Source organism: Eleutherodactylus coqui, chromosome 1 (genome assembly GCF_035609145.1).
Source record: "Eleutherodactylus coqui strain aEleCoq1 chromosome 1, aEleCoq1.hap1, whole genome shotgun sequence".
Classification (NCBI taxonomy): domain Eukaryota; kingdom Metazoa; phylum Chordata; class Amphibia; order Anura; family Eleutherodactylidae; genus Eleutherodactylus; species Eleutherodactylus coqui.
The window spans coordinates 522,166,880-522,238,968 of NC_089837.1; the positions used below are offsets into that span (position 1 = coordinate 522,166,880).

The window sequence follows — 72,089 nt, forward strand, 5'->3', positions numbered from 1 at the left end:
TACTATAATACTGCCCCCTATGTACAAGAATATAACTACTATAATACTGCCTCCTATATTCAAGAATATAACTACTATAATACTGCCCTCTATGTACAAGAATATAACTACTATAATACTGCCTCCTATGTACAAGAATATAACTACTATAATACTGCCCTAAGTACAAGAATATAACTACTCTAACACTGCCCCCTATATACAAGAATATAACTACTATAATACTGCCCCCTATGTACAAGAATATATCTACTATAATACTGCCTCCTATGTACAAGAATATAACTACTATAATACTGCCTCCTGTGTACTAGAATGTAACTACTGTAATACTGCCCACTATGTACAAGAATATAACTACTATAATACTGCCCCCTATGTACAAGAATATAACTACTCTAATACTGCCTCCTATGTACAGAAATATAACTACTATAATACTGCCCCCTATGTACAAGAATATAACTCCTATAATACTGCTCCCCTATGTACAAGAATATTACTACTATAATACTGCCCCCTATGTACAAGAATATAACTACTATAATACTGCCTCCTATATTCAAGAATATAACTACTATAATACTGCCCTCTATGTACAAGAATATAACTACTATAATACTGCCTCCTATGTACAAGAATATAACTACTATAATACTGCACCCTATGTACAAGAATATAACTACTACAATACTGTCCCCTATGTACAAGAATGTAACTACTATAATACTGCCCCCTATGTACAAGAATATACCTACTATAATACTGCCAGCTATGTATGAGAATATAAATACTATAATACTGTCCCCTATGTACAAGAATGTAACTACTATAATGCTGCCCCCTATGTACAAGAATATAACTACTATGATACTGCCCCCTATGTACAAGAATATAACTACTATGATACTGCCCCCTATGTACAAGAATATAACTACTATAATACTGCCCCCTATATAAAAGAATATAGCTACTATAATACTGCCCCCAACGTACAAGAATATAACTACTATAATACTGCCCCCTATGTACAAGAATATAACTACTATAATACTGCCCCTATGTACAAGAATATAACTACTATAATACTGCTCCTATGTACAAGAATATAACTACTATAATACTGCCCCTATGTACAAGAATATAACTCCTATAAAACTGCTCCCCTATGTACAAGAATATAACTACTATAATACTGCCCCCTATATAAAAGAATATAGCTACTATAATACTGCCCCCAACGTACAAGAATATACCTACTATAATACTGCCAGCTATGTATGAGAATATAAATACTATAATACTGCACCCTATGTACAAGAATATAACTACTATAATACTGCCTCCTATGTACAAGAATATAACTACTATAATACTGCCTCCTATATACAATAATATAACTACTATAATACTGCCCCCTATGTACAAGAATATAACTACTATAATACTTCTCCCTATGTACAAGAATATAACTACTATAATACTGCCCCCTATGTACAAGAATATAACTACTATAATACTGCCCCCTATGTACAAGAATATAACTGCTATAATACTCCCTCCTATGTACAAAAATATAACTAATATAATACTGTCCCCTATGTACAAGAATATAACTACTATAATACTGCCCCCCATGTACAGGAATACAACTACTATAATACTGCCCCCTATATACAAGAATATAACTATTATAATACTGCTCCTATGTACAAGAATATAACTACTATAATACTGCCCCCTATGTACAAGAATATAACTACTATAATACTGCTCCTATGTACAAGAATATAACTACTATAATACTGCCCCTATGTACAAGAATATAACTCCTATAATACTGCTCCCCTATGTACAAGAATATTACTACTATAATACTGCCCCCTATGTACAAGAATATAACTACTATAATACTGCCTCCTATATTCAAGAATATAACTACTATAATACTGCCCTCTATGTACAAGAATATAACTACTATAATACTGCCTCCTATGTACAAGAATATAACTACTATAATACTGCACCCTATGTACAAGAATATAACTACTACAATACTGTCCCCTATGTACAAGAATGTAACTACTATAATACTGCCCCCTATGTACAAGAATATACCTACTATAATACTGCCAGCTATGTATGAGAATATAAATACTATAATACTGTCCCCTATGTACAAGAATGTAACTACTATAATGCTGCCCCCTATGTACAAGAATATAACTACTATGATACTGCCCCCTATGTACAAGAATATAACTACTATGATACTGCCCCCTATGTACAAGAATATAACTACTATAATACTGCCCCCTATATAAAAGAATATAGCTACTATAATACTGCCCCCAACGTACAAGAATATAACTACTATAATACTGCCCCCTATGTACAAGAATATAACTACTATAATACTGCCCCTATGTACAAGAATATAACTACTATAATACTGCTCCCCTATGTACAAGAATATAACTACTATAATACTGCCCCCTATATAAAAGAATATAGCTACTATAATACTGCCCCCAACGTACAAGAATATACCTACTATAATACTGCCAGCTATGTATGAGAATATAAATACTATAATACTGCACCCTATGTACAAGAATATAACTACTATAATACTGCCTCCTATGTACAAGAATATAACTACTATAATACTGCCTCCTATATACAATAATATAACTACTATAATACTGCCCCCTATGTACAAGAATATAACTACTATAATACTTCTCCCTATGTACAAGAATATAACTACTATAATACTGCCCCCTATGTACAAGAATATAACTACTATAATACTGCCCCCTATGTACAAGAATATAACTGCTATAATACTCCCTCCTATGTACAAAAATATAACTAATATAATACTGTCCCCTATGTACAAGAATATAACTACTATAATACTGCCCCCCATGTACAGGAATACAACTACTATAATACTGCCCCCTATATACAAGAATATAACTATTATAATACTGCTCCTATGTACAAGAATATAACTACTATAATACTGCCCCCTATGTACAAGAATATAACTACTATAATACTGCTCCTATGTACAAGAATATAACTACTATAATACTGCCCCTATGTACAAGAATATAACTCCTATAATACTGCTCCCCTATGTACAAGAATATTACTACTATAATACTGCCCCCTATGTACAAGAATATAACTACTATAATACTGCCTCCTATATTCAAGAATATAACTACTATAATACTGCCCTCTATGTACAAGAATATAACTACTATAATACTGCCTCCTATGTACAAGAATATAACTACTATAATACTGCACCCTATGTACAAGAATATAACTACTATAATACTGTCCCCTATGTACAAGAATGTAACTACTATAATACTGCCCCCTATGTACAAGAATATACCTACTATGATACTGCCCCCTATGTACAAGAATATAACTACTATAATACTGCCAGCTATGTATGAGAATATAAATACTATAATACTGTCCCCTATGTACAAGAATGTAACTACTATGATACTGCCCCCTATGTACAAGAATATAACTACTATGATACTGCCCCCTATGTACAAGAATATAACTACTATAATACTGCCCCCTATGTACAAGAATATAACTACTATGATACTGCCCCCTATGTACAAGAATATAACTACTATAATACTGCCTCCTATGTACAAGAATATAACTACTCTAATACTGGCCCCTATGTACAAAAATATAACTACTATAATGCTGCCTCCTATGTAAAAGAATATAACTACTAGAATACTGCCCACCTTATACAAGAATATAACTACTATAATACTGCCCTAAGTACAAGAATATAACTACTCTAACACTGCCCCCTATATACAAGAATATAACTACTATAATACTGCCCCCTATGTACAAGAATATATCTACTATAATACTGCCTCCTATGTACAAGAATATAACTACTATAATACTGCCTCCTGTGTACTAGAATGTAACTACTGTAATACTGCCCACTATGTACAAGAATATAACTACTATAATACTGCCCCCTATGTACAAGAATATAACTACTCTAATACTGCCTCCTATGTACAGAAATATAACTACTATAATACAGCCCTCCTATGTACAAGAATATAACTACTATAATACTGCTCCCTATGTACAAGAATATAACTACCATAATACTGCCCCCTATGTACAAGAATATAACTACTATAATACTGCTTCATATGAACAGGAATATAACTACTATGATACTGCCCCCTATGTACAAGAATATAACTACTATAATACTGCCCCCTATATAAAAGAACATAGCTACTATAATACTGCCCCCAACGTACAAGAATATAACTACTATAATACTGCCCCCTATGTACAAGTGTAGAAGTACTATAATACTGCCCCCTATGTACAATAATATACCTACTATAATACTGCCCCTTATGTACAGGAATATAACTACTCTACTACTTCCTCCTATGTATAAGAATATAGCTAGTATAATACTGCCCCCTATGTACTAGACCATAACTATTATAATACTGCCCTCTATGTACAAGAATATAACTACTATAATACTGCCTCCTATGTAGAAGAATATAACTACTATAATACTACATCCTATGTAGAAGAATATAACTACTATAATACTGTCCTCTATGTACAAGAATATAACTTCTATAATTCTGCCCCCTATGTACAGGAATATAACTACTATAATACTGCCTCCTATGTACAAGAATATGACTACTATAATACAGCACTCCAATGTACAAGAATATAACTACTATATAAACTGCCCTGTATGTACAAGAATATATCTACAATAATACTGCCCCCTATGTACAAGAATATAAGTACCATAATACTGCCTCCTATGTACAAGAATAGAAATACTATAATACTGCCCCCTATGTACATGAATACAACTACTATGATACTGCCCCCTATGTACAAGAATATAACTACTATAATACTGCCTCCTATGTACAAGAATATAACTACTATAATACTGCCTCCTATGTACAAGAATATAACTACTATAATACTGCCTCCTATGTACATGAATACAGCTACTATGATACTGCCCCCTATGTACAAGAATATAACTACTATAATACTGCCTCCTATGTACAAGAATATAACTACTATAATACTGCCTCCTATGTACAAGAATATAACTACTATAATACTGCCCCCTATGTACAAGAATATAACTACTATAATACTGCCCCCTATGTACAAGAATATAACTACTATAATACTGCCCCCTATGTACAAGAATATAACTACTATAATACTGCCCCCAATATACAAGAATATAACTACTATAATACTGCCGCCTATGTACAAGAATATAACTACTATAATACTGCCCCCTATGTACAAGAATATAACTACTATAATACAGCCCCCCTATGTACAAGAATATAACTACTATAATACTGCCCCTATGTACAAGAATATAACTACTATAATACTGCCCCCTATGTACAAGAATATAACTACTATAATACTGCCTCCTATGTACAAGAATATAACTACTATAATACTGCCTCCTATGTACAAGAATATAACTACTATAATACTGCCTCCTATGTACAAGAATATAACTGCAATAATACTGCCCCCTATGTACAAGAATATAACTACTATAATACTGCCCCCTATGTGCAAGAATATAACTACTATAATACTGCTCCTATGTACAAGAATATAACTACTATAATACTGCCTCCTATGTACAAGAATATAACTACTATAATACTGCCCCCTATGTACAAGAATATAACTGCAATAATACTGCCCCCTATGTCCAAGAATATAACTACTATAATACTGCCCCCTATGTGCAAGAATATAACTACTATAATACTGCCCCCTATGTACAAGAATATAACTACTATAATACTGCCCCCTATGTCCAAGAATATAACTACTATAATACTGCCCCCTATGTGCAAGAATATAACTACTATAATACTGCCTCCTATGTACAAGAATATAACTACTATAATACTGCCCCCTATGTACAAGAATATAACTACTATAATACTGCCCACTGTGTACAAGAATATAACTACTATAATACTGCCCCCTATGTACAAGAATATAACTACTATAATACTGCCCCCTATGTGCAGGAATATAACTGCTATAATACTGCCCCTATGTACAAGAATATAACTACTATAATACTGCCCCCTATGTACAAGAATATAACTACTATAATACTGCCCCCTATGTACAAGAATATAACTACTATAATACTGCCCCCTATGTACAAGAATATAACTACTATAATACGTTCCCCTATGTACAAGAATATAACTACTATAATACTGCTCCCTATGTACAAGAATATAACTACTATAATACTGCCCCCTATGTACAAGAATATAACTACTATAATACTGCCCCCTATGTACAAGAATATACCTACTATAATACTGCCCCCTATGTACAAGAATATACCTACTATAATACTGCCCCCTATGTACAAGAATATAACTACTATAATACTGTCCCCTATGTACAAGAATATAACTACTATAATACTGCCCCCTATGTACAAGAATATAACTACTATAATACTGCCCCCTATGTACAAGAATATAACTACTATAATACTGCTCCCTATGTACAAGAATATAACTACTATAATACTGCCTCTTATGTACAAGAATATAACTACTATAATACTGCCCCCTATGTACAAGAATATAACTACTATAATACTGCCCCCTATGTACAAGAATATAACTACTATAATACTGCTCCTATATACAAGAATATAACTACTATAATGTTGCCACTTGCGGACTGAGCAGAATATTATATCGTGCTGTCAGTTTGCAGTTGCTTTATAACCCTGTCAGTTTAGTTATTTTTGGCTCTGTTATACATGAGGCGCATGGAGTTAAGCGCCTTTGGGTTGTGCCCGCTGTGAACATCTATAGAACTTTTCGTCTGGACAAGACAAGAGCTAAACAGAAAGAACAGAGTGCAGAATGTCTCAGCAGGCGTCTTTGAAATACAGTAAAACACATTTCCCTTAGATGGGAATATAACGGTGTCAGGTAAAGGTCGGGAACTTCTAATGATATTTTCTATCTCGCCTTTTGTGGATTATGATTGGAACATATGAAAGTGTCTGGATGAAAGGTAGTGATGAATCACAGGTACAAGGCTCGTTTCACCGCTTCCCTTTCAGAAGGAGCCAGTCGCTGCAGGTTTCTTAGAAAGTGATTCATACAGAAGACGCTCCTGTTGAGGCAGATCTCCGGAATAACTCTAATTAAGTTAATTGTCGGAACACATCTTCTGTCAATTTCCTGTTTTAACTGTTTCTTCGGGTTCCAACTTAGAATTGGGGCCAGACGGTATCTGAGTATTATAATGAAAGCACTTTATTTTTGTTTAGTAATATTCTATAATTTTGTGAAGTGGAAGAAATGAGTCCACCAAGTGTTGGAACCACATGTAACAGTGTCAGACTGACTCTAGAACAGTGGTCCCCAACTCCAGTCCTCAGGGACCACCAACAGGTCATGTTTTCAGGATATCCTATGGTAAGAACACCTGTGGTAATGTCTGAGGCACTGACAATAATTACATCACCTGTGCAACACGGAGGAAATCCTGAAAACATGACCTGTTGGTGGTCCCTGAGGACTGGAGTTGGGGAACCCTGCTCTAGAAGGACCAACAGCCCATAACTATTCATCAGGCACCTCATACATTGTGTTTCCATGGCCAGTTTCTCATAGGTCTAGGGTCACCATACACAATGCCAGGAGTGGGCTGGAAAAGCATAAAGCCTCCACTATTGATATCTGGAACAACAGAAATCCTTTGGCTCTCACTAGAAAAGTGTATGCTTGGGTGTATGATGCTTGGAGTTGGGATCAGGGGATCCGTGGTCAGGCCACGACACACTTTCATATTTTGTACGTAAAATGTAGGCAAAATATGGTAGTATGGTTAGCCCCTATGTTCTGAGAGAAAGGAGAAAGTAAAACACAAAATACTGACAAGGAAACCTGAACAAAGCCAGAGGTCGTCATCGGAAGAGCAGGCAGGAGGCAATAGACAAAAGGATGAGATAAAGACATGATCAGAAGATGGGCTGGGGGTCAAAATCAGGAAATGGGACAACAATTACCAATTAAAAGCTGCAAGATGTATAGGCAAAGTCTAGATGCAAAGCTTAAAGGGGTTTTCCAACTGCCTAAATTTGTTTCCAGACCACTCTTTACTCCTGCTGACCAGGAGATATGACTACTGCAGCCAATCACTGCCTATGGAAGGTTACCGCTGTCACTGCGGTGACCTGTGATTGGCTGCAGCAGTCACCTATCCTGGTCAGCAGCAAGCAGGAAGTACAGAGTGGTTGTGAAGTAATTTTAAGTAGTGGGAAAACCCCTTTAAAGGGGTTGTCCGAGTTATGAAACGGTCAGCCTAAGGGGTCCCCCGTGGTATAAAATAAAACAGTTTATAGGCCACACTAGCAGTGACAATCTTGATTGGCCAGGTGATAAAATCGTCCCAATTTTTGCAAAATCGAATCAGGTTAGTCAGAACCTATTTTTGGTGAATGTCGTTGGAAAATCACCTGCTGCAGAGGTCAGTGTGCAGCCAATCAGCAGCCAGGATGTCAACAAATGTGTCTTCCATCTTGCATATGGGCAGCAGTTTCATTGGATACCTGTATCACATCACCTAGCCGTATATATCATAGGCACAGTGTAACCAGCGGTCGTTTTACAGTTGAGCAAGGACAGAGAAGCTGCATTACGTGGTCTGTTGTTAGGGACAGATATTCTACAGAGGATATATTGCTACCGAGTATGAAAGCTTGTATAGCAGCAGAGAACTTAAACAGGGTTCAATAGGAGGGAGCAGAGAGAGAAGCCGCATCACGTTTATATGGCAATACGACACATGGTCTGTACATTGGGAGAGGGGATATTTCTGCTGCTGTCAATGTATATAGCAGCAAGGCTGACAGACAAACTACACTTTGATGTGGGGAATATAGCTACTACAATACTGCTCCTACAAAAAAAAGTTGCCATTGGCAAATTAATCGGCTCCCAGTGAAGTAACAGCTCCACCTTCTGGAGACAAGGTAAGCCCGCCACCATTCCTTAGAAGTGGTTCTGCCTGTGTGTTACATCCGCAGCCCACAGAACAGGTCATAGAGTGGATGACACAGCATGCATCAAGTACCACCACCTCCTCTTTTTCCCAGTCGCAGGCGCACAGCAGTCAGTCTGCACCAGTCGACCATGAGCATCCACCCATGCCAAATCCACCGCACACTCCGAAGCAGTCCACATGGATCAGTCTGAGGAGCACTGTTTGATTATTTAGTGTCATGGATGTCACCCGGGCGTCCAGAGAAATAAGACTAAGACATTGAATGCACTGATGCTCAGCCATTTTTTCCTTCCAAAGAGGAACATGAAGGTGGGTCAGTGCATGCGGTCAGCCCCCCATAGGCAATGTGTACTCGGGGGGGGGGGGGGGGGGGACCGAAGTGCCAGCTTCCGCTGCTCACTGTGACATAGAGTCCATTCGGGAGTAGGAAGAGGAGGCGTAAGATGTTGATGTGCATGACCCAACATGGACATACAGAGAGAGTCATGATAGCAGCTCGACGGGTGGAAGGAAGAGGTGGACACTGCAGAGCAGCACCATGCCAAGGCAGCAAGTAGGGTGTCACAGTAAAACAAAAGGGTAGTGCCACCACCCTCAGTTACTATTAGTTGCAGCAACTTCAGGCCCACAGCTAAGTCTGGGCATTCTTTGAAATCATGTGTGATGACAGAAGAGCGGTTATCTGTAAGATCTGCGGTAAGCGTTTACAACGCGGCAAGAATGTTAAAAAAGCTCAACACAATGTGTATGAACTCCCACAATCCGTTGCCTTGGAGAGCCCATCTGGACCAGAGGGCAAAGAGTCCTACTCCGTCTTCCGCTGCCTCTTCCTCCTTCTTTCTTCCTGGTCATACAGTAGCCTCTGAGTACACAGAGGCGGTTTTGTGTAGGGGCAGTAGCACGACTCCTTCACACCTCTCCTTCGCAATTGACAACCGGGCTGCAGGCTTCAGGAATGGGAAACGTAGAGCAGAAGTTGAGCTGTGACAATCACTACCTTCACCGACATTGACATCTACCCGATATTCTAGCATGTCCCAGGTAAGCAGCCCTCCATCCCTAGCTATGGGATCATAAAACAATATACCATCCCAACCATCCATGAACACAGAGACTAAACGTAAATATTGCACATCTACTGGCAATGGAAATACTGCCCTTCAGGCTAGTGGACACGGACACTTTCAGCAACGTGATGCTCCATGCTAACCCATAGTACCAAATGCCCAGCCAACATTTCTTTGTCCAGAAAGCCATCCTGGCCCCGTACGACCACAGCGTTTTGGGGAAAGAAATGGTCACAGCCTTATCCCGAGAAATGTGAGCCATCATCCTTCAGCACTTTGAGGGATGAGTGATTTATGCTGCAGTGCTTGTATAATCCACATCAATACATCAGATCATTACTGAGTGGCCATCCTCCTTGATCCCCACTACAAGGCCAGAATGACAAATCTCATTCTGGCAGTGGAGCTGGATCCCCAAAATGCAGTACTATCAGGACAGACTGTTCAGCAGCTTTGAGTAGAGCATTCCCCCATGGTCGTGGGGATGCATCTGCAATGGATCACAGCCCTGTGGCTCATAGCAGATGAGCAGGAAGCCTCTCCAGCAGCACCAGCGGTGGCAGGGGGAGTCTAACAAAGGGGTGGCATAGTTATTTCAGCCCATCGCAACCTGCAGCAACAGCACAGGGTACGACCAACAGTCACAGGCAGCACTTATCCATGATGGTCTAAGACTATGTCAGCTCCCACGTAGATGTACTCAGATTTGGCATTGGCCTCTTTGACTTCTGGGTGTCTAAGCTGGACGAGTGGCCAGAGCTGGCATAACATGCATTAGAGGTGCTTGCCTGCCTCGCTGCCAGTATACTGTCAGACAGGGTGTTCAGCACCGCTGGGTGTGATAACTGACAGACGCATCCGCCTGCCGACAGACAACGTGGATCAACTGATGGTTATAATAATGAACCTGGAGTGGATTGTACCTGACTTCTGCACACCAACGGCAGATTCCACTACTTAGTTAGCATGCTGGCAAATTTTACTCACATATGACTGAGCTGTTTCTGTAGCTCTACGGTTGTTCCTTGGAGCAGGCCCGTGCTTGAGTGTTCTGTTTATCATGCAAAATTTCTGCTTGTGATATTTATGATATTGCTTTCTAAACAAGCAGCACACCTGCTGTCCTCTTTGGCACAATTTTTGATCTAGAAGACCCTATGTGGGTCTTCTTTAGTTTTCAGTGACACCCCTGTGCTATGATTGACTCCTACACCATTTTACACTATTTTGACCAATTTTTGGGAGGAGCATAGCGTTCCCCAGATGTGTGTCTGTATTGTCGTACAGTTTGATAGGGGCTTTCCACTAATTGCTCATCACTACTCACTGCTCCCCACTTGTCCTCCACCATCAGCTCTTGTCTCCCTGCTGAGATCATCTTCAGAGGCTGCAGTCAACCTGAGCTGTGTACAAACAAGCTGCTGCAGCCAATGACGGTGCTCAGTAATTATCGCTTAGTGCTGTCATTGGCTGCAGCGGCAGGTTTATGGGACATAACAGCCTGTAAACAACAACAGATTAACTCTTTCCAATCCAATTTGTATCCTGGTTTTCCTAGGGGGCTTACTCTTTTTCTGCCATTATACAACAGCGCTATATGCTGGCTAAAGCCAGTACTGCATGAGGTGACATGTTGGATAGGCTCCGACAGCAGAGAGGCCGTCAATATACAGTAAGAGAACCCCAACGGATGTCTTCCAACATCGGAGCTGTACAGCCTTAAATCATAATGTCTTCAGAGGTCAGACAGTGGATTGGAAAGGGTTAAAAACTGCAGCCGGTGGTGGGAGTTGAGTAGGAAACAAAGAGTATCAGCTCTTTTGTTATTTAATACCGTGGGGGACCATTTAGGCTGCCCTTTCATAACTCAGGACACCCCTTTAAGACAAGATGCAGGTCAGAGTAGAACAGTAAAAAAAAACAGCTCACGGTACCTTATTTACAGGCAAGGGCAGTGGAGGCAGCATTTATTAAAGAAACGCTGTATGCAATTTGCGTAACGCGAGTGCTCTAATACAAAGTAAATGATCACACGGCTACGTAAAATGCTTTGGTGTGCTGTGTGAACATCACCTCGATTACTTCAACGATTGTGAAATCTAGTATAAGTTTGAATAAGTCAGTCACCAAATAATACCTCCACACCATGAACACAACACAATATGAAGACCAAATAGTGGAGAACACACAACAGATTATGTCACTCCACTATAGTTGAATCCAATGAATGACCAGGGACATCCTCTCTGATTGGAGCATTTCACTTTGCCTTTTTTCTCCATTTAGCCCAGATCGCCATGAAGACTTCTCTCCACCACAACTCATCGCTGCCGAGTTTGCTGCCAAGAAGTCTTTGGCTCATTACTTTTCTGAAAGATCCTTAATCTCCCTCCACACAAACTTCACATCCTGCTGCCCCCTTTACCATTACTATGATACTACAAGCATAGTGCCACACAAATGGTGCACCCAAAATTAATAGTGGTAGGCAGTATTCCAGATAATAGTGTCCCTCATAGATCTCCCTAGGCCGCCTGCACACGGCGGGGTCGGATCCAGCTGCGAGAATTCTCGCAGCGGGACCCGACCCGAGCGTCTGCAGAGAGCAGCGCGGGCACTCACCTCTCCCGCGGCCCCGGCTCTTTCATGTGCCGGCTACCGGGCAGCCGGCGCATGCGCAGAGCGGGGCCGGCGGCATGCCACGATTTGTTTGCCGCGTGAGATTTCGCGCGGCCAAATCGCGGCCGTCTGCATAGGATTGCGTTTGTTAACGCAATCCTATGGCAGCTTCCAGGGGCGGAATTTCCGCTCGTGTGCAGGCGCCCTTACTGTGCAGGGTGCTAAGGGGCCGCGGGAGAAGGGAGTGCCCGTGCTGCTCTCTGCAGACGAGAATTCTCGCAGCCGATCCGACCCGGCCGTCTGCAGGCGGCCTAATAGTACATTTGGGTGAGGTGGAAATACATGCTTTGCTTAATGTAAAGAGATTCTCCAACTTCCCTTGTGGGCAGTCTGAACCTGAGTGGGGGCTTTCTTAACATGATACTCCCATCTATCTTGACATATATGTGTGCTAATTAGTTTTGGACACAGATTCATACATGAGCCCCCAGATGATCAACAGTTTGTAAAGTGTAGAAATGTGCCATAAATGATGAGTAGGAAACAACAGATGATATTGTGACATGTTGGGGATTTCTGTGTTTGTTTTCAAGACTGACAGTAATGAGCTGAAATCTGCAGAATATTAATTAATGCTTAGGATGTGGAGATCAGCGCAAGCCTTAGAGGTATCTATGGAGGGGTATAGGGCTGATATGAGGACATCTATGGATTATGGGGGGCACATTTTTATGGGGGGATATGTGAATGATGCACTGCTGTGGGGATCTGTAGAGGACACACTCTTATGGGGGGGATCAGCGGATAACACTATTATAGGGGATCTGTGGATGATGCACTGTTGTGGGGATCTGTAGCGGACACACTCTTATGGGGTATCAGTGGATAACGCACTGTTATGGGGATCAGCGGATAACGCTGTTATAGGGGATCTGTGGATGATGCACGGTTCTAGTGGTATCTTTCAATGTTGCACTGTTGTGGGGGATCGGTGAGGGGATATGGGGATCTATAGAGGGTGCACTGTTATGAGGACATCTGTGGATGTAGGCTGGGACAGTATTCATGCAATTCAATGAAAGATAACAGAGGAGCATTACAATACGAAGTTCTAGGTAAACATGCCCCAGAATTGTTATCCCATGAGTAATACAAGGCTGTACTATGATAGACACATCAGGAGAGCCAAGAAATCCTCTTCTTCTGTTATTGTAGAGGATCTCTTTCCTTTTCTTCTCCATCCAGCCCAGAATACTATGGTGACTTCCCCTGACAACTGCAGAGTTTACCGCCAAGAAATATTTGGCCCCTCACTTCTACAGCTATTTCCAACCTCTACAGCAACACAAGAGACTCCAGACCAGAGACCAAAATTAATTCAGACTCCAGATGGCACCTTAGCCTATCTTGGCCTTTGTGCTTGCCGGCATCATCTCCATTACCCTTGAGTTCTTTGTGTGGATATACCCTGCCACATCCCCAAGAGCTTCTCTTCTTCTTCCAAGTATGCTTACTATATAGATGACATTAGTTCAGAATCAAACATGGCAGGACGCCCCGGCAGGCGCAGCTCCCTGGAGCCATGCGGCCGTTATGTATGCTTTTGTGTATATTATACAACTGTCCATCGCTGGCAGATGCAACTGTTGGAAAGTAAGTAATAAAAACATCTGATAAAGCAGCTACTTATCTATCCAGAAAGACAACCGATGAAATGTTCAACTGCCCAGAGCGGTACTGGGTAATCCGATGCCCCCCGCTCCTGACCAGACCCCTGCATGGACTTATTCTCCTTGCTTCCGGGCTCCTTTTCTCCTTTGGGTGCTGCAGCACGGGATCCTGATGCTTTCCAGCATTGTAACGCTGCACACTATGTCCTGATGCTTAGGACCCCCATCGGCAGGGCCCCGTGCTGAGGTTCCCGGAGCCGAAGAGGGGCCCAGCAGCAGAAAAGATGAGTATTATAGACGATTAGAAATTGAACAGGTAGCTGCCAATTAACAAAATGACTCAAGGGTTTGCTGGAGGCGAATGTCCTCATTGGCGCCCTCCCTTAATCCACCTCCAGCGTCTATGGAATACACGTTGTTATGGGAGCATCAGCAGTTAGCAGTATTACGGATGGCAGACCCCTGCTTATGACACATTCGTTAATGGGGCTTCTGTGCCAGGCAATGTTTTAGATATGTTTGGGGTTATTGGCGATTGGCACTTATAGAAGGAGGTACATCTGTGGCTGGTATATTGTTATGTCATTGCAGCTCTAATTCCCTATTTAGGATGTACTTTAATTTATTCATGAATAGAATACTAGAACTTCAGTGAAGACTGGCAGAGCTGGGAAGATAGCATGCTATTCAGGAGCGCTATGTATCTTTCTGAATGTTTAAGGGACTTCTTTCTAGATTAGCGGGTTAGACTGGCACAGGAGTGAAGGTTTGGCGTATACATTAACATTTCCACTGGTTGTTGCTGAGGCTTGGCAGGGAGTTCGGGGCAGTAAGAGGAGAAGTCATTATGCGGTAGATACCTTCTTACACTGTAATTAGGCATCGCGCCAAAGGAAATAATGGAACAATTAAAAGGAAAGGCGCGCACTTCTGTCTTGGTTTACGGGAGATCTTATTACCTGCTGGAATGTTACAAATGTATAATGCAGGTTGTGGCGTTTCACTAAATGATGCTGTAAAGACATCAAATATGGCGCCGTTTGTTGTAATTCGCTAAGCATTTCAGACACTTTTTACTTCTTTACTCAGCCTAATGGCGGTCATACATATATATCAATAATGTGAATATAGATAGATATGAGATGGAGACTCATGTTTGGAAACAAGATGGGATATGGTGTGAGGGTGGGGGGAGTCATGGAGGCTCTAGTACCCTGTTGTACCGCCTCTAGCTGGGATAAAAGATGTGACAAGGGCGGGCATGGAGGCTCTAGTACCCTGTTGTACCGCCTCTAGCTGGGATAAAAGATGTGACAAGGGCGGGCATGGAGGCTCTAGTACCCTGTTGTACCGCCTCTAGCTTGGGTACAAGATGTGATGTGGGGGCATGGAGGCTCTAGTACCCTCTTGTACCACCTCTAGCTTGGATACAAGATGTGATTGGTGGTGCATGGAGGCTCTAGGACCCTGTTGTACCGCCTCTAGCTTGGATACAAGATGAGCCTCCATGCCCGCCCTTATCACATTATCCTGCTGGAACCCACCATGGGAGGAACACATGTGGCTGCAGGATGTCCTGAACACATCGCTGAGCTGTCATTGTCCCTCATACCACTACTAGGGAGGACCGACTATGCGATGGCAAGTAGAGGAGATGGTGGGTGTCAACGGCTGTACCAGGCGCCATGAGACCAAAAGTCCTTCAGCCAAGGATCAAGAAATGGTTTTGCAAGACACAGGGCTTTAACGATGGCGCCTCCTGTCTCTGGCTGGCAGACAACAAAACAGTTGGAACTACTGGTGCTGGTCAAACGATCTTCTCTACTGGTGGTCTGTCGGTGGTCCTGAACCCGGTCACCTTGTGTGCGCTCACACATCCAATGGTTTCAAGAGCTCCTTACAGTCTGTTCAGAACAGCCCAGGTGGCCAATAATTAGTAGTTCCATTCTTGTACACAGGGGGCAGTATTATAGTAGTTATATTCTTGTACATAGGAGGCAGTATTATAGTAGTTATATTCTTGTACATAGGGGGCAGTATTATAGTAGTTCTATTCTTGTACATAGGGGGCAGTATTATATTAGCTATATTCTTGTACATAGGGAGCAGTATTATAGTAGTTATATTCTTGTACATAGGGGGCAGTATTATAGTAGTTATATTTTTGTACATAGGAGCAGTATTATAGTAGTTATATTCTTGTACATAGGAGCAGTATTATAGTAGTTATATTCTTGTACATAGGGGGCAGTATTATAGTAGATATATTCTTGTACATAGGAGCAGTATTATAGTAGGTATATTCTTGTACATAGGGGCAGTATTATAGTAGTTATATTCTTGTATATAGGGAGCAGTATTATAGTAGTTATATTCTTGTACATAGGAGGCAGTATTATAGTAGTTATATTCTTGTACATAGGGAGCAGTATTATAGTAGTTATATTCTTGTACATAGGGGGCAGTATTATAGTAGTTATATTCTTGTACATAGGGGGCAGTATTATAGTAGTTATATTTTTGTACATAGGAGCAGTATTATAGTAATTATATTCTTGTACATAGGAGCAGTATTATAGTAGTTATATTCTTGTACATAGGGAGCAGTATTATAGTAGTTATATTCTTGTACATAGGGGGCAGTATTATAGTAGTTATATTTTTGTACATAGGAGCAGTATTATAGTAGTTATATTCTTGTACATAGGGAGCAGTATTATAGTAGTTATATTCTTGTACATAGGGGACAGTATTATAGTAGTTATATTCTTGTACATAGGGGCAGTATTATAGTAGTTATATTATTGTACATAGGAGGCAGTATTATAGTAGTTATATTATTGTACATAGGAGCAGTATTATAGTAATTATATTCTTGTACATAGGAGAAGTATTATAGTAGTTATATTCTTGTACATAGGGGGCAGTATTATAGTAGTTATATTCTTGTACATAGGGGCAGTATTATAGTAGTTATATTCTTGTACATAGGGAGCAGTATTATAGTAGTTATATTCTTGTACATAGGAGGCAGTATTATAGTAGTTATATTCTTGTACATAGGAGCAGTATTATAGTAGTTATATTCTTGTACATAGGGAGCAGTATTATAGTAGTTATATTCTTGTACATAGGGGCAGTATTACAGTAGGTCTATCCTTGTACATAGGGGGCAGTATTATAGTAGTTATATTCTTGTACATAGGGGCAGTATTATAGTAGTTATTTAAATGGATCTGTTCAAAACTAGGCGTGGTTCTAAAAACACAAAATCTTTGCATCTCCGCTCCTAGTATCTCTGTAGGTTCCACTCCTCTATTTAGCTACTAAATAGTGCTACAAATTAACAACCAAACAATGGCTGACTGTGGACTGTAGTGTGACTTTGTCTTCTTAGGTAAACAAGGACTGTGGGAATTCCTTTTAATCAAAGATAAATACAGTTATCACCTCCAGCTTTATTTGAGCAGGTGTTACCTTACTGCAGCCTACAACAAATTACATATTGTTTAAACTTTATTATTTGTGAGTTTAGCCAATTCTGCTCCGGCAATATATTTATTCAGCTAAATACACAGTGACATCCTGCAATCCCAGATCTCTAAAGAGACTAGAATAGGGTTTATAAATCACCGAATATCCGACTCCTAAACATCATTTAGCAAAATACTAACTGCAGCCATTCTGAACAGATTTGGCAATATTTCACAGAAGACGCTTGAGGGAACTTTAAACTTTTATTTCCGTATAGCAAGTAAAAAAACAAAAACAAAATTAAAAAAAAAAAAAAAAAATTATTAAAAAAGGCAAGATGAATTGATAAGAAATTGGCAACTGGATTGGCATGAATTACTTGGTAATTCTGTACAAAATGTGCATCCGTTATACAGAGAAGTCAAGTAAAATTGCTTATATTTTTTTGTTTTTATAAATTATGAACAATCTTTTTTTTCCCCCAAAAAGGCACATAAATCTCCCAGAAGGCAACAGTCTGTACATGAGAATTTGTAATTAAAAAAAAAAAAAAATTTCAGTTTTACAAAACATCTTGTGCTGATACAGCACCCAGACCGTTACGGCAGACCAGAACTTCCCTTCGGACCAGGCCATTTTTGAGATGGAATTGATCTTCTTTCATAGTCTTTATACAATGGATATGGTTTCCCCAGATGATACTTTTCATAGCCGGTAACTGATGAAGAGTATCCTTGGGTAAGGACAGCACTCCCGAATTTAACAATTTCAACTCTTGCAAGGATCTCAAGCCAAAGAAGACCTCCTGAGTGAGAGATACCAGATTTGGATTATTCGAGAGGTCAAGAACTAGAAGAGATGATAATTCTTTAAAGCTTCGTGGCGCGATTTCTTCCAGATGCGGCATATGACTCAGCGATAAATGGGTTAAACTTTTAAGTCCCAAAAAGTTCTGTTCCTCAATTTTGTAAATTGGATTTTTATCCAAATTAAGAGACTGTAAAGGAATTCCTTGAAGGCCTTGGATGGAATGTAGTTTATTCCCTGACAAATTCAGGCTCCGAATGTTTGGCAGAGGATGATCCAAACCCTTGGTTAGAGCGCTAATGAAATTGTTGGAAAGGTTGATCTGTATGGCTTTTCCGTTATTTTGGGAGGTGAACGCACCAATCTTAACTTCCACCAACTTGTTAAAACTTAAGTCGAGTTCAACAAGAGGAGAATAGAAAAAGCTATGGTCCGGAAGAGCCTCCAATCGGTTGTGGCTAAGATCCAAAGACTCCAAGTATCTCAGTTTGGAGAAGGTCGTAGAATAAATATTTGTAATTTGGTTGTAACTCAAGTTTAGGTTCACCAATGTTGTGTATCCGGGTCCGGACAACACAGACTCGTTGACATGTTCCAGTTTGTTTGAGGAAAGATCCAGGTAAGATGTGTCCAGAGGGAGAGACACCGGAACGATGTGAGACCCAACCCCGCTACAATCGACTTTGGTGAGGCTGAAGCTGTCAAACAATCCAAAAGTTTCAACTTCACAGGAACATCCTGGAAAACAAGGTTTGTTGGCGGCAACGAGGCTGGTGAGAAATAGTACGCTGTACCACGGAGATGGCCCCATGTTCATACCTAAAAAGAAAAAAAACACAAAAAACATTAATTATCCCAAGAGAATCATCATACATATGTGATTCTATACAAACAATGCCCAGGTACTGGCCACACTACTGCATGAACAGGTACCTGTCTAGGCTAGGAGCCGGACAAAATCCCATCAGTGAACATAATCAGTCACATCTCCACAGCGGCTGCCTGATTACAGAGTGGCCGCAGCATGACGTAGGTCGATAAAACCATTTTTACCCTCCATAATTGGCAGCATTTCATAAGAACAAGTAGCTTGGAGATCCCACTAATCAGATTCTGACAATACCCCGTCCTAGAAAAAGCCCATGTTTTATTATGGCACAAAGCTCAGGCACAGCATGCGTTCCCATTACCCATCTCTTATGGACAGCTCCTGTGCTACAAGTGTAAATATTAAGCAATTATGGCTAGAACACAAAGGGATGGGGGCCCTATTATCTGCCAGGGGAGAGCGGCTTTTATATTCCATACAAATGCCAGAAAGCAGAAAGAATTGTTTCCTAAACTCAACTTATTAAGGATTAGGCACCTTTGTCCGCTGGACAAAGAAAGAACACCGCTAAAAAAACAGGTCAGTTCGACCCAAAAGAAAAGCAAAATCTAGAACGTAAACATTTTTGGTTCATGGGAAGGCTTGGCTACGACTAATAGGACTGTCATTACAGCAGGCCAAAAGCGTTGTGGCCCAATATTTTCACAGAAATGTTACTATAAACTAAAAATTGACTTTTTTGGAGTTTTGATCTTGGGGGCAAATTGTCTTTATGGCCTAATTTCATGGCAACAACTACCCTCCACCACTGTATCCAGCGAGTGGGACTCTGCCTGCAGTACCAATGCACAATGTATAGAGCAGCCCGCTTCTGGCAGCACTAGGACAGTGGCCTGGGGAAACAGCTGATCGGTGGGTGTGGCGATACCCACTGAGAAGTTATTGAGGACCTCGGGGTAAGTAGTGGATAGAAATGGGACAACGGCTTTAAGGCTAGGTTCACCAGGGCGGACTTGCCCTGGAAATTCCGTCCTGGATTTTGCAGTGGCAAATCCCATTATTGGCCAGCCATGTGGATGAGATTTGTCAAAAATCTCGTCCGCATGGGGCGGCAAAGCCGGTGCTGTGAATTCCGCAGCATGTCAATTTTTTTATTTTTATTTATGCCACTGCACTCTCCTCTATGGGTGCGCTGGCCACAAAGGAAAAAAAAGTGTGTGGCCAAGCCACTCCAAAACCCGCAGCTAAGATCCACGGGTTTTGAAGCAGTGCTTTTCTGGCGGAAATCTCACGTTTTTCACTGTGGTCAAACCGCGAGATTTCCGGCAGGATTCCGCCATGAGAACCCAGCCTAACATAACCATTCATTGGCAATATGGGACCAAACCCTAAAACCAGCCATATACATTACACCATCTCCACCACACTTCTCAGTAGGCATTCTGGTAGCATTCTCCCTACAGTATACAGAAGGTGGGCCCACTCCAACCTCCGGCCGTCATGCTCTTGTGAGCCAGCCAACAAAGGAATGCCTGAGCAGATTAAGACAATAGCACCAAGGGTTAGTAATGAAGCTATAAAACATTAACAGAATGTACAAGTGTTGTTCGCCAAATATTGACCCCTCCATAATGAACATCTGAAGGCTATCCCCCTACAGAGATCACCGAGGGCCCGGTTAGACCAGCCCATTTCTAGTTTGGCATGGAGTTTGTTTATACAGCAGATACATCGCTGGCTCGTTCATACGAGAAATCATTCACTTATACTGCGAATGTGAACGGCCGGCCGCTTGGTACTTAACCCAAATGAATGAGAATGACTGACCGGCCGGTTGGTACTTAACCCAAATGAATGAGGCAATGATTTTTATGCCAGCATAAAATAAACGAAAAACAAACAGTTTATCATTAGTTGTTCGATCGTTGGCTGCGTTTACACTGAATGATCATTCATTTTTGCACATTTGAACTACAAGCGTTTTGGGTAAAAGGACCTTAAAAAGGTAACTTTACACAGGGCACTTGAAACAGCGAATTCGGGCGGTAGTCGTCCTGTGTACATGTGGCCACCAACAGGGCGCTGAGCGAGCAATCGCTCACTTGACCGAGTAGGTTTGTTTTTAGCAAAACTGAAAACCAAGTAAAGGCCCCTTTACACGGAGTGATGAGCAGGGTAAAACAAACAAACAAACGCTAAGTCGTCTGAGTGACAGTTTATGCAAAATGATTGCTGAAAGCTATTAAGTTCTCAGAAAGACATTTCCATTCACTTCTCATTGGGGAAACAGATTCTCATCTTGAGGATCATGGGGAAGAAGAAAGGAGATAACTGATGTGGAAACTGGTCCAGGCAGGAGTAATCCTCCACTTTAGAAGACATCCCACAAGATTAGTACCAGGGCTCCCCGGGGTCAACTATTCCAGGAATGTTTACAGAGGTGCTGCATTACAAGGTAACAGCATCACGAAAGCCTCCTCTGGGAAGATGGAGCAATGCCTCTACAGCGCCACCTACTGGAAGACAGCATTCCTGCAAGTCAAGGTCAGACTTTTTTAAACAAGCCTTGTAATAATGACCAGGAATTACAAGGCCTGTCAAATCTGGCATTGACTTGCAGGGATGCTGCCTTCCAGTAGGTGGCACTGTAGAGGTGGTATTCCATTTTCCCAAAGGCTACTGAGCAACAGGAAAGGATTATTCTACAGAAACAAAGAAAAGACTATAGCAAGATTCTGATACAAACTAGTATAATTGAAGGTGTTGGTAGATGCCAGCCGTGAACCCCTTATCTACTATGTCTTAGATGCATGGGGTACTTTACCATGTTCAGGGCAACTGTTAGATCCAGCTATGGTGAAGGGTTTTAGGACACACACACACACACACACACACACACACACACACACACATTCCAACAGATAGCACTGTGGAGCATTATTCCATCACTTACTTGTATAGCTTCTTCCCAGGGAATCTTGCCTGGCTTATAAGGCTCCCTACACAGAGAAACCCTGCCATCCCTGACTTAGTGTGGCCTAAGGGTGTGGAAAGCTAGTCATTTATAGACCTTTAACCCTTAAAAAAAAAAATTTGGCTGTCATTTTTAATTTCTTAAGCTCTGCATTTCACGAGTCCAAACCATCCCCCCCCACCCCCCCATATGAAGGCTTTTTTTTGCATGATGAGTTGTATTAAAAGGGTATTATTTCAGAGTAATTATACTATACTGTATAACTCTTGGAGAGGGGGAGACTAGGGTTATAAAAAGAACAAGAAACAAAAAACTGCAATTATACCATTGTGTTTTGGAATTTGCCTTAAATCATGTCAATTATACTGCATGGTGACCACCATTGGGTGCTGGTGGATGGCATGGGAGGTATATCTACGATTAGACGCCCAAGGGTCACCATCCCCCCTCCCCTTGATGCACTGCAATACTTCCCTCTTCACATACATCAGCAATCATAGCACCCTAATGGGTCTCCACAATCACAGTACAAGGGGGGTGAGGGAGGGGGGGGGGGGGTTGCTTGAGATCTCCCTCCCTGTTAACCACTTGGGCTCCTTTTAGACGAGGCGATTCTCGTTTGCACAAGCGAATGAGATCACTGTTAGCTTATCCGCTCTCGTGCAGCCCATTTAGACAGGCAGATTCACCCTTGACTCGTTCAGATTGAACAAGCGCTGTTTAAACGCAACAAGTGAATGAGCCAACAAGGAATTGTATGCTTGCATAAAAGGAACGACGAGCGAAAAGCAAACGATTCTTATTAGTCTTTCAGTCGTTGGAACAACTGTTCAGTCTATATGCGAGCCATCTAAAAGCAGCTTTGCATGATGCGGTGAATGACGACCATGGCATCTAGGGGTTAAAATGGCCAGGATTGGAGCAGACTGCAGTCCTGGCTGCTGCGCCACCACCCTGGCTCTAAGTTAGGCCGGCTTCACACGAGCGTGACGGGCTCCGCTGCGGAATATTCCGCAGTGAAGCCCGTCACGGCACCCCCCAGAGACCCCATACTTACCAGCGGAAGATAGCGCGAAGACGCTTCCCCGCCCACCGCCGTTGCGTCATGTGACACGCCCACCGTGTCACATGACACGGCGGTAGGCGGGGAAGCGTTTTCACGCCATCTTCCGCTGTGTTACAGCGGGAGATAGCGTGAACGGACGGCTTCCATTGACTGCAATGGAAGCCATCAGCGCGTACACCCGCGGCAAATAGAACATGCTGCGGGTGAGGACGGGAGATTTCACGGTGCGAAATTCCGCGGTGGAATTCTGCATCGTGAGCATTGTGCTATTAGGTTCAATAGAACCTAATAGCTGCGGGCAACGCGGCGGATTTCTGCTGCGAATTTACACGTCGTAAATCCGTTCGTGGGAAGGAGGCCTTACAGTTAGTTGCATCTCCTGTGGGGGATCATGCGGCCATGGCTCCTGTGCCCACAGTCCTCATGATGTACCATTATGTCAGTTGCAAATGAGGGAGATGAACAGCGCCACCTATTGGAAGGCAGCATTCCTTCAAGCCAAAGTTAGACTCTTTATACAAGCCTTGTTACAATGACTGGGAATTAAAAGGAAAGCCAGACTCCATGTACAGAATTATGTCAGGTTGCAGGGACTGCTTGGTCGCCCCCACCCTCAACTAGAATGCTTTATTCATAGTACTATATTGTAAGGGGGGGGGGGGCCTAGTGGGCCCGTCAATGCTCCTAGGCCCAGGTACAACCGGCACCCCCCATAGTTGTGCCAGTGACTACAGGGTCTGATATAGAAATGTTATCTAGAATACAATTAGGACCCAAGTTGGAAGAAAGCTCTTCAGGAAGACCATTGCACCAACATACTAGATCTCCTGGCTTAATCATTATACAGAAATTAGGGGAAACTCCAAGAAAAAAAAAAAAAAAGGATCTCAATAGTAATTATTTACTAACCAAATATTTAAGTTTTGTCCACTCACTTCTTGGCAGAGAATGAGCCTCCAGCACTTCTGGCCCCGACTGCCAGAGCTGGAACGGCCAAGATCCTGAACCATGATGGGGATTGTGTTCCTGTGCTGGGAATGACATCTACAATCATCCAGTACTGTCAGGGATATTCAGAATAAGGGATCTAGTAATGGACACAATTCCATGGACCCATCTGGGTATTCTAGTAGGCAGTCATCTCAGGTCTAGAAATACCCACCTGAAAACTGTCCATTGTAACAAGCGTCAAAAGGACAACTCTGCTCTCTGCAAGTTAGGGTGGGGGTGGGGGGGGGTGTTAATTGGGTCCAATGGTTCAGTGGGGGCACCCGAACCGTTTAATAGCTGCCCAGAGTCTTCACTATAAACAAGCTCCTCTCACCTTTTCATGCGGATGATGTCGCTACATCAGCCACAAACCGCTCAAAATCTGGCATCTGCACCACAAATACTGGGATCTGAGCACTGCAGGGCAAAAACCAGCTGTGCATAAGCCTCTCCCAAGATGAGCAGCTTGTGGATGGCACAGGGGATATCATCCACACCAAGCAGCCGATAGAGATGCCTCTACACAGGAGACCCTGGACCGCCCACCAAACTGGACGGATTCAGCATACAGGGTCCCAGGCTTATGGACACTAAAGGAACATTAAAGTGGTACTGTCAAAAAAAAGGAAAAAAAAGCTGAGCTTCTGCAGTGCCCCCAGGGTCACCTCACCGCATGTTGCCAGCTTATGAAGGCTGCATTCCACACCCTCTTCCAGCCGGGTCAGTGAAGGTCAGGTCCCTGTGCTATAGCGTTCACTGGCTAGAAAGAAATGCTAGTCTATTTCAGAGACAGCTCGCATGAGCAGTCTCTGCAGTAGATCGGCACTCCCTCAGCTGGTCTGTGGCGTAATGTACATTGGCTGGCAAGGACTGCCACCAATGTACGTAACCTCACAGGAAGCAGAAGAATCAGACAGCTGGAGGTGAGATGACCCCTTAGGACTGCAGGTGAAGATCTGGTAATTAGACCAACAGGGAGGAATAGGCAAGTAGAGAATTTTTTTTTTTTAGTGACAAATACAAAAAAAAAAAAAAAAAAGAAAGAAAATTCCTGCACTTTTCACCCTGCCCACAGAGCCCACTACTAGTTTGTTACTTCCTGTTCTGTAGAGAAAGCTTGAGGCTGCTCACACAGACGACCATGTAAGGCCTCCTGCACACGGAAGAGCTGGATTCTGCATGTGGAATCCCGTAGCGGGATCCGACTCAGCGACCAGCAGCGTCACTGCGCACCTTCTTCATTTTCATCTGTACTGCATGACTCGCCATCAGACATGCGCAGAACAGATTTATTAAACTTCTGCTTCTCCAGTGTTTTCGCCTAGCGATACGGATTACGCAACCTTTTTACAATGTCAGTTGTGGAAGGGACACAAATATCCGCCCGTGAGCAGGGGCCCAAATGCTGCGTTGTTACTGTGGCAGAGCCACTTTATACAGCTTTTAGCGCAGCAACACGGCAAATAAAAAGACACCACCACTTTCACTTTCCCTCCCGGTGGCATAGAACGCTGCGTTCAAAGACACGGTAAAACGCTGCACACAACATCCTACTGCATTTTTGCCAGCGGTGAAAAGGCTCTCCATTGATCATAATGGGCGACGCCACACATTTAGGACACTTAAAGGGGTTCTGGCATGGGAGGGGGGCGTCCATCCTGGCTGAACTCCCTGCTCTGCGCGTGCGCAGTGGACAGGCGGCCCGTCCCGACTCCTGTCAAAGGGCACCTGTGCAAAATCCCGGAGTGGGGCAGCCCGTCTGGGGAAGAAGAAAGCCTGCTGGGAGATGACCTCCAGAGGACAACAGAAGAAAAAAGGTAAGTATTCGGTTTTTATGCTTTAGCAGCCATTGATCGTGGGTTCCCAGTGTCCATTAGGCAGACCAGGGAACAATGGCTGCTCAAGCATAAAAACCTTATTCGTGTCAGAACACTATTAAATCCCAAATATAGAACAGACAGCGCTGGAAGAATGCGGCGTTCCAAAGTCTACGTTCGAACGCTAGTCTGAGAAGCCCCATAAAAAAAACAAAAAAAAAATCAAATAAAAAAAAATCAATGGAATAGTATTACAGCAATCATCGCAGCATTTGAAACCCCGCTGTAAAAACTGCTGTGTGCGCGAGTAGCCTTACAGCAGTCTAACATCACAGGCAGGATTACGCCGGGCTCACACAGCTGTAACTGGCAGAGTGCCGCACGTGAGCGTACAGCAAATATGTAATGATATGGGGACTTGCTGTGTGTCGCCAATCACTATGCACCATCTTCGTGTGAGTAAAGCATAAAACACGCCAAAATGGTGCGATTTTTTCCTTTTTTTGGTGCAATTCATGTGAGTGGCAATATGAGAGCCTATGGGAGACTGGTACAGCATATACCTGTGCGCATAATATGTTGTGACCATATACTCCTGTGAGCCCTACACTGAGATAACACAGGATCCACTATAGGAATAAGCAGACTATCCGCAGACTGCGGCTTGGAATCCGAGCACTAGGCCGACAGTCCTGACTTCATATCATGTAGAACGCGATGCAATGCATTACTAAACATAGTCTAACCTAGAAGGATTGAGCACCTCCCAATACAAAACCTCAACAAGCCAGCAGAATTGTGAATGCAGCTCTGAAGGCATTATAGTCCATCAGTAGATTATCTGAAGGTGTAAATCAGTTTTAACATCTAAAGTGTTGGATTTTCAGGACGACACAAGATGCGACATTTAACGATTTTCATCCAGCATAAAAATGTAACAAAACCGCCCATTATATAATGCGTTCTCTTTATGTCCCCGGTGGTTACTGAAAATACAGGACCTGTCACATAGGAGGAGGTTTGATAAAATGGCACTGTGCTAAATCAATAAACCCATTTCTAGCTTTTTCCTGCAAGCAAAAACTTTTGCTGAGAGAAAAAAAAAAAGTGGAATTTATCACTGAACGTCTCTTAAAGCACCACGGCAGATATTTATAAATACATACACATAGTGGGGAAAAAAAAGTAGTCCGATACCAATTGTACAAGTTCTCACACTTAAAGATGAGGCCCGTAATTGGCATAAGTAGACCTCAACTAGGATTTTCTGGATGTGTTTTTTTTCATGTTGTCTCACATTATCTTGATTTTTTACGAATTTGCAAATTATGGTGGAAAATAAGTATTTGGTCAATAGCAAAAGTTCATCTCAATACTTTGTTATATATCCTTTATTGGCAATGACAGAGGTCCAACGTTTTCTGTAAGTCCTCACAAGGTGGGCACACACTGTTGCTGGTATGTTGGCCCATTCCTCCATGCAGATCTCCTGAAGAGCAATGATGTTTTGGGGCTGTTGCTGGGCAACACGGACTTCCAACTCCCTCCAAAGGTTTTCTGTAGGGTTGAGATCTGGAGACTGGCTAGGCCACTCCAGGACCTTGAAATGCTTCTTACGAAGCCACTCCTTCGTTGCCCTGGCGGTGTGCTTGGGATCATTGTCATGCTGAAAGACCCAGCCACGTTTCATCTTCAGTGCCCTTGCTTATGGAAGGAGGTTTGCACTCAAAATCTCACGATACATGGCCCCATTCATTCTTTCATGTACACGGATGAGTCGTCCTGGTAACAGCCCCAAAGCATGATGTTGTCACCTCCATGCTTCACAGTAGGTATGGTGTTCTTTGGATGCAACTTGGCATTCTCTTTCCTCCAAACACGACGAGTTGTGTTTCGCCAAACAGTTCTACTTTGGTTTCATCTTATCATATGACATTCTCCCAATACTCTTCTGGATCATCCAAATGCTCTCTAGCAAACTTCAGTCGGCCTCGGACATGTACTGGCGGCTTAAGCAGGGGGCCACGTCTGGCGCTGCCGGATCTGAGTCCCTGGCGGCGTAGTGTGTTACTGATGGTAGCCTTCGTTATGTTGGTCCCAGCTCTCTGCAGGTCATTCACTAGGTTCCCTTGTGTGGTTCTGGGATTTTCGCTCATCGTTCTTGTGGTCATTTTGATCCCACGGGGTGAGATCTTGTGTGGCGCCCCAGATCGAGGGAGATTATCAGTGGTCTTGTATCTCTTCCATTTTCTAATTATTGCTCCCACAGTTGATTTCTTCACACCAAGCCGCTTGCCTATTGCAGATTCAGTCTTCCCAGTTTGATGCAGGCCTACAATTTTGTTTCTGGTGTCCTCCAACAGCTCTTTGGTCTTCACCATAGTGGAGTTTGGAGTGTGACTGCTTGAGGTTGTGGACAGGTGTCTTTTATACTGATAACAAGTTCAAACAGGTGCCATTACTACAGGTAATGAGTGGAGGACAGAGGAGCCTCTTAAAGAAGAAGTTACAGGTCTGTGAGACCCAGAAATCTTGCTTGTTTGGAGGTGACCAAATACTTATTTTCCGCCATAATTTGCAAATAAATTCGTTAAAAATGTAAAAAAAAAAAACAAACAAAAAAAAAAAAAAATCAGACAATGTGATTTTTTGGATGTGTTTTCTCATGTTGTCTCTCATAGTTGAGGTCTACTGATGATGTTAATTACAGGCCTCTCTCATCTTTGTAAGTGGGAGAACTTGTACAATTGGTATCTGACTGAATACTTTCCCCCCCCCCCCACTGTGTGTACGTACACACACACACACACACACACACGGGGTGTGACAGAAGTAGTTATCAGACGTCTACCACCTTTGTCAGCCATGTTGTCTTTTACAGCCCCACTTTCTATCACCATCGGAGACAGAAGTGAATGGAAAGAATCAGACATGTTTAAAGCGGCAATCTCCAAAGACATCATGTGATGTGCCACTTAAGGAGTTGTCTCAAGAGTACAACCTTTTTATGGCTTCTCTAAAACCTAACAATACACCTTCAAGTGTTGGACCAACGTTCGTCCACCAGCAGTGTCCTCCATACACAAAAGTTCTGTTTCGTTGAAGGTTTGTGTGTTTAGGGAGGTAAGCCGCAATCAGACAGCTTTGGTGCGGCTTCTCTTGGGAAAGAGAAGGACTGGGTGCCATCATCTGCCAGGTGAAGTTGAGCTGCAAGCATACACACAGTTGTCCGGTTCTGCTCTTATCAGTGGAATTGGCCAACTCAAGTCCAATGCCTTAAAGAGACCCTCCTGGCCTGGACATACAAGGTTGGCCGCACCACTTCTCTGACTACCTGATATATGGATGCCGCATTATGTATATGCTGATCTGACTGCCCATGTGAGCAGTGCTGGCCAATCAGAGCAGGTGTAAGGTCTTGACTACCTGATGCACACTGAATTACTGTACATCGTCTAAAAACCTGGTGCAGCCATCCGCTTTTCCAGACTCGAAGTCTTGCTTTAACTCCCGGCAATCAGCTGTTATTACTGGATTGGCCACGCAGCAGTGCATGGGAAATGTCAGACTCATTAGAGCTGCTCTCCATTCCGGCCCATAGAGGAGGTCCCAAGCCAGCATACCCCCCTAACATCCATATACCCGAATAGTGTACAGGAGCAGTCTTCAGAACGATAACCCCTTTAATGTATGATTGGCCATTGACTATAGCGGGTTGAGCATGTGGCTCCTGGTTGAGTGGTTAGAGGTCACACGGTCACCAGATATTGCTATGATATGCTAGCATGTGACAACCATTAGAAGACCATCAGTCACATCCTTATGTCAGTGGGGCCAGCTTAAAAGCTTTGCAGCCACGCATCTACCATCCATATCACCAACTTCTTTTCTCCCTACTCTGCCATATGAGCCCTTTAAATCTGGCTCCCGACGCTTTGAATACGTCAAGTGGGTGGTCCTCACCACTGAATGTGAATGTGGCGAGTGGGCAGTCCCCATCGCTCCCTCTGAATGGCTAATGTTAGATTTGATTAACAGTCAGGAGTCCAATCTAAAGAGCGGCGATCAAATCAGCGGGACGGTAGCTGCAAAGCCATGCAGCTGTCCCTACTGGCAGGAGAACGTGACCAATGCCTTTTTTTTTTTTTTTTTTTTAAAACAGTGGTTGTCACCAATCAGACATTGCTAGGATAAGCAGTCATGTGACAGTGTGACCTCTGACCACCCAAGCTCTCTTTAAAAGGTTCTCTCACTATATACTTACTGTCTATCCACTGGATAGGGACTATAAGCAAAATCACTAGGGGTCTGACTGCTAGGACCTTAGAGATCTAGGTCAAGAGATCTAGGTTAAAGGATAGTACCCAAAAAGAGTGTGGAGACACCTGGGGGGGGGCGGTCAGGGCATCATTTCTCCCCAAAAGGAAAGCACCGAGGAGGGGTGTAAGAAGACACCTAAAAAGTGAGTGAGGAGACTTATAAGGCCATGCACGTGCCTCTGGGTAATTTATGTAAATAAGGACGATGGAATAACTCTGCAGCACCACCTACTGGATGGCAGCATTCCTGCAAATCAATGTATGACTTTTTACCAAGTCTGTAAAACAATGATTAGGAATAGGAAACAGCTGTCTGTGTATGGTTTTCTGGCTTGGTTTCCTATTCCCAATCATTGTTTTACAGACTTGTTAAAAAGTCGTACATTAATTTGAAGGAATGCTGCCATCCAATAGGTGGCGCTGTAGAGGCATTGCTCCATCTTCCTCATTTGCATAAATTACCTCAAGATCTATGCACCCTGAATCCACCACAAAAATGGGGAGGTGATCCATATTCATGACCACCGCTCCATTCACTTCCAGAAGATTGCCAGGCACATCAATCTCACGCCGCCCCATAGAAGGGACTTGAGCAGCCATCATGCATGCCCACCACCACACCATTATAATGGAGGATCGGCAGCACACAGACCGGGGGATCCCCAGGGTCCCAGCAGTCAGACTACCAGCAGTTCGACATTTATTTCCTATCCAATGGAAAAGCAATTAAGTGTCACCTTTATGCCCACAGCAATACTATGCCACCTATAGACATCTATACAGTCATGATGTGCCTGTGGGGTCATTACAAGAGCATATGGAAGGGACAAGCACCCATGGCTGCTATATTATGGAATATGGCCTCTTGGGCCAGCTTCACCCGGATATTTTTGCAAGACGCTCGGACATCTCATGAGCAAAGTAGCTATTTTGCTGCAATTTTCTCACGGCGATATCGTGAGCTTCAAGGATAACTATCTGAGAAGTAGGTTTCACTACAATCTGCAATGCGGTAAGCGGCGGCGCGGTCTAAAATAAGTGTCCCACCTGTAAAAAAGGAGCGCAATCCGTTACCACAGTGCAGAACCTGGCAGACAGCGGTAAAACACATGAGAGGTCATCGACCACATCTACGCCTCGGCATATCCCCCATACTGGGGGGCATCCCAGCACTCCATGCACACGGCCGTCATCCGCGAGAGGCCTTTGTGTCTACATACGGAAACATGGATCTTAAGGGGTTAAAGAAAATAAACTAATTCTGAGCCCCCCGCCCGCTGCAGCTCATTCCTACAAGTCCTAAATGAACCAATGTGCGCCCCTGCAGCAGAGCCTTCTGGGAGAACATGTGCAGGTAATTAGGACAGCGCCAGCAGCAGTACGCAGCACATGCTCTCGCCTTCTCGCAGGTTTGATGTCAGGCTGCTGTCTTTACTGGTAAATTGCTAATGCGCTCATCTTAAAAGAGGAAGCCGCAGCTCAGGGACGTGCGAAGCTCTGCAAATACTGACGGTCTGCACTAGGAAAGGCTCGTTAAGGCAGCATGATCACTAGATTATAAGGGACTGGTGGTCCCAGGGGGCCAGCTAATAGCAGAGACAGGTGGGCGCTCACATGGTTGGGCAATCCTGGGGGACTGGGGCTTAGAACACAAAGCTTTGGGCAAGTGATACGGTGCGCACTGAGCAAACCCTCTTCATATACCACAGCATTTGTATCATAGAGTTCAAGGGACGTCCGGGGTCATCAGGGCCAAACCCCTGCTCAATGCAGGATCACCAAGTCATCCCAGATGTCTGTCCAGCCGCTGTGAAGTTAAAGGGCCGGTGTAGTCTTCCATAAATCTTTAATGAAAAGTTCAGTAACTTTCTTGAGTTTTAATCCCTCACCAAGATCTCAGCTTGTCATAAGAGAGAAGACATTTGCATCTAAAAGTGGTTTTCTGAGCAAATTCTATTGATGATCCATCCTCGGGACAAGTCATCGGTAGTTGAATGTCAGGGACCAGCCACTCGGGATCCTCGGTGATTAACCAACTGTCCAGCGAGACTGGATGTAGTCATCAGGGTCAGAGGTCAAAGCATCAGAGGGCTTCACACCCATTAAAATCAATGTAAGGCTGTATTCATGTTTGTACCACGTGGGTTCAGTCTGAGATGGACAGAACTCGGAAAAGGAAAAAAAAACGGTTTCATTTAAATGCGATAAGTCGCACACGCCGTAGTCCAAGTTTGAAAATTCGCTCTGATTTTCTTGTTTAAGAATCACCTATAAGCTTCTATGGCAGCATTCAACAAAACGGATTGGCAACGGAGTGGGAAGTTTAAAAAAAAAAAAAAATGAAACAAGTCAGATTGCGTATGACAGCGTGCGTGAGATACACTGCCCCCCGCAGTTCACAAAGCAGTAAGACACGCAGCGTTTTATGAATACGCACACATAAGCCCAAGGCAGATCCGCACCATAAGCCAAAGGGGTGCTGAATTACAAATCTCATACTTGACATTGGGGTTTAAGAAAGTATCCTTATTTAAATCCACTCCCTGGGATCATGTGAAACAACGGTGGGGTTGGGCTGTGGGCTGACTTGTCTCTGGCTGGGAGGCAGCTTACCGCAGCAGAAATCTTTCCCCACTGCAGACTATGTGGTAGAGGGGTTTTCTAAGACCCAATTTAAACTGACAGATGATCGCTCAAAAGTCATTCAAACGATCGTTTGAGTGAAGCCACTATAGACTATGCAAGGATGATCGCTCAAAACTAAGCAGCTACTTAAAAGCTATGCAGGCAGAGCGGAACACACTGCTATTGCTCAGCGAACAATACAGCTGTTCTGCATAAGTAAACCTCTGTATTACGGCCCGCTGTGAACCAGTGGGACACAAGCTGAAACAATCTTATCAGTGCTGCCAACTGATAACAGCCTGCACAGCTAACAAGAGTTAATCGCTCAATTTAAAAAAAAAATGGAATTGAATGATGAATGACTTGTACACGAAAACTGCACAATGTCCGTGCATTTAGACAATGGTTATCGCTCAAAAGACAGCTTTAAGCGAGAATTGTGTCTCAATGGGCTTTAAGATACAGATGACCTTTCCTCAGGATAGTCATCACTATCAGATTGGTAAGGGTCTGCCACTTGGAACCCCCCTAATCAGCTGACTGAAGAGATCACAGCAATCATGTGAGCACCATAGCCTCTTTCCAGGCCAGCAATGTCACCTTCATTCGTCTCATGGCTTGAGAGCAGCCCAGTCCCATTCAAGTGAACAGGACTCGGCTGCAGTACCAGGTACTGCCACAAGAAATGTATGGTGCTGTGCCTGGTATGCAGCGGAGTAACAGCAGCGTTCGCCACAGTCACTTCAAAACGTCTGATAAGGGGAGATCCTTGGGGATGGACCCCTATTGATCGGATATTGATCGCGCAAGTCATCAATATTAGTCATGGAAAACCTCTTCAAACCCTCCTTCCCAACCACATTCTATAAAAGACTAAATTTTGTCATGTAATTACTCCAATCACCCCCAAAGCTGCATTCAGAATTCTGCTGGCTACCATCTAAAGTTAATATGGTTTACACTCACACACTGCGAACCTAATACTTCTCACAGCTGAGGGGTTGCCACAATTGTAACCAATCTATACACATCAGCAGTACAAAGCTGATTGTTACAGTGTACCAGCGCAGAAACAATGTATCAAAACGTTTGATTCCACATAAAGGCCTTAAGGGAAATTATTGTGTTATTCCTGGAAAGCACAGCAGGTTCTCCCGGATACAGGTGAAGAACTGACAGCCGCCGAGGGCAGCGATGCAGCTGGACACCCCCGGGCTCCTACATGCAGGTGTGGCGCTCCATACAATGCGTTATACAGCGGCAGATGGGGCCCCCCATGGAAACACCCTGATAACAAGTATGGAAAATGACTCACAGGATCCATCCACGGGTTATATCCTCCTCCAACACATACAGACGCGGGATATGGAAGACTGTGCTAAAGACATAAAGGCCAGGGTCATATCTGCACCAAAGGTCCCATCAGAGCAGATCCGTCCTAAAATCCTGGAGGCAACGCGGCATGCTGCACTATTCCATCCAGGAAAACACTAGTGGCCAAGAAAGAAGCCATTCTAGTCAACAGTCGTAGGATGCAACAGGCATTCCTTCTTCACTCCTTCACAAAAACCAGCCCGATCCGAAGACACCCCACATTACTTACCGCTCCCAGCATGGAAGCTCCCGTGGCTCATGCTGGCCACTTTTAGGCAATCAGCGGTCACATGCAGTTCTCCTGGTGTCACACTTCCCATCACTCAATGATGGGACCCACGCTGCCATTAGTTCGCTTGTATGGTTTTTTTCGTTGGCTGCCCTCGACTTGAGATGAACCCTTTAAAGACCGAGCCTCTTTATGCCTTTATGACCAGTGTAAATTTAGGAAATCTGGCATTGCCCCTTTAGAGGGGTTGATGCTCACCTGCAGTCAGCCCAGGCCAATCTACAAACAAGCTGCCGTCGCCAATGACAGCGCACAGTGATGATTGCCGAGTGCCTTCATTGGCTGCAGCAGAGGTATATATAGTCATTTCTGTAACTAGTTAGGGGGTGTGAAGTTTTTTGGCAGGCCTATATTTGACGCTCTGACCCCTCCCCGGCCCGAGCTCATTGGTCACAGAGTTCACTGAAAGTTTGCTGCTGCAGTCCCTCGTTAAACCAGCGAGACAATCGGCGCTGCAGCTTCAGAGACAAGAACCAGCCACAACAAGTGTTCTTTCGAAGACCAGCAGGGACTGTTACGCCGAGGATCATTCGCATGTAGGTGCTTTTTTTCCCGGAACCAATAAGCATTAAGTGGGAAAACGAAATGATCAAAAATAGGTCTATATGCAGCTATTTACCCGCGAAATTACACCGGCCATCTGAAAAACATGCATTTATTCAGATGGCAGACATATTTACGTGGGTAAAAGCTGGATATATACACGTGTGAATAAAGCCCAACACACAGGCCTGTTTTTTGTTCCCCCCGAAACGTGTTGAGGGGCTATAGGTTACATTTTAATAGGGTTTTGGTAGTGCTGACTTGTTAATTTCCATATAGGCTTTGGAAGTTGGCCACCCGGGCCGATGCTTCAAGCCTGGTTTAGACACAATGATTATCGCTCAAGAGGTCTTTTGAGCGATAACCGTTGTGCGCCTTTACCGCGCAATTTGATTGCTCAAACGTTGAGTGATCACTTTGCGCTCTGAGCAGGGTATACAGAAGACAAGCGGGGCCGCTTATACAGCCGAGCTCTCAGAGCGGGGGATGCAGAACACAGCTGGACCGCTGTGTTCACAAAGCAGAATACAGCTGAAACAATAGTATCAGCTGTACCCCTCTGAACTCCTGATAAGGCGCATTGTGTCTTTCAGTGATCGCCGTGTATAAGCGGACCTTTAGTGTGTATATGCACAATTACACACATGATACTAACTGCTGCTCACACCTCATTGCCACCATTTGCCCCTTTATTTTAAATATCATTTGAGGCGCTCTATCTTTTTTGAATATAAGTATCTAGACCTGAGGTGTAACTTGAAGCTGCCGGGCCCCAGCGCAAAATCTGGAACTGGGCCCCCAACTATAAAGCTTCATTGATAGTATAGCTTTGCAATATGGGGAAGATAGCGTTTATGGGCCCCTAAGGCTCCTGGGCCCAGGTGCGACCGCACCCTCTGCACCCCATATACTTACGCCTCCGATTTAGATGATATTTTAGGGGATATTACCCATCGGGTAAATGTTGGGTATTTTTTGTAATGATTATCAGTTTACACCAGATAAGCCAATCAAACAGCATTTTTGTTTTTTAAAGGGGAGCTGAAAGTGACTAGTGAACAAATTCCCAGTTGCCATCTGGTTGGTGGCCATGTTTACATGGAACAATCGCTTACATTTATTCTATCAGCGACTATTTGTCCCATGTGTAGCCACCTTAGACGCGTCTTCAGGGAGATTATAGTTCTATGGGCTTTAAAATGAAGAAATCTTGAATACTCCCCGATCCCGGCGGCTCCCTAGTGGCCGCTGCATGGAACACAGAAGCAGCGGCGGGCGATCACGTGTGTTAGATTTTACATGTAGCCACTCGAAGGCTTCAGCGGTCATAGAAGAATCTTCGCTGAAGCCTGCAAGTGGCTGAGCGGTCCGGTGCACAATGTACGTCACATGACCGTCCGCCGCGTCTTCCGGGTTCTGTGCGACGGCCACTGGGATAGGGAAGTGGTCAATGTTACTTCATTTTAAGCCCCAGCATATCATTTTAGGTCAGGTCATTGGACAAACCCATCTGTATCCAGCCACATGGGTCGGCCTCACTGTCTGCGCTCTATGAGGGGGGGGGGCTCCCTCAGCACCCAGGAGATAACAAGACCCTGTTGTATTATAGCCGAGGAACAAAAGGCAAAGTGACACAAACTTGTGAAAGTGGAAGGAGTCATTTAGGTCTACAGTGTAAACTGAACAAAAGCTCCCTGTGTGAGGCGGCAGCCGGGAAGGGGGAGGGGGCCCTTTAATTCCTTTACTCTGCCCAGAATACAAATTATTCCTTCCTCTGTCTCCACCATCCACCCATCATTTATCTCCATCTAGATGGACTCAATGCTCAAAACAAGGGGAAGAGAAGATATATATTTATATACTTTTTTTTTTTTTTTACTATGTCCAATAGTTTTTGGGGTTTTTTTTTGCACTTTTTTTCTGCAGTTTATCAAAAGGATCAACAAAAAACAAAAATTTTCTTCTGGCAAAAAGCCAGGCAGCTGAGCAGAAAACATGCGGACTCCATTATAGTAAACGGGGTGCGTTTGGCGAAGTTCAGTCCCATCATGAGACCGCTATTCCGCTCGGGAAATCTCCTTTCTGGCTCCCCAAACGCAACAGGAAAATGGAAACCCAAGTGCAGCTGTGAAGCCCCCCTAAGGCTGCCTGCCCACGGGCGATGATCCGGAGGTGATAAACTGCCCGCAGATCACACTTTCTGAAGCTTTCCATAACATTACTATAAAAAGCGCAGTGCCGGCGTCCACAAGTGAAGAATCATAGCGATTCTCTGCTCGCGGGATATAAAATGCAGCATGTTGCGATTCCAGGCGGTGAGCCCATCTATCGGCTCACCGGAGACCTGACAGCGCTCCCCCTCCTGCCCTACTGACATTCCACCTCAGCCGTGGACAGGGGGCCTTCCTTCTCCGCTGAGCTTTCCACAAAGAGGAAATATTGGAGTACCCCCCCCCCCCAAAAAAATAGAGGTAACCCACAGCAGGTCCACTCACTTTAAGGCCGCCTTCACACTCCCTGCTTTTTAGTGCGGCGTCCCAAGCACCGCAGTAAAATGTCGGCATTGATTTCAACGGGGCCTTGCAGACCAGAGCGCGAATGCGACATTTCTAACGCTGCACTTTGAGCGCCGTCTGCTCTACTTGGTCGTTTTTGCATTTAGCACACCTCATCGCTCATCACAATGATGGGGATGTTAAATAGCGCTGGGATACACTGTACCGCGCATTCAAACACAACACAGTAAAATGTCAGCAGCAGCAGCCAGGACGGGCAGAGCGGCTGTGGAGCAAGCCTTAAGGTGCATTACAGGGCAGATTATTGGGCACGAACATTTGTCCAGAGGTTTCCCCAATAATTGCACCATATAAGGGGCAGAAGACCAGCAGACCAATAAACGCATCTACATCTTCCCGTGTGAACAGGATAATGTACAGCTGACCAGTGATCACACACGGCAGACTGGCTTTGAGGACCATAGAGCGAACAGCAGTGAATGAACACCCAATGACATCTTGAGGGGCCCTTATTAGGGTTTGTTCACACTTCACTGGCTTTTTAGATTTCCGTTTCTCTGTTCAGTTTATCTGCTTCAAAAACTGATCTGCCCCCCCCCCCCCCCCCCATTGATTTAAATACTTTGTTTGCATCAATTCAGTTTTACTTCAACTGGAACAAATAGCGCAGCAAAAGTTATTCCTCCCTTTCTGAAGTTTAGTTTTGCTTCAGTTTTCAAAAATAAGCAGATTACAACATATCCTGCTGCTGTGATCTCTAGCAATCCTCTATACTCTGCAGGGGGATTGAACACTTGTGTCCAAGCTTCATCAGTGTCCCCACAGGAGAAGCGAAGTATTACACGGTACCCATTGAACTCATGACTTCACATCCTCCAGAGATGCTCTATGGGACAGTCCTCTCTGGCTAATCTACGGTTCTGCATGAGGGACAGCCGCTACTACACTGTTCTTCCAAGGATGAAATATGCCGGAGCTTCTCGTAGCAATCCCTAGTCTACATATAGTAAATATTTCAGATGAGGGTCCTGCACAGCGCCCACCTGGAGGTCTGTCAATCAGAATGTTCCCATTTACCAGAATAGCAGGGATGTAGTTCGCACAATTCCCCTACAGTCTGCTGAACCCTGGCAACAGTTTTACGAGTTTTCACCCCCCATAAACCGATCTTACATGTTGAACAGGGGCCATAAACAGCGGGGGCACCTAGTATTCCGGCCCACACGGGAGAGCCAAGACTGGAAGCTGCAGAGAGGCTCACGGATAGTGCAGACGGGACGCGAGCAGCGGTCTGCGATAGCGCAAGCAGCAGAAAGTGTGGGAAGAGCCGCTGCTGGGAAGAAAGTTTGTCAAAAACTTTAATACTTTTTTTATTTTACCATTTAAAAAAAAAAAAAAAATCTATATTTTAAGATGCATTTGCTATGGGGGAGAGGGGATTTATTAAAGCTGGTACATAGGAAAGGAAGTGCAGCTGCAACTTGTCAGGATTCCAGATCTCAACAGTATCCAAGTAATGGAGGCTCATGGGCAATTGTCCTTTCACCCGCCCTATAATCTGGCCCTGCTCCGGGGTGTCCCCTGCTGCCCCATTGCAGATTGTAAGGCTATGATGCATGAAGTGTTCCAGGGAGGCCACAGGTCAGGTAGCATGTAGTGGACACGGATGGTGAATCTTATAAGTCAGCAGGGAGTTTTTTAGATCATGAACAGCTCCGTCAACCAGAGAGTAAGGGCCTTTTTACACAGGATGACCTGCTGGGTGGAGATGCCCGACTGGTCGTCTCTGCAATAAGTGTTCCTGTGCTGTTAGTGAATGGAGGTGGAGCGGGTTGGAGATCATAGCGGCCCACCCACCTCCATTCACAATAAACAGGCAGTGGTTTATAAGTGAATGACTGCCTGTTTGCCCGCGCCCATCTATCATTCCGTTTTCTGCACATAGAATGAATCCCCATTAGTCGTTCAGTCGATCCCTGCATTCCCACTGGACAATTATCATTCAGATTCCCGCTGTGTAGGGTCTCATTCAATGCTTCTAGGGTAGAACAGCGCTGATGATACAAGTAGAACAACCAGTCATGGCATCATCCACAGGACTCCTTATACATCGCCTCTAAGGCACGATAACTGCACATAAGGCATAGCCTCCTCTTGACCAATACGGCTGGATTTGGCTGGAGCCACTGGGCATCGAATAAGAATGGGGTTTGTTTTTTGTTCAAAGGCATACGGAGATACAGTAAAGGTGCCCATACAACGTCAACATTGGGTGAACTTGCATTTGTCCTAGTCACTTCTGTAGATTCCCCCATAAACCTGAGGGCTTGATTCGACCAAGTGGCCATGTGATCTCCATAGGTAGAGTAGAGAAGGCTGCCGCCATCAGACAGCTTCGACAGCGGCTTATTTTCAGTAAGAACAAAATAATCAGGTGTGGAAATTGAACTTGCCTGAACCTTCTGTCCTCCAACATCTATCGGGTGAAGAGTCATCACACCGCCTACACACATACGGTAGTTGGCTGGTTCTTGCCAGCTTCTTCCCAATATGATGCCATGCGCCTCAGAAAGGCTGATGGACAATATAAGGCATCCTATCTTTAAATACTTCAGTGTAACAAAGGGATCGCACCCCTTGTGGCTCGCTTTATATACACTGGTTGTGTCCCGTTCCAATGGCCATAGCCAAACAGGAAGTGTTTTTCTGTCTAGCGCAGGAAGGCATCAAAGCCGACGCGATGAGCGCCTTGAACCGTCTCGTAGACCACTAGTGCTGGCACCAGTTTACTACAGTGTTGAAAAGAAAAAGAGCTGGGTATGCGAGAACCCGACCTATGCTATTCAGTTGCCTCTTCAGAACCCTGCCAGTCCTTGGACACTCCCATTAGTGACATCACTCCCTACAACGATGACATCACCCATGGCTCTAACCCCAGCCAACAAATACTTAGCGGATTATCGCACTTCATCATGACTGGCAGCTGACCTCCGGCAAGAAACCCCGTCACATAACGCACATTCAGAGCAGAATTCTTTGGGCGAAACACATTTAACATTCACCCACCAAACCGTTACAGGATTTCCTGTGGTCTAATCAGTCAGGACAGACGAGGTGTCTCACTGATCCCTTATCACCAATCACATGGGTCTAATCTAAAGGCTTCTCAGCTACTTCAATGCCAATTATGTATGTTAATGAAGCCTTCACTGAACAATGGCCAATGACAATGCTATCAGCACCTCCCCCGCCCCAGAACGACTGATAAAACTGATTGTAACAATCAGTGAAAAGAGCCCAAAATGTGGGTGCCCCGTGCCCATTTGCACGCACCGATAATCGCTAAGACGATCGCCGATAAGCGAAGTTTCAGCGAGAATCGTCCAGTGTAAATGGGCCTTAAAACAGACAGACCCAGCTCCCACCATGGTCTCAATGAAAGGGAGGGACCTTTTAACCCCTGACAAGCCACGCGGTTATGGACAAAATTAAAACAACCCTAAATTAAAGTGGGGCTTCGTCCGGACAATGCCATAAGAAAAAAAAATAAAAAAAATAGGGCCTCATTTCTCAAAATGAATGGGAAATCTGGCCATTGCCCCGCTCCCCTCCCCCCCCCCCCATACTGTTCCGCTTGGGATTATCCTGGACAAGTAGATCGGGTTCATGCAAAGAACAAAAGTGGGCATTTTTGAGAGTTTTGTAGGAAATTCTGAATGAAGCTAAAAGTGTCCTGCAGAGACTTCACAGACTTGATAGGATTGGAGGGTCACGTCAAAAGGCTGGAGTCACAATTGTGCAACGCGGCGCTCCCCGAGTCAAGCCAAACCCTACAGATGAGCAGATCAGGCGACTCATCTGAGGGCAGAGCCGACCACTTCCCCATTGTTCATTACAAACCTACCTACCCACCTAGCGGCAGAACAAGCTGCACCCATAATACAGACAAGACGGACGCCAACCCCGGCTTATTGTTAGCCAGAACCAATCTGTGACGCTCGGCAGAGATTGCTCAGAGCCGACACTTCCACAAGCCGTCACCACATCGATGACTCACAGCATCCCATCTGACTGCTGCGCAGGTCAGACTGTGACTTATCTGCCTTCCAGTAGGTGGCGCCTTACAGGCATTGTGCATTTGCATACTAAGTTTCCCAGAGGAGCATGGCAGTGCTCTCCGCAAGGAGAAGATGTATTCTTCCCAACCTTCTTCCAGTTAGTCACATCCTCCGCTAGGAGAGAATTTCCCACCATGAGGGGAGTAAGATGTGAGGAGGAGAGACTAGGAAGGAAAGTACCGGGGTCACCCAGGAGGCCCCATGAAGGGTATGCTGGTAATGAGGAGGGGGAGGGGAGGTGGACTAGGAAGGAAAGTACTGGGGTCACCCAGGAGGCCCCATGAAGGGTATGCTGGTAATGAGGAGGGGGAGGGGAGGTGGACTAGGAAGGAAAGTACTGGGGTCACCCAGGAGGCTCCATGAAGGGTATGCTGGTAATGAGGAGGGGGGGAGGGGAGGTGGACTAGGAAGGAAAATACCGGGGTCACCCAGGAGGCCCCATGAAGGGTATGCTGGTAATGAGGAGGGGGGGGGGGGGGGAGGTGGACTAGGAAGGAAAGTACTGGGGTCACCCAGGAGGCCCCATGAAGGGTATGCTGGTCATGAGGAGGGGGGAGGGGAGGTGGACTAGGAAGGAAAGTAACGGGGTCACCCAGGAGGCCCCATGAAGGGTATGCTGGTCATGAGGAGGGGGGAGGGGAGGTGGACTAGGAAGGAAAATACCGGGGTCACCCAGGAGGCCCCATGAAGGGTATGCTGGTCATGAGGAGGGGGGGGGAGGTGGACTAGGAAGGAAAATACCGGGGTCACCCAGGAGGCCCCATGAAGGGTATGCTGGTCATGAGGAGGGGGGAGGGGAGGTGGACTAGGAAGGAAAATACCGGGGTCACCCAGGAGGCCCCATGAAGGGTATGCTCACAAATCTCAGTGAATAAAGATGGAATTTTCGAACAAGCACATTAACGATCGCTCATCCACATACAGCGATTCTCGGCCCATGTAAAAGCACCCGCAGCCTTTAGTCACATGACTCGGTAAAATGTTAGACGCGACTTGCAAAAAAGTGGTCCATCACGCTGTAGAAGTCCTCCGTAGCCATTTCTGGGTTCTGTGCGTCCGACAACCATCCACACTTACCACGAGGGTCGTCACACCACTTTCCCACAGTCCTCCGTGACCAGTCTACCGGCTACCAGTGTTCTTTCCTCGTAGCGGCACATCTGCCCATCAGGAAGCGGTAAAGTTGGGTTTCTGTTTAGCAGTGAACAAACAGTCTTTGTAGCAAGAACAAGGCTGAGTGTCCAGCAGAATACAATGACGGATCTGCAGTCCCATCCCCCACACTCCCTCTTTGTGGCCACCGCTGTCCGGAATAGATGAAAAGCGGATTTTTGGGGAATATTGTAATTCTAGAAATATGCTCTGGGGATCGCAGCTGTGAGATCGCGCTCGTGGCTAATGTAACAAGCCTGGAATATGTAATGACGGGGGTGGGGGGGATTTATGCAATGGGGGAAAGTAAAGATTCACCATTAAGCAATGGCCTGAACTGAAGAGGAGTTCTAGTACAGTGTAAGGTAACCACTTGGTGGCTCTAACTATTGGGGGATGGGCTGGAGAGGGGGAGGACTACCATCAATGTTACAGCCCACTGGCTTCTACAGCAAAGGAAGTTGCAAGTTGAATCCCAGGCGGATCATGTGGCCGACTGGATACATCATCCCGGCAACTTTCTAATATACTTGTGTTTAATCAGCATTTTCAAGATCTCCGCTTGCTGTTAGTGAATGGAAGCCTGTAGAAAACCCAAATGTTTAGTTCTCAGAGGATTGTCTAGTACAACATAGCAAACTGAGCTATGCAGCAGCACAAGTATTCTGTCCTGGGCTCCAAGCAGTTTCTCCCTCCACTGATACATTGTAACAAACCCTCTGGTTGTGTGATCAGGACTGGCAACCCAAGCAAAGTGGGGGATGCGTTTTTTGTTGCAGTTTTTTCAGCAAAAAGGGATACAAACTTTTTGGAAGTTCTTAAAACAGTTCCCTAATGACCTCCTAGTTTGCAGGGCCAGTTGCACTGCTGAGGGTTTGGTACAATATCAGCCTGAATTCCGATTTGTGCTGCTGAAATGCTTAGCGGGAGATGCCCAAGCCAGGGTACACACCGAAGCCGAATGAAGTGTAGCGGGCACTCAATGGTTAACAGGCATACAGAACACGTAAAAAGAACCGGCGCATGAAATACACGTGATGCTCCAGAACAAGCACAGTAAGGGCTCCGCGTGTTTTTTGCGTGTATTCCCAACGGTTTTTTAAAAAGAAGAAAGTCCCATTGATTTGATTTGATGTGCAAATACGCCAAAGTGCGCCAACGCCAGAGTGAGCCAGCTCTTACTATGGTAGAGCATTCCGGACGCGTTTCGGATGACATCACATCTGTAGGTTGTCAGTCTGTCACCACTATGTGCCTCCATACGGTTTGGGTTCTGAGAGAACGCAGTCCGTTCGCTCCTTCTCTCGGGCCGCAGATACATCGCCGGCTCCGTCAAACGAGAATCATTCAGCATGTCACATTCGCTGTACAAGTGAGAGCGACTGAACGAGCGCCGATTAACCCGAGCGATACGGGAGCGACATAACGATGGGTTTATGCCTGCAGATAATGGTCAAATGAGAAGTAAAGGATATCGCTTGTTCGCTGCCCCGCGGCCGGACTCCGCGATTATCGTTCCATCTAAAAGGGCCTTCACTTTTTACTGAAATGATACCGATCTGTATTTGCCCAATAGTGAAGAATATAAAGGCAAATGTGCAAGAAATGGGTAATGCTACTTTTTAAAAAATATGGCCGAAGAGGGAAAAAAAAAAAAAAAAAAAAAAAAAAGACAGCCATGCATCAGCATTTGCGCCATCTGCAAAATACGGGCCACATACACTCATCTGCAGCCGCCCGACAGAGGAAATAAATATCAAAGTTTATTGAAACACTTGGTAACAAAACAAACACTTAAGTCCCAATAATAAGGCCGACCGCATGTAACCCTGGTTACCAATAAGATACAAACAGCACTGGATACATCAGTCTTCCCACCAGCAGAGGGCTGATCAGGCCCAATGCCCGTATACCAGATGTAGCCTTTACTTCTCACCCATTAGGTCTGCTGAGTTCTGCACCAGCACCTTATTTTTGCCCCCGACAGTTGGAAATAGTCCGTTATGCCGACTAACCTGCCGTTTGTATGTATAGCAGTACTTGTGTACCACACGGGCATGAGACCCGATACACCATCAGTACTAAGGGCAAGGCATGAAGAGATTTATTTGTAGAGCGCCCACTTATTCCGCAGCGCTTTCAGCGCCCGGGGAGCACAAACCAGACGTTTACATGGGGTATTCAATTATTTGGAACTAATAGGGTGGGGGCGACACATGAGGTACAGGGGAGGAGATTTATAGGCACGATAGAAGATGTGGGGAGCCCTAGGGTGGGGCAGGGTAGATGCCTCCCCGAAGAGGTGCGTTTTTAAGGCACGTCTGAAGTTCTGTGCATCGGGGATTGCCCGGATGTTTTGGGGTAGAGCGTTCCAGAGGACTGGTGCTCCTCTGGAGAGATGTTACAGGCGAGCATGTAAGGAACGAGTCTAAGGGGCGTTTAGTCTGAGAGTGTTAGCAGAGCGAAGCGTGCAGGATGGGTGATGTACAGACAGGAGGGAAGCGACGTACGGTGGCGCGGCGCCATGGAGAGCTTTGTGGGTGAAGGTGAGGAGTTTGAATTCAGTTCTGTAATGTATGGGCCGCCAGTGCAGGGACTGGCATAGTGCAGGGGCATCTGAGAAACAGCTGGACAGGAAGAAGAGTCTGGCTGCCGCATTTAGGCCTCATGTCCACGGGGAAAAAAAAATCAGTCCCGCTACGGATTCTTCATGGAGAATCCGTAGCGGGTCCCTCCTGCCCGTGGACATGAGGGCTGAAAATAAGAATAAACTTACCTCTCGCCCGCTCCGGATCTTCCCTTCGCCGCGTCATCTTCTCTGCGTCGCGGCCGGATCTTCTTTCTTCGGCCCGGCGGATGCGCAGGATGACGTCGGTTGCGTGCACCGCGCATACGCCGGCCCGAAGAAAAAAAGATCCGGCCGCGACGGAGAGAAGATGAAGCCGCTGCAAAGGGAAGAACCGGAGCGGGTGAGTAAATTCCTATTTTGGTCTCCCGCGGATCCGGACGGCTTCCATAGGCTTCAATAGAAGCCCGCGGGAGACCCGCACAAATATGGAGCATGGTCCAGATTTTTTCATGCTCCATTTTTTTAAAATCACTTTTATTGACCATCCGCGGGTATTTATCTACCCGCGGGTGGTCAATGCATCCCTATGGGATGCGGATCCGCGCGCGGGAGAAGAGTTAAAATCCGCTGCGGATTTTAACTCTTCTTTTGCCCGTGGACATGAGGCCTTAGTAAGGATTGGAGAGGGGAGAGTCTGGTGCAGAGAAGGCCAATGAGCATTGAGTTGCAGTAGTCAATTGGGAATAGATGAAGGCGATAACGAGTGTCTTTAGCGTGTCCATGGTGAAAATGGCCAGGTTTTAGCAATATTTCTGAAGTGCACATGGCATGTTCTGGCCAGAGTTTGGCCTCAAGTTAAGGCAGCAGAAATGCAGTCCTAAGCTCTCGCTTATGACTTGAAGGTTGCGAGTTCAATCCCCCAATGGTTCAAGTAGCTGACTCAAGGTTGACTCATCCTTCCAAGATCAGTAAAATAAATACCCAGCTAGGTGCTGGGTCGGCAGCAAATCAGGAGCTAGGGGTGTGACAGGGGCGTTCATCTAAACCCTGTCAAACTGCTAGCTTCTGGTGGCATGAAGGTACAACAGTACCCAGTGGGACTGCCCTGGGATAGCAGACTGCTTGTACTATATAATTTTTGTCAACCCTGTTGAAATGAATGGAGTAACACCGCGTATGTGCGACCGCCGACCCATTCAATCTGGAGTCCCTGCGGCTGGGAGGGTGCAGCAAGTCCGTAGGAGAGGACATGGGACAACAATTCTTGGGATCAGTGGGGGTCTAAGTGGTAAAACCACAGACTTATGTCATATGTGGTATCCAATACCAGTCATATCGAATGAAGGGAGCCAAATCTGCCTGCAGATCACCAAGCGGTTTCTGTGTGAAAAACCAGCAAGAGCCGACACATCCGTCTTCTTTACCCCATGACACAGGTTTCAAATCCGCCCACGGAAAAAAATCCACATTGAATAAACTACCCTCTTAGATTTCGGCTGAGGAGCCACGCACAAGAACGCTGTGTGAACAGGCTCTAAGGGAGGAGACTCACGGTGCGGCCGGACGCATGACCTTCCAGTGATTCATGTGGCCACTGACCACTGCAGGTAGGCGATTGAAGTTTACTTGGTTGGTCATTTGTGGGCAAAGTGGTTGTCCACCCCTGATCTCTGTGTGCCCCAAGCATCCATCTCCCTCCTGCCTATGGGCATTGCTACAGCAGGGCCGACACTCCTTTCTCTCTTCATTACATCCAATGCACTATAGTAAGCCATAGATGTAGCTGAGCCGCTTTCTCATCTTCTATAGATCCTCTTGATTGCCTCCAAAAGGTTAAATGACAACCTCAGCTCTGCTACATCATTAGAACACCACACAGAGGAACGCGCCCTACTCTGCCATATCGCCAATTCACTTCATTTGGAAAGTTGTGCAGCAGTTTGACTCCTGCAAAGTTTTGCCATAGAGCAGCCGAGGAGGAGGAGGGGGGACTGGTTAACGCAGCGACTGATCAAATTACTTGCAGCCGTGGCAATTTCAACTCAAGAGATGAGGAAAAAGAAATTAACCACAAAGGTCTTTACTATACAGACAACCAGTGGAGGGTCAGAAAGCACAACTCCCACCCTGCCCACATCATGATCCTGCAAGCCGACTGTCAGCTCTTGGGCCCTTTATATCACCACTAAAGTCCAAAAACTCAAAACAAAGGTGCGAATCCCATTTACTAATAAATAAGCAACATCATCATCCAACACCAAACCCGGGCAACACCTGAACTGTAGAGACAGCTACAGACTGCGCTGCCCTCACCGGCGTCCGAGCGCCACGCTAATCAGGGTGCAAGACTCCCATTGACTTCGATAAGGCCTTGCAGACCTGCGCGCAAATGTGTCATTTGTAACGCCACGCGTTTCAGGCACTGTCTGTTCTATTTTCGTGAGTTTTTTTTTTAACACCTCGTCACCCATCACAATGATGGGGCGCGTTAAAAAGCGCTGTCAAAAACACCAATCAAAGTCGCGGTAAAGTGCTGTTTGAAATGTGCTGTTTTACCAACGCTGTGTGCGGGAGCGGCCGCAGGGGTTTGTACAAATGCTGCGATTTTCCACCTCGTGTTTTTACTGCGGGCAGAGCTGCTTTGTACAGCGTTGTTGTGAGAGTTTGCTTGTGTTACCGTGTTTTTAAGTGGTGTGGAACGCTGTACACCGCATATTACTCACCCCACTCACTTCAATGGGCGATGCAGTCTGTTAAGAAGCGCTACAACACCACAAAAAAAAAAAAAAAAAATGATAGCACATACAGCGTTCGATATAGCGAATGGCTGAAACTCTGCGCTAAAACGCTCGTCTGAGAAGCCCCATTGAAATGAATGGAGGAGGCTTAGTGCAATTTGCGCTAAATGCTGTAATTAAACACCTGTGAGTGGCCTAAGGGTGGGTTCACACTTGCGCTGGGACCTTTGTTTGGAGGTTCTCCCACAAGATACCGAAAGAAAAACCCGTTGCATTCAGCAATTTTACTTCCAGCTAAAAGCCGGGCAGCTGAGTGGAAAGACCCCATTACAGACAATGGGGTCTGTCCAGCGCTGTTCGGTTCCTTCCCAAGACGGAGCCATTCGGCCACACGGATTCCCCTTTCTTGCTCCATGAATGAAGCAGGAAAGAAGAGCCGAGCGCAGATGTGAAGCCACCCCAACACCCCCACAGGGCTGGCCTAAAGCTGCACATACACCTTCAACAACTGGTGCATACGGGTGACCCGGGGTAAACAGATCGTTCATTCATGAGCTAAACGTGTGTTTAGGGAGGTAAGCAGCTTATCTCATGTGGAACAATAGCATCAGATATTGAAAAGTACCATCCCTGATCCTTCTCCCCCCCCAAATATCATCTGTCCAGGAAGGTTGAGCCGCTCCCAAATGCATTAGAGAGTCATCCATCCCGCTGTCGTCAGTGGGGTCCAATGACTAACCTCACCTTTTGGGTGTGCCCAACAGGGTGGAATATAGAGATCCGCAGCAGATCTGCAGTGCAAAATCAACACTATTTGGTGTAGATTATTACTACGGACCTTGAAGCAGAGAGCGCCCCCTTGTTTATAGAGATGGAATCCGTACTACAAATCCGCTGCAACTAATTGCCATGCTGCACCGCATGTCGATCTCCAGCCAGGAATCCCATTGACACTGTTGCTATTGTACTGCTACGTTCACATGGAGGAATTCAGCACCCATTTATCCACGGCGCGTTCCGCCTACAACACTTCAGGAAAATCCAGGGCTCCCTGACAGCTTTTAGTACAGATCCGAATGCAGAATTTGCCCTGTCAATGGAAAAGATCCGCGTGCGGAAGCTTCTTGATGTGGAAGCGTGATTGTCAAGATCAGAATTCTGCAAGCGGATTTTGCCCATTGCCGGGGCAGATTCTGCATGCGTGTCAGCAACAAACCGCAGCAGAAAACATACCCCAATCTGTGGACCGTGCACCCTGTATGACATACCCCTACTCTGACCGCACATTCCCTATCCCATCCCCTTAACTGATCACTTTCTATGGCATTAAGGGCCTTTTAGAGCAGCTGAATGTGTGGCCCGACATAACGAGCGCGGACCGACCGCCGGCTGATCAACAGTGCAGAGAATCACCTTCTAGTGACGAATGATCACCAGTAGGATCGCTCTTCCTCACAGACCCGCTATACATCTCTGTTCAAGGTACTGCCAATCAGCAAAATAGTCACGTTCACCAATTAGCCGGCCGATCATCGGTCCTTTCACACGGCCCAATTGTCAGGCGAGTCTTCGGAGGTATATGTGGGTCACATAGTCCAGGACCTTTCTGGGCAGATTGGTCACAGACAATTATTGGGGAAGAGCGGGATCACACGGTGCAGATGACTTTTTTTAGAAAGCCGCAAACAGATATACAAACTCTCCATCTGTTAGGGATTCCAGTCTCCTGCTTCATTCGAGAGCAAGAAAGGGGAATCTCTATGGCCAAACGGTTGCGTCTCTGGACGGAACCGAACAGCACCTGACGGACCCCACTGACTAATTGGGTCCAACTGCTTTCCATCTTTTGGACGGAAGAAAAAGCACGACCTGCAGAGTCTTTTCGGGTCCTAGTTTATTCACGTTCCTATTGATTTCAATGGAACCTTAAATACATTGCATGGCTACCATGAAACTCGCATAAGAGGATTGGAATGTCACAGAAGCAATACCTGAAAATTTCCTTAATCCGTGGTTAAAACGAGTGTTGCTGCCGAGTGCAATATTGGGCCAAGTTTAGACTAAGACACAGAAGATTCTGCACCAAAATCCACATGATTCATGCAGGTTATGGAGTGGAAAGCTGCAGCAGATTGATTAAGGTGCAGCTTGTAGAAATATTATGTACATGAGAAAGGTCCCCATTTAACTGATAGAAATCACATTTGACTCCCCCCTTAAAGAGAACCTGTCACTGACTTCAAGAACCACAAGCTAAATTATGATGCTCATGGGGCAGGTTCTCAGGAGCCCGGGGAGGTATTTTTTTTTATACTTACCCACCTCCCAATGTCTGTACTGTCACTCCCAAAAGTCGGCATGTGGAACATGCAAAGCTGCAAGGTATGTGCACTCCCATAGAGATCAATAGCTGGTGGCAAGTTCCCTTTAATATATAAAGCAGACTATAATGGGTGCTAACTGCCAGACACATGGTGCCGCTTAAGGCCCATTTACACGGAACCATAAATCGCTCAAGATTCCGTTTGAGTGACTGTTTTGAGAAATCATCTTTGCATAATACTAAATAGCCAATTAGCTACTAAAGAGTTAACGCAGGCAGAGCGGGATACCACAGCGATAGCTCCGAGAACAAAGCAGCTGTTTTGTATATTCAAACAGCTGCACTGTTCTCTGAGCTTTCAGCTGGTGTCCCGCTGAGAACTGCCAGTGGGATACCAGCTGAAAGATTGCCATCAGCACCACCTGCTGGCTAGAAATGAGCAGTGAACAAACAGTGAATGATGGCTGCGCATTTAGATGCAACGATTACTCAAAGGTGGCTTTTGAGTGACAATCCTGTCTAAATGGGCCTTTAGGCCAAGTTCACATCTGCATTCAGAAGTTCCCCTGCAGATCCGGCATAAAATGCCAGAAGAAAAAGTTCTGCATGAAGGACTTTCAACTGGTAAAATGCCAGGCAGCCGAATGGAAACCAAAGTGACCCCTTCTAGTCGGTGGGGTCCGTTCAGTTCCATCATAAGACTGATCCATTTGGCCAGGGGATTCCCCTTTCCTGCTTCCATAACGGAACAGGAAAACAGGACCCCGAACGCAGGTGTGAACATACCCCAATGTCCAATGCAAGGAATAGACTCACAGCTGTTTGGAGCCTCTGGCATAGATAGTCTAGCGCTCCCATACGATGTAACGCAGAACGCTGTGTCACTTGTGCCGTGAAACATTCAAAGGGCATAACGGAAGCTGGACAGACCCCATTATAGTCAATAAAGGCCATTCTACACCCTTTGGGTCCATCAGAAGGCAGATCCCACTTTGTTTTTCCAAGCCAGAAGAGCGTAAAGTTTAGTACAGATGTGGACGCAACTAGTCAGCTCCAACTTGCTGGAACGCATGAACCCGGCTGAGCCAAGACAACTTTTGGGGTTATTAACCGTTATTCCCTGCCAGGTACTCCAAGGACAAGAACGGTCTATAGTTAATAATTTATGGATGCCAGGTTATTATGAAACCAGAATAAATATTGTATAGGTTCAGAGTCCTAAGAAGTCACATCAGTGCAACGTGAATGGCAACAACTGGATACAAAGTTGCAAATGATATTTACTAACACTCAAAACACCCCCAGACATAAGGAAATACACAGGTCATGGCTGGTGCCTCCTACCTCCAATGCATACAGCTGCTATGTGCCCTATAGGGAGTAAATGTAGTGTATAGGAGGAATCTATGGGAGCTAGCAGGGGTTAAATGTAATGTAGAGAAGAGGGGAGATAGACATGCGAGGTGCTAAGGAGTTAATTGCAATATATATTAAAACGTGAATTAATGCTAATGAAGACATGTAGGGGTTAATGTAGTCCATGGAAGGTAGAAGAACTATGATCGCAAGGGCTCAGTCATGGACGTGTTTTCAGGCCGTATCACGCCCTCCTTTTTCATACACGTGTGTAGAAAGACAGCATAAGCCCCACTGACTTGCATTGGGGTATTCAAACATGCATGTGAAAAAGATTGCCGCATGTCTTAGGTACGCAAAAGGCCCATTCAGGTCTATTGGGTGCACAAACTACATGGCCAACTCGCATGTTACATGCATATTGGCTGTGGGGGTTTTTGCATATGTTGCTAGGAGACAGGTTGAAAAAAGAAAAAAAAAAAAAAGGGTAACAAATTTGGCTCTCCTGTACATGTTAAAAAAAAAAAAAGCCATGAATACGGATGCAACACGTGCGCAGAAAAAAAAATGCATATATACACAAAGTAACAACGCTGTGTAGTTTACAAACAGAATATGCATATGTCCGTGTGAATGAGGCCCAAGGGATGCATAAGGAGCTTGCACAGAAGTTGATGAACTCACATGCCTGCCCATCAGGGGTTAATACAACATATAGAGAGTGCAGTGGAGATAGTAGTACAATGTGCAGAAGTTAGAGAAAAGTAGGGGAACCCCTGCCTCCAATGCAAAGGTTAAACTTAATGTGTGGTATGTAGGGGTTAATACAATGCATAGGAAGAGTGCGAAGGACAGTACAGGCATGCACTGCATTAAGGGGTTAATACAATGTATAGTAATCAGTGCAGGGATTAAAGCAAGTTTATAGAAGAGATACATATGAAATTAAGTGAACCCCTACAAATGTTAAACAGTGTATAGTAGCTTTAGTCCACCCATATGTGGTATGCAGGGGGTTAAATTCACACAATGTATAGGAATAGTGCAGCTATGTGTGGATAAAGGGTTAACCCTTTACACAGGAAGCCTGGAGTTAGTAAAGCCATGTGTGGTCTCCAGGCTTTAAAAGTCCTTTATAAGAGGGACTGATGGACATTAGTGATCCCTCTGCTTGGTAACACAGTGTATAGGAAGAGTGTGGCTAGTAGAGGGTTAATCCAAGGTATAGGGGGGGTTACATTGTGGTTAGGGAAGGGTTACATGCAGTGTATAGAAAGTTGGTGAAGCCATGGCAGTGATGGAGAGGTTAATCCAATGTAAAGGAAGCATTGAAGTTAGTGGAGCCATGTAGGGGTTAATCCAATGTATAGTTAGAGTGCAGCAAGTAGAGGGTTAATCCAATATAAACGAGGGCTGCATTGAAGTTAGTGAAACCATGCAGGGGTTACAGGTAGTGGGCAGAAAGTTAGTGGAGCCAAGCCAGTGAAGCAGGGGTTAATCCAGCGCCTAGAAAGCATTGAAGTTAGTGGAGCCACGCAGGGGTTAATCCAGTGCTTAGGAGGCATTGAAGTTAGCAGGAGACGGCAGAGAAGTGTCCCAAGGCAGGCTGGAGCTTGTAGTCCTCCCCCAGCACAATGAGGGGTGTCCAGGGCGCAGCCGCCCAGCGCCTCTTACCTGCACGGAGCCGGATCCGGGGAGCAGCAGGGTCCTCAGTCGTGTGTCATCCTGTGTGCGCGGCTCTCCTTTATAGGCTCCCTCCCCGGAGTGTGAGTGCTGCTGCCTGTGGAGTCAGCCCTGCATTCTCCTGCACACTAGTGGAGTGCCTGCTCATAAGGGAGCGTCTGCGAAGAGCGGGGCTGGGGGGAGGCGCACACAGCGCTGCCCAGGCACCGTCACCACGCCGGCTCTTTAACCCTTCACGCGCACCACTTCTTTTTTTCGATTTGCTTTTTTTTTTTTTTTGCTGTTTTTCTGCAATTTGAAATCTTACCAAAAGAAGAAAAAGTTTTAATAGAAATCCCCGACCAGGACGATCCCCTTCAATGCGGATTGTATGTTAGGCCACACCCCCAGCAATGAGAATGGGGACAGTTCATGCAGAGGGGCAAACGTTCTACATTAGGCTATACCCCTTTAATGTTAAAGCCCACACTTTGTGCCCCCTCAGAGTATTATTTGTGCCCCACCCCTACCCCGCTTACTAATAATACCCTAAGCATTACCCCCTCAGTGATAATGCCCTCACTCAAAAATAATGTCTCGCTCTCTAATAATGCTTAATAACAATGCCCCCGATCAGTAATAATGCTCTAGTCAATAAAAATGCGCCTAGCAATAGTAATAATCCTAGTCAGTAATAACGCCCCCACTCGTATAATGCCCAAAGTCAATATTAATGCTTCTAGTCAATAGTAATGCACCTGCTTAATATAAATGCTCCTCGTCAATAATAACACGCCCACTCTATAATAATACCGCTGGTCAATAATAATGCTTCTAGTCAATTATGATGCTCTTAGTCAGTAAAAACGCCGCTGCTCAATAATAATGCCTACGATCTATAACAATGCCCCATCTCAATTATAAAGCTCCTCGTTAAAAGTAATACTACTAGTCAGTAATAATGTACCCACTCTATAACCATGCCACTGGTCAATAATAATACCAACAGTCTATTAATAACAATGATCCAATCTATAATAATTCTCCTGCTCAATAATAGTGCTACTAGTCAATAATAATGCCCACGGTCTAAAATAATGTCCCCAGTCTATAATAGTGCTGCTGGTCAATAATAATGCCCACGGTCTATAATAATGCCACTGCTAAATTATAATGCTCCTAGTCAATAGCGATGTCTCTGCTCGTAAATAATAATTCATCCATGCTATAATAATGCCCGTAGTCAATAACAATGCTGCTGGTCCATAATAATCCCGCCGCTCTATAACCATGCCCCTGCTCACTAATAATGCTCCTAGTCCATAATGCATTGAGCAGGGACAGTATTATAGACTGCGGGCGTTGTTATTGACTCGAAGCATTATTATTGAGCATTTCTTCACAAAATAGGAATAAAAAACAACCTTTATCGACTTCGACTGAACTGAGCAAGTTGGCAATTAGTGCCAGACTGAGGAGAGGGGAGCCCAGGTATGGACGCGTCCACCGATATCTCCCTAGAGCACGTATTATTACCTCCAAAAATGATGCTACACTTAGGAGAGGCCCCTTCAGCGAAAGGCAGTCACCAGAAATGCTGCGGCCTCAGGGGTCTCATCCCAAGAGAAAAGCAGTAAAGGTGAAAAGGTGGAAGAAAATCTATTATGACCGCAGAGGCATCAGATATTGTGGCTCCCAAAGGCTACTTCACTAGATTCCTCTAGATTCTTGGTGGATACAAGCTGCTAGCCAGGCTGAGTAATGACATAGCATGACCTACCTCACAAAGTGCCACCATATATCTATAGACCCTCATCCTCCATGCAGACCCAAAGTGAGGGCCAGCCCAATGGATACTAACTAGGCATGACGCTCACAGATGGGCTCCAATATTATGTCAACGACTCTAGCTATGGTGGCTGATCTGATTACTGGCCAGCACTTAGCACTTAGCACTGACTTAGAATAGCCCATCTATAAGATATCTGGTGTCTATGGATTTACTCTAAATCATCAGTGGAAACCCAGACTGAGTGCCAGCCAAAGATGGGTACTTACTGTGCGCAACACCCACAAATGGATTCCAACTAGAGATGAGTGAGCATTGTCCTTAGCGAGTACCTGCCCGCTTGGAAGAAAAGATTCGGGTGCCGACGGGGAAGAGCGGTGAGTTGCGGGAGTGAGCAGGGGGAACCGGGGGAAGAGAGCGAGGGAGAGATCTCCCCTCTGCCCCCCCCGCGCTCTCCCCCGCAAGTCACCGCTCTTCCCCGCCGGCACCCGAACCTTTTCTTCCGAGCGGGCAGGTACTCGCTAAGGACAATGCTCGCTCGAGTAATTGCCCTTAACGAGTATGCTCGTTCATCTCTAATTCCAACACATAAAATAGGATTTGCGCGTTTCTAAGATGCGGATACTCATTCATCAGGAGTCTAAAGGACCATTTACACGCAACGATTATCGCTCAAAATTTGTTCAAATGATTGAAAGTGAGCAGTAATCGTTACGTGTAAACGCGCGGCCATCAGGCAGTATTCTTTCACTTGTCACTTATTGCTGAGTTTCAGCCAGCTTAAAAATAGTCATTAGGTAGTTCATTATTCATTCCCTTTAAATGGCATTCATTCAGTCTTTAAAAGACTAAAAGACTTGAGTGGAGGGGTGATTGTTAGCCCTGCTAAAAGACAATAAATATGTGTTTACTCACAGCAGAAGACAAGGGATTTCCTTCCCACTAAATTAAAAACCTGCCGGCCAGAGATTCCTCGCATAAACACTTGCCCACCTGAGCAAACAACATATTCAGTGTTTACTTAAGCTAATGTCCTGTCTATTGGTAGCAGGTAAGTCTGATAGACGGGACACTTTGACTCTCTATGTTGCTGGTTATCCGGGCAGTCACAATGATCTACTAAGCTTTTGTTCACTCCGTCTATTCAGCCAGATGTCGGGGCATGAAGATTGACTTACTAAGCTTTAGTGTATCCTGCCAGCTAATAGAACAGATAACATTATCTTCTCTACCTAGCTTTAGACTCCTGATGAAAGAGTATTTATCTGCATTTTAGAAACACGTTGAGTCTTATTTAATGCGCTGGAATCCATTGGTGGGCGTTACGCACAGTCAGCATCTATTTTGGCTGGCAGTGACTTTGGTTTTCCACTAAGGATTTAGATCAAGTCCGTGGATACATGGTGGTATTCTGAACCTTTTATAACACGTTGGACTCCATTTGTGAGTGTTACACACAGTAAGTATCCATAGACACCAGGTATCTTATAGATGGGCTATGCTAAGTCAGTGCTAAGTCTAGCCAGTAATCAGATCAGCCATCATAGCTAGAGTCTTTGACATAATATTGGAGCCCATCTGTGAGCGTCATGCCTAGTTAGTATCCATTGGGCTGGCACTCACTTTGGGTCTGCATGGAGGATGAGGGTCTATAGATATATGGTGGCACTTTGTGAGGTGGGTCATGCTATGTCATTACTCAGCCTGGCTAGCAGCTTGTATCCACCAAGAATCTAGAGCAATCTAGTGAAGTAGCCTTTGGGAGCCACAATATCTGATGCCTCTGCGGTCATAATAGATTTTCTTCCACCTTTTCACCTTTACTGATTTTCTCTTGGGATGAGACCCCTGAGGCCGCAGCATTTCTGGTGACTGCCTTTCGCTGAAGGGGCCTCTCCTAAGTGTAGCATCATTTTTGGAGGTAGGAATCCCTGCTCTAGGGAGATATCGGTGGACGCGTCCGTACCTGGGCTCCCCTCTCCTCAGTGTTGTATCTTTAGCCGGCACTAATTGCCAAATTGCTCTGGTTTTAATGTAAATCGATAAAGTTTATTTTTTAATCCTATTTTAATCCTATTTTGTGAAGAAGTTTTTGAGGTAATTAGGATTTTCTCTGCCTTCTGTGATTCCCATTATTATTGACTAAGAGTGTTAAAATTGAGCAGAGGCATTATTATTAAACAGAGGTATTATTATTGGCTAGGCCTAGGAGCATTATTATAAAGAGGGGGCATTATTATTGACATCAGGCATTTTTATAGAGTGGGGGCATTATTATTGACATGGGGCATTATTATAGAGTGGGGGCATTATTATTGACATGGGGCATTATTATTGACATGGGGCATTATTATAGAGTGGGGGCATTATTATTGACATGGGGCATTATTATAGAGTGGGGGCATTATTATAGAGCGGGGGCATTATTATAGAGTTGGGGCATTATTATTGACATGGGGCATTATTATTGACATGGGGCATTATTATAGAGTGGGGGCATTATTATTGACATGGGGCATTATTATTGACATGGGGCATTATTATAGAGTGGGGGCATTATTATTGATATGGGGCATTATTATAGAGTGGGGGCATTATTATAGAGTGGGGACATTATTATTGACATGGGGCATTATTATAGAGTGGGGGCATTATTATAGAGTGGGGGCATTATTATTGACATGGGGCATTATTATAGAGTGGGGGCATTTTATTGACATGGGGCATTATTATAGAGTGGGGGCATTATTATAGAGTAGGGACATTATTATTGACATGGGGCATTATTATAGAGTGGGGGCATTATTATTGATATGGGGCATTATTATAGAGTGGGGGCATTATTATTGACATGGGGCATTATTATAGAGTGGGGGCATTATTATTGACATGGAGCATTATTATAGAGTGGGGGCATTATTATTGACATGGGGCATTATTATAGAGTGGGGGCATTATTATTGACATGGGGCATTATTATTGACATGGGGCATTATTATAGAGTGGGGGCATTATTATAGAGTGGGGGCATTATTATTGATATGGGGCATTATTATAGAGTGGGGGCATTATTATAGAGTGGGGACATTATTATTGACATGGGGCATTATTATAGAGTGGGGGCATTATTATAGAGTGGGGGCATTATTATAGAGTAGGGACATTATTATTGACATGGAGCATTATTATAGAGTGGGGGCATTTTATTGACATGGGGCATTATTATAGAGTGGGGGCATTATTATAGAGTGGGGGCATTATTATAGAGTAGGGACATTATTATTGACATGGGGCATTATTATAGAGTGGGGGCATTATTATAGAGTGGGGGCATTATTATTGATATGGGGCATTATTATAGAGTGGGGGCATTATTATTGACATGGGGCATTATTATAGAGTGGGGGCATTATTATTGACATGGAGCATTATTATAGAGTGGGGGCATTATTATTGACATGGGGCATTATTATAGAGTGGGGGCATTATTATTGACATGGGGCATTATTATAGAGTGGGGGCATTATTATAGAGTGGGGGCATTATTATTGATATGGGGCATTATTATAGAGTGGGGGCATTATTATAGAGTGGGGACATTATTATTGACATGGGGCATTATTATAGAGTGGGGGCATTATTATAGAGTGGGGGCATTATTATAGAGTAGGGACATTATTATTGACATGGGGCATTATTATAGAGTAGGGACATTATTATTGACATGGGGCATTATTATAGAGTGGGGGCATTATTATAGAGTGGGGGCATTATTATAGAGTGGGGGCATTATTATTGACATGGGGCATTATTATTGACATGGGGCATTATTATTGACATGGAGCATTATTATAGAGTGGGGGCATTATTATTGACATGGGGCATTATTATAGAGTGGGGGCATTATTATAGAGTAGGGACATTATTATTGACATGGGGCATTATTATAGAGTAGGGACATTATTATTGACATGGGGCATTATTATAGAGTGGGGGCATTATTATTGACATGGGGCATTATTATTGACATGGGGCATTATTATAGAGTGGGGGCATTATTATTGACAAGGGCCATTATTATTAAGCAGGGTATTATTATTGACTTGGAGCATTGTCACGGGGATTACTGCCCGACCTACCATCAAGGCCGGAGCTATCTCCCTCTAACCACCTATCATTATCTCTATAGGCTAGCTGATAACGTAGGCTCTACAAACAATAGGAGAATAGGCCTATTATACTCCAGTCTTACCACCGATCTGTATATGAATCTATGAGGATTTAATAATCAATTAGGCAGCCTTCCTTCCTGTTGTGAATACCTGAGTGGGGCATATCTCCTTTGTACCTTTGTATTTCACCGAGCTAATGTTCATATGCCTATAAGTATGAACTGGGGCTCCTCTATGGGAGCGCCGGCCGCAGCGGAAGAGCGAGCGGCCGGGCCGCTTCAAAGCCGCCGCGGGTTTTTCGGCGGCGGTTCTCCCGTCGGAAATCTCGCGCTTTCGGCTGTGGCCAAACCACGGGATTTCCGAAGGCAATATGCCTAGTGGGAACCCAGGGTTAGTGAATATCATCCAGGCGTGAATAGAAAGAGATAACTTGATATCACAAAAGTGAGTGTATACCAACAAGAGGTGTTTGATATCAAATTTATTCTACCTGTGTATCAGCAAACAAGGATATCAGAACACACAAACAGTATAAAAACGGACAAAATAAGAGAAAATACCAGTCTATGTTGTTTCCAATAGTCCTGATATGCGGGGAGTACCACAGAAAGATGGTCAGTCGACATGCGATATCACTCCTTGGATCTGACGCTTTGGGTAAGGAACCCAATTAGCTTTAAAGCCTCCGAAGAACCACACCCCCGCTGGCCTTTTTCTGATGTCACCCAAGGTAAGTTGAGTATATGCGTAGATCACCTGGAGGGAACCCCGATTTAATATTTTGGCCGTATTTGCCCAGGAGGCGCTCCAATGGGGAAGATATGGTCGTCATGTTTAATATCAGGAATTTATCTATGCATGGACACCAAACATGATGGGGGATGGATGATCGGCTACGCCTATAGGCAATTCTGGGTGTTTCGGGGGTCGCACAGTGACGGGAGTAACTGCGCCACATCTGCACTGTCCTCACGGTTCTGAAAATGTACCTGGTGTTGAGAAGGAGCCTTCAGGGAATCCATAGTCCCCATTATAGAATTCTCCTTTGATAAGGACACTAGCAAGTTACGGTGCCAGACCGTCTGTGAGAAACATGAGGCGGCAACGCTTGGTAGGCAGGGGGTAATTAACATCTCCCTGTCACTGGCTTACTTTATTGCCATCAAGATCAAAGACTTCCTGAACCGAATGTACAACAGAGACCTCATTAGATGTGAGGGAGGGGGGAAGGAATATGGAGGAGTTCAACCCAGCTTGCCCATAGTCCAGAGCGATGGTAAGTTGACATGGAAAGCTGGGTGACGCTTTCACAATATCATTATACCACAAGCATTATTATTGAGCAGGGGCATTACTAATAACTAAGAGGGGCATTACTATAAAGTGTGGGCATTATTATTGATTAGGAGCGTTATTATTAAGCAGGGGCATTATTATTGACGAGGGCTTTATTAATAACTAGAAACCTTATTACTGAGCAGGGGCGTTATAAAGCGGGTGCATTATTATAGACGAGGGACATTATTATAGACTAGGGACATTATTGAGTAGGAGCATTATTGTTGAGCAGGGACATTTTTATTGAGCGGGGGCATTATTATGGAGCACGGCATTATAAATCAGGTGTATTACTAGGCCTCATTCAGAAGAACGCGCTTTTTTTGCGAGCCTATATGCGTTCGGCGCTTATGCGGAAAATGCGTGAACGGGCAAAGTTTGTGCATGAAACTGTGCCTGTGCACTGAGCAGCTGCTCCACTAAAGTCCCCTCATCACTGAAGACTGTGACAGCAGTGTCACAGTGTTCAGTGATGATGAGACTGCAGTGGGGACGAAAGAATCCCCTGCCACAGCTGTGGCAGAGGACCGCAATGCTATCAATGGGGTCTACGCTGCTACCCTGTTTCCCTGAAAATAAGACATACCCTGAAAATAAGACATAGCATGGTTTTCAATTTTTGAGGATGCAAAATGATTTTTCAGGCTTTTTGAGGATGTTTGAAATATAAGCCCTACTCCAAAATTAAGCCCTGCTAACAGTTAATTAAAAAGTCAATTTAAATAGTGTCCTGGCAGCTATACATGTAAAAAAGTTAAACCTTTTTGAACAAAAATTAATATGACACTGTCTTATTTTTGGGGAAACACGGTACAACCCATTGAAAGCAATGGGATGAAGGTTAACCCTGCAGTGATGATTGTTGAGGGTGTGTGTGTGTGTGTGTGTGTGTGGGGGGGGGGAATATAAGCCCTACCCCGAAAATCATCCCCAGCTGTAGAGAAAAAAAAAGTTAACTCACCTAGAAGCACTGTCCGGCTCTTCTTCCCTTCCCGGCAGTCTTCTTCTGTATTTTGGTGGCCGGTGATTGAAAAATCCATGCCTCCAGAAAGTGCTGCCTCTGATTGGTTACAGCGTTCAGCCAATCAGAGGCAGCTCTCAGCCATTCATTGAATGACAGCTGAGGGCTGCTGTGATTGGTCACAGCGCTCAACCAATCAGAGGCAGCGCTTTCTGGAGGCGAGGATTTTTCAATCCCTGGCCACCAGAATACAGATGAAGACTGCCGGGAAGGGAAGAAGAGCCAGACAGCACTTCTAGGTGAGTTAACTTTTTTTTTTTTTCTACAGCTACGGATGATTTTTGGGGTAGCGCTTATATTTCAAGTCCCCTCCCACCGAAAATCATCACTGCAGGGGTTGCCTTCATCCCATTGCTTTCAATGGAGCAGCAGCAGCAGTCCTCTGTGACATCTGTGGCAGGGGATTCTTTTGTCCCCGCTGCGGACCCCTCATCTCTGAACACTGTGACTGTACTGTCAGAGTGTTCAGTGATGAGGGGACTCCCCACGGGAATTAACGGAACCCTCAGGGAGTTCCCTCATCCCCGCGGGGACTAAGGGGTAAACAGCGGGACATTTAAAAGGTGCTTCTGGCCAGAAGTGCCTTATAAATGTCCTGCTGTAAGCAGCGGAGAAGCTATTCCGTGTGCAGGAGTTTCCATTAACATCTTCTCTCATAGGAATCAATGGAAACTCCGGCAAAAGTTGCACCAACAGCGCACACACATGTCCTATCTTTTTTAGGTGCGCACTCTTTCGTGCTTCAAATTCCGCACATATGAACGCTTCTATAGGAGCCCATTGGTTGTGTTAGAATCGTGCATTATGTGTGCGCAAAACCCACGCTCGTCTGAATGAGGCCTTATAGAGCAGGGGCATTTTTATCGAGCGGGGGCTTTATTATTAACTAAAAGCATTATTTTGGAGCATAGGCGTTATGGAGCGGGACATTATTGTCGACTAGGAGCATTTTTATAGAGTATGAGTATAATGCTACTAGTCAATTATAATGCCCCTGCTCAATAATAATTCTCCTGATCAATAATAATGCCCTGGCTCTATAATAATACTCTTTAGTAAATATTAATGCTCCCACGTTCCCCATCATGTAATATTGAGGTAAGGATGTAAGCTGTGAGCTGTGCAGAGAGGAGGAGGAGGTGAGCTGTGACTGTATGGTGGTTCCTGTGTTATCTATATATAGGTGTCACCTCTCAGTGTAATCCCTCCTGTGATGATAAGTAGATGACCGCTGGGAAGTTCTCTCTACCGAATAATGTCGGCTAAACGACTGTTCGAGTGCTGATGTCGCCGCTAAGGTCGTTAGCGCTCGCGCAGAGCGTTTATACTGACAGACTTCACCGCTGGATGGCGGGCTTCTCGCTCAGTGCTTCTCCTTCATTCACATGAGCATGTCTGATTTTGGGTAGTGAGAGACAGACCAATTACAATGCGGCGTGCCCGTGCTGCCCGCTTTCATCCTTTTTTTTCGCGTATAAAAAGAAAACAGAAAGAAACCCAATTTATGGATTTTTTGTCACAACTTGTAGGAAACCTAAGAAAAAGTCACATGACAAAGGGTGTGTAAGAATCAAAAACGCCATCAGTCCATGTGCGCTCCGTGTTTTTGCACTCTGACTTGAATGGGTGATTGAGGTCAGTGAGAAGAGACCAGAATAGGCGCGGGGTTACCTCAATCTTCAATTGGTCCGTGCGAGGTCAGGGCTTATTCACGCAGCCATTTGGGTATTTCGGTCTATGAAATATGTACTCTTTTTACTGCGCATTTGTTGCGTATGCTTTTTTTTTTTCCATTTTTTTCCAGAACCCATAAGAAGGCCTGATTGATGTCACTATTTTTTAAGACGCCGTTTCCTCCCAACATGTGTAAAAACGCGATGAGTACTCATGCAATTTGCTGCGCTTTTACGCTATTCCATAGACTTTAATGCGTGATTTCTGTAAATACGAAAAAAATAGGAGACGCTGCAATTTTTTTTTACACACCTTAAAAAAACACACTGAATAACCCAATGCAAATCAATGGAGTTTATGTCCATAATACACAAAACATACACATCTAATACGGAACAAAGATACATGCGAATGAATAAGGCCTAAGCCTTATGGTTTAGGAGGGCCGATCAACACGACCGTCCCTCGTCTGGCCTTCGCACGGCAGTTCAAGCGCTGTTAGGGGGAACGATCGTTCATATGATCATCCGTCCCCATAGGATATCATTACGGTCAGCAGTGCGTCTCATGGTAAGCGATCACCCAATGCAACGTTACATGATGGGCGACACATTCAGGTGGGCTGATTATCAGGTAGTCAAACCTTCGTGCCCAATTATCAGCTCATGTGACAGGCCCTTAAGGCTACCAACACACGGCGAGCGCGATGTCGCAGAAACCCCTCGCATTGGTGAAGTTCCGATCCTCTCGCGTGAGTTTCACATATTATGGAGGATCGGAAGTGTTTCCCATTGATTTCAATGGAAAACCTTGCATCGCGATCGCATGAACATTACACAGTATGCGAGAACCATGCGAGGCATTAAATATCCCATTGAATTCAATGAATAACTGAGCGCTGCCTGTGATTGGCTGAGCGCTCAGACAATCGGATGCAGCTCTTTCAGGAGGCAGGGCTGAAAGAGCTTCAGTACAGTGCTGGGCAGACAAGCGGCTAGATGCACCGAGCCCGACAGTGGCGGAGAGGTGAGTATATATATTTTTTATTTTTTTACACAAGCTATGGATGATTTTCAGGGAAAGGCTTATATTTAAAGCCCTTCCCCGAAAATAATTGCAGTGGTTGCCAGCAGCCCATTGCTTTCATTGAAAGCAATGGGAGAATATCACAATCCTCTGCCACAGCTGTGACAGCTGTGGCAGGGGATTCTTTACTCCCCGCTGGGAGTGCCATCATTACTGAACACTGTGACAGTGCTGTCACAGTGATCAGTGATGAGGGGACTACCCGTGGGGAATATTTACGCGCAGCACAGATCTTCCTGGCGCGTGGATATGCTATCTTTTGCGGGTGCGCGAATTTGCATGCCTGTAAAAGACGGAAATGTGAACTCACCATTGGAAACCAATGGTTCTAATAGACGCACGGTTATGTGCGCACACAAATACACGCTGGTCTGAACGAGGCCCAAGGTTGCTTTTACATTGGCCAAGTATCGGCGAGCTGTAACCAGCGCTAATCGACCTTAGAGAGGTGGACTTATGCAAATATGCCCTAGAATGGTCAATTCTGGTGGTCCTGTGGGCGTTCCTGCGCAGATCAGTGAAGGAACTTATAACAACAAATTGGCTGCATGAAATACGTCCAACATTTTCCTCCTAAGCGATCCTGCAGTCCTATTATGCCAACATCCAGGCGTGACTCTATGCCAGTTACACTACTTGTTGTCATGGCAATAAGCAAAAAAATTTAATTCCCTATTTTTCATGGCAAAGCAGCCAAAAGGTGGCGCTGTTCTTCAGTCTGCTTTGACCTATCAGTGCATTCACTCCATTAGTAGTATCGTTGCAGGCTCTCAATACTCGATGATTATACACTGCAGCGTGAAAATAGTCCCCGTTTCTAAACAGGATCAAATCGGAAGACAGAATGCAGGAAATACAGTGAAGCGTCTCCAAAGTGACACGGCTGATGGAGAGCCGAGAGAGAAATCCAATTACAGAACCAGGGGTGTTAGGAAAAGAAACAATTCCCATCCCCCGGGGACGGCACTTTAGCTCTATAGACGGCATTTACGTCTGAATTTCCTCGTAGAAAATGCATCAATTTAATGAGTGGATCCATTAGCATAGATGAAGGCTGCGGCGTAATGTCTCTCAGAGCAGCGCTCCTCACATGTTACCAGATCGCTGACAGAGACGGAAAATCACTTCCAAGTCTGTTTGGTGGCTATTATGACAGGATGCTAAATGTTGTTCCTTTAAAGGGCTACACCATCACAGACTCTCGGTAAGGCAGAAAAAAGTTGGTAGCCGCTGCCACTAGGGGGAGCCAGCGACATATAAACCAATATATAAAGGGAGCATCCCCCAGTGGAGACTATTGGCGGGCAGAATACTGACTGGTGCTGATGTTTATCAGGAGGGAACTTTGCTGTTACTGCTGAGAATCTGCTGGAATGATCTATGGGGGCATTCTGATGCCAAGGTCAATGGCAGCATATCAGCTGCCACATCTTGCATTGGCACTCATTTTGAGCTTGTTAAAGGGGTTGTCCCACCTATAGATGTTCTCTTCTATCCACAGAATGTGGGATAACTAGCTGACCGGTGGGGGACCAACCGCAATCTGCAGAATGGGACTCGCTTCTCTCCCCAAAGTGAGCTCTGGATGAGCATGCACAGGGAGCGCTCCATTCATCTCAATGAGTTCCACTGTTGGGACCCCCATTGATTGTGAGAAGAAAGTTCCTGAGGTGCAGAATATGGGGCCGGGGATGGAGAGGCTTCACACCAGTTCAGTTGAACAAACAATGCCTTACTAAAAGTACGATGAAGAATAATATGGCAATAACTTATATGGCCTCTCTCACACGGGCGGCAGCGATATCACAGCTGTGTCCGGTGCCATATCGCTGCAATTCCCCACGTCGATATCGTAATTTTGTGATGCTACAAAGTCGCGCAACTTTGTAGCACTCTTTTGTTGGGATTTTCAGGGCGAAGGACTTGAAATATAAGCCCTACCCCGAAAATAAGCACTATCTGCATGAAAAAAACAAAAAACACACACAATACATGTCCCTAGTACATACCTAACAGGCGCTGTCCGCTCCGCCGCACTTCTCCTCTGCAGCTCCGGCACTTGTCTGTAGTTTTCAGCAAGTACTTACTGGCTTGGAGGTTCAAAAACCCCGTCTCCAGGAAGCACTGGCTCTGATTGGTTGTCGAGCGCAGCTGCTCAGCCAATCACTGCTGCGATCGAGGAACCAATCGCAGCCATTGAATTACAAACGATATGGATCCTTGCGGCCATACAGATAACCTGAATAATCTGAAGGGCTCTAAATTTAAGCTTCGGTGGTCGGTCTCCTAGGAGGAAAACCGTGGGGGATTTAGGTATCGGACCCACAAACAAATGATTTATTAAATTGTGGACTTGTGTCCATAGTTTAACCACCTCCAGACAGGTCCACCAGGTGTGGAGCATATTCCCAACCTCTCAAAAACCTCTGAAACAGGGAGGAGGATGGGTGCGTATGGTGGATTCTTTGTGGTACTAAGTACGGTCTATGAAGAATTTTAACCAAAGTTTCCATAAGAGAAGCTTGGTGGCCACCCTAAGTGATTGTGGAGCAGCAGTGCTGCCATCTTTCTAGAGTCATCTCTATCACTGGGTCCTCCCACCACCTTCTCATAAACTGAAGTTTTATCCCAGCTACAGCTTGGCTCAGCACACTAGATATATACGAGAGAGTTCCTCTCTGAGAGGGGTCATTGGCACAAAGGTTTTCAAATGGGGTGAGATTGGAAAGAACGGGGGGTAGGGGTTGGGGTTGGACATAGTGGAACACTTTGTTGCTCCGTAGGTATTCCTGTATGGGTGGTTTGAATGTGGTCAAAAATTGATGTTTGGTGAAGAGTTTTGACTTCTAGTAGATGATCTGATTGCTTCTCCACCATGTGAAACAGCAAAGGTCCAGACTCGGTGGGAATTATTGGGGGTTGGGGGGGCCTAGAGGACAAGTTATATTTAAATTGAGTACTTTTTCACAGCAAAAGGGAATAATAGGAAAGGGGGCTCATCTGAAACAATCCCAGAGGCCCCGTGGACCGGGCTGAGGACTGTTTCAGGTACGGGTTTATGCGCCTTTTCTCAGTGTCCACCCAGAGCGAGTTATTTGTGCTACCCAAGCATACAGCCCAATGGGCCAGTAGCGCGGATTTGTAGTTTTTTTAACTAAATTGGGCGCCAAGAGGCCTTCTAGTCGTCGGTGGTAGTACATTATAGTATGTTTGATCCTTGAACCTTTGTTGGCCTAGATAAACTTAAATAAAGTATGTTGGAAGTTACGGAGAGCGGGCAGAGGGACGGGTAGTGGCAAGCGGCTAAAGTATTCTTGGCAGAGTGACCATTTTAATTGTGTTAATCCTGCCCACCAATTCCGGCTTTCTTTTATACCATTTGTATCTGGTCTCCTAGCAATGTGTGAGTGAGTCCGTGCCCATAGGCAATGTTTATTGCGTATGCACTGCAGCTCGAACGCATCCATAGAGGTCAATGGAGCCGGTACACGCGGACTCCGACGTAACATAGAGCACCCTGCGATTTTTCTTCCGCTCGCGGAATTTTCAATTCCTGCCCGCAAGTGTGAGCGAACCAGCGAACATCCATGCATTTAAATCCCCTGCATTACCACATATCATCAGAGCGGACAGCGATCGTGGGATCCACTATTTAAATCCACTTGTGTGAGACCCCCCCCCTCACTTATTTGGATACCATACGAACAGTTTACTTATATTTGATTAACGGTATAACTCGGTCCATACACTGCAATTAGTGTGTCCTTAAGCCCTTAGTGACCGGCCTATTTTGTGCCTTAAAGGGGTTGTCTCGAGGAAGCAGTGATTTTTTTTTTTGCCCAATCCCCCTAATTAAACATACATTACTAATTACCCCTGTAAATGACTTTCCGAGCTGGTTTGTACTTACCGTTCCAGCGTTTCAGCAACTTATAAAAGTTTCCCCAAGATGGCCGCCAGCTCTTTCCCCGTCGCTCGCTGCAGCCCGACGTGCGCGCTCCCGAGACGCTGCCAGCTGTGTCTCCATGGCAACCGGACGCCCTGCAGCCGCCGACCAGACGCCGCGCAGCCGCCGACCAGACGCCCCGCAGCCGCCGACCAGTCACCCACCGCCAGGCAGCAGGTAACCGGCGCTAGCCCCCGGCTCCCCAGCGCTACGCTCCCGGCTCCCCAGCGCTAGACCCTCAGCCCAGGTGAAGGCCCCGGAGCCCAGCGCTGGGCTCCGGGGCCTTCACCTGTCAGTGAACATCACCCCCGACCCATCACTTACCCCCCTGGCCCAGCGCTAGTTCCCCCCGGCCTAGCGACAGCCCCCCCATCGCAGCGACAGCCCCCCCCGGCCTAGCGACAGACCCCCCATCGCAGCGACAGCCCCCCCATCGCAGCGGCAGCCCCCCCCCCCCGGCCCATCACTTACCTGGACGGCAGGACAGCTGGGCGGCTTCTCCGGACGGCAGCTCCAGTTTCTGCACCTTCCTCTAACAGAGGAAGGTACAGAATGGCCGCTCCAGCGCGCTCCCGAGCAGTGACAGCTCATCTGCGCATGCGCAGAAGAGCTGTAGCGGGGAGCACACTGAAGCGGCTCGTGCTGAAAGGAGAAGACCGGACTGCGCAAGCGCGTCTAAAAAAGCAAGCTGCCAGCGAATTTAGACGGAACCATGGCGACGGGGACGCTAGCAACGGAGCAGGTAAGTGAATAACTTCTGTATGGCTCATATTTAATGCACGATGTATATTACAAAGTGCATTAATATGGCCATACAGAAGTGTATACCCCCACTTGGTTTCGCGAGACAACCCCTTTAAGGACCGAGTGACTTTCATTGTCAGATTGCAAGAGCCATAACCCGTTAGGCACCACTTTGGCACCCGTTAGACCCGCATGATTACTGAGATACCAGGCTTATATAATGTATAAAAACCTGTTTTTAAAGAAAAACAACTGAATCTCCATCACTGCAATCTAAAACCCAGAACATTTTTATTTTTCCGGCAGTGGCGCTCGGTGAGGGCTCGCTTTTTGCAGGAGGACTTGCAGTTTTTATTGGTACCAGCTTGACATACATGTGACTTTTGGATTGGTTTTCATTGCTTTTTGGGTGGTGAACAAAAGAGAAAATAGCAACACAGCCATTACGATGTAAAACCTTTTATCCCACGATGCGAGATAAATAACAAAATATTTTCTCTTTCTTTGGGTCGTCATTATGAACACAATAATACCTATTATGTGCTGCTTTTTTTTAAAGTTTGTTTTGGTTTTCACTTACTGCGGTTGAAGAAATCCGTATAATTCAGTGGAATGTGCGGGTTATGGGGGTTAAAACTAAAAGCTATTCTGTTTTTTCATCTATTCAACAATTTGCTATTGTTTGTCTATTAGAACAAATTTAACAAAAGATACTGAACACTTGCTTCATCGTTCTGTATCGGCACATTCTTTTTATTCTGTGTACTCGAGATACTCGCATGGAGTAAGGTTACTGAATCATAAAAATATCTCTTTTAATCTAAGTCCTCTTTTATAGATTCCGTGGGGAGATTTGTTTGTCTTAAATGTATTACTGCGCAAAAGAAGTACCATATATACTCGAATATAAGCCTAGTTTTTCAGCACATTTTTTTGTGCCCCCCTCGGCTTATACTCGAGTCAGAGAAGGGTTAAAAAACCCCTTTATACTCACCTCCCAGCCAGAATCTTTGTCCGAGGCGGTGGTGCGGCAAGCTGCTTGAATTCCTGTGTTACCGGTGGCGATGTTGCAAGCTGCTTGAATTCTCCTCGCTGTCATCCCCCGCCGGTCTCTCTGCCCGGCTCTGTCACTCCCCGCCATCAATGCTGTTATGTGATCGAGCGCCAGCCAATCACAGCCAGCGCGTGATCATTCACAACCAATCAGTGAATGACATTCACTGATTGGCTGTGATTGGCTGGAGCTCGATCCAATCACAGTACGTACTTACACAGCACTGACAGCAGGGGATTTCATAGCCTAGCAGGGAGATGACAGCAGTGAGAATTCTAAAGCAGCTTGCTGCACTTACTGTGTAAGTAAGCGCTGTGATTGGATCGATTGCCGGCTGTGATTGGCTGGTGCTCAATCCAATCACAACGCTTACTTACACAGCACTGACAGAGATGACAGAGCCGAGCGGGGAGAATTCAAGCAGCTTTCCGCACAGACAAAGACGCCGGCTGGGAGGTGAGTATAGAGGTTTGGTTTTTTTTACCCAGTATATACTTGAGTATAGCTCGGCTTATACTCGAGTCAATACGTTTTCCCAGTTTTTTGTGGTAAAACTTATTGACTCGGCTTATATTCAGGTTGGCTAATACTCGAGTATATACGGTATTTTTGGTGGCAATATATATCCACCCTATGTAGTCCAGAAGGTGATGGGATTTGTGGCCATATCCCTTGTGGTTCCTATGTTAATTGTGGATTATTTAAGTTATTGTCTGGCTAGATTTAATAAAGGCCCTGTAGTGGCTTCTCTTTCCACAACTGCTTTTGCACACTTACTTATGTGATCTATGGAGGTTCGATAATACTCTTGTTATTCCGGTTCACATAATACACTTTCTAGAATCGATCTCCCGATAGTTACTCCATCTATGCTCCGTTCAGTTTGTGTAGTGGAATATCTACTACCAACTGTGTCTGATCACTCCAATGTATTTGTCATTGATTATGAATGGCGGACGGATTGAGTTTGGATGCAGTTTTGTTACGTGTACTGCTGGGATCTGTAGTTCTAAGCTTCCTAGCAGCACAGCCCTCACAGGGTTAATTGATTGAGCTGGCTGGGTGTTGTACTTCCTGCTAGCCAATCACCTGGGTCTGTGCTCACATATAAACCCAGCTCCTGCTCAGTCTGAAGCTGGTCTTGTACTGTTTGGATGTATCTGTGAGCACAGACCCAGGTGTTTGGGTAGCAGGAAGTACCACAGCCAG

At 45.0% G+C, this 72,089-nt stretch overlaps 1 protein-coding gene across 1 annotated transcript; it reads right to left on the bottom strand.

The window, feature by feature from the left end:
* Window positions 1–18,238: 18,238 nt before the first annotated feature.
* Window positions 18,239–54,239, bottom strand: TSKU (tsukushi, small leucine rich proteoglycan). Its single transcript, XM_066588279.1, has 2 exons — window positions 54,069–54,239; window positions 18,239–19,615 (listed from the first exon to the last, which is right to left on the bottom strand). Exon 2 carries the CDS (start codon window positions 19,611–19,613, stop codon window positions 18,552–18,554), a length of 1,062 nt encoding a protein of 353 aa, XP_066444376.1. The 5' UTR covers window positions 19,614–19,615; window positions 54,069–54,239; the 3' UTR covers window positions 18,239–18,551.
* Between the last annotated feature and the right edge of the window lie 17,850 nt (window positions 54,240–72,089).

What these genes read in the sequence shown, in the direction of transcription:
- TSKU (XM_066588279.1), bottom strand. Translation starts at nt 19,613, where the DNA reads ATGAACATGGGGCCATCTCCGTGGTACAGCGTACTATTTCTCACCAGC.